This window comes from Vanellus vanellus (genome assembly GCF_965231255.1).
Source record: "Vanellus vanellus genome assembly, chromosome: 1".
NCBI classification, from domain to species: Eukaryota; Metazoa; Chordata; class Aves; order Charadriiformes; family Charadriidae; genus Vanellus; species Vanellus vanellus.
The window spans coordinates 117205607-117266554 of record NC_138905.1 but is presented as its reverse complement, the minus strand read 5'-3'; the positions used below and the strand labels follow the sequence as shown (position 1 = coordinate 117266554).

Sequence of the window (60948 nt, the reverse complement as noted above, 5' to 3'; positions counted from 1 at the left end):
CTGGCTCCCCTCCACCAGGGCTCTCACCAGGGCTGGTGCGAACTGCTCCGCGAGGCAGAAAGGCACTGCTGTTATGTGCGGTTATGTGCATAAGCTGGTGCAGCTTTGGATTTGTACTGACAAATGGCTTTCAGCCTGGCCATAAACAGTCTTTGGGCCCCAGAGGAGGCAGGATTAGCATATGTGATGGGACAAGACTGCCAGCAGCACTTTGGGTAGCCTGAAAAGGAAAGTCTATTGATTTACTGTAGGGGAAAACGTAGTGCAGTGTCCTAGACCATTATAATCCCATTCTGTCTTTGCGGTGGTTTTCAACCTTCCTTTCTGTCTCTTGCCCTTTTATCTTTTTCTTTTCCTTTTCTTCTTCTTTTTTTTTTTTTTTTTCTTTTAAGCAGGAGTATTTTTATTCTAGGCACTGGATTGCACTGTACCCCTTGGATTTGTGTTCCAGGTCTGTAAAATTTAGGGAGGGGAGGAAACTGCAAACATAGTTCGTTGTACTCTTCCTTACCAAGAAAAGGCAGATATTAGGATAGCTTGTACCCCAAATATCAATTAACTATCCACTTCATTCCACACATGCAAAGTGAAATCAGGTATTTCTTACATGAAATTATATTAAAATCAAGATGATTTTGAAGACATGATTGCAAAACATTTAGGGACCAGCTTTTAAAGTGCTTCAATGGCACTTTTGGTAAAGTAAATTCTTTGTTATTCAAGATATCACACATACTTTGGAGGAACTGAACACAAGCATCAGAAATCAAAGTGATCATTCTACATCTGTGTTCCTTGTATTTTGCTGGTCATGAACTTATTTTGTTTATGTTTTCCCAAAGGCTTAAGAAGAAAGGGAAAGACGGAAAATAGAAAGCCGAGAGATGCAGATGTGATCTGAATTTCTAGGGAACTAAACCTCTTGATGAAATATTATAAGAAATTCCCATAATCTTCTTTTCCCATCACATATGGTTTCAGTTTGAGATTGATGTTTCACTTCCAATTTGAATTGTACATTTATTTTAAAATAATAATTAAAATATTAAGAAAAGTAATCAGAAAATAGGTTTTAAGGCAGCTTTTCTTATTTACAAACGTAGTAGTAGTTAAAAGAACCTTACTATTCCCAGTTAAAGGACTTTACACTACAGCATATTACTGACATTTATCTAGCTATAAACAAACACCCACTGAAGAGCAGCACGTTATGGTTAATTAAACAACAACAGTCGGGTGGGGGAGGGAGGAGAGGGAGGAAATAATAGTCATTTAATTTAACTGGAAAAACGTGAATAGACTTGTAATGCAGCTACAAATTCAGCGAGCCAAAAATACAAGCCTCTAAAGTTAGTGCTCTAAGTACTACAACTAGCAAACAGTGTCAGCATCCCAGGGCACAATCTCAGCTAATTGATCAGTCATCTTTTGTTAGTGGTACCAGACCGAGATTTGTAGCATCTGTAATTTTAAGAGAAGATAAAATGAATATATCTAATCAATAATTGGTCTTTCCACTGTAGCTCTCCCATTTATTTTTCTTCCAAATGCTGCAGGGTGATCTTCCTTGTCCATCATGCCATTTCTGCCTGAAGAGAGAGATGCAGCCCTACTGCCAGTGGCCTGGGAAAGAAGCGCTCAGCATCACCCAGGGATGCACGATTTAAGTTCATGTTCACACTCATTCCTAGGTACTGGTAGGGAGACAGGTGTTTCCCAGGACTCCTGCTCCACAGTCAGCAAGCTCTCACTTCTGGGGGGCTCAGCACCCATCTGCAGATGGGCTGTGGTCTGAAGCCCCTGCACTGATGTAGTGTACGGGTGGCATAAACCTGTGGTCCATGTGCAATCAGCCGGGTGCCTCAGCACTGGGCTTCCTGTGGGGATCCCTTCCCGTCAGGATTTGGAAATGGCACCACCAGACTGCTTGGCAAGCACCAGGCTTGCGGGATGCTGATGTTGGTACTTCCCACCCGAAGCAATGCCAGCTCTGGGATCACACCAGGTTGCTCAGGGCTTTGCTCAGTTGGTTCTTGGAACACCCTCCAAGGATGAACGTTGCACTCCGAATTTGGGCTGGGACGCTGCTGGGCACTGGAATTAAAGCGGTTTTCAGCACAGATGCCCAGTGAATCAGTCCAAGCTTTAAAGATGAAAAAGATTAACTGGGAACCAGGGATGGTAGCTCTGGGTGACAAGGGACCTAGGTCATAATTCTACCCTTGCCAAAAGCTCCCTGCATGAAAGCAAGGGTTATGGGTTTTGAGTGCCTCAGATGCTCCCTCTAGAGAAGAGGAATAGTCACTCCGAATTGAACATTTAAACTTTGTTGCTTCAGTCATTACTGTTTGTAAGAAGTTCTTAGATTTCACAATGAATGGTGCCACAGATGAGATGCAAGACTCTTCTCCTGTGATAATCAAGGAAAAATATTGCATCTGGGCATTTCTATCTTCAGAGTCCCCTGTTAGACTGTAGCCAGCATGCATCTCACTTGTGGTTTCATGGAAAATGTATATTTCAGCACTTTTTCCAAAACTCATTAGCTCAATCAATTTTAATCCATTTTCTATCTTCCCCCAGGGTGAACAGAGGAGGAAAACATAGATAAAGGGAAGAAATTTAAGCAATATCTGCAGACGACATCTTCCAGCAGTAGCACTTCTAGTGTCTGATAACCTCCCACTGACAGTCTTTCTTGTGGTAAAGGCTGTAACAAACTGTTGCTGGGCAGAAGGAAAATGTCAAGCACGTCATAAAAGTCATAGCAAATGTATACCTCAAAATGCTCCAGGATTTATTGCAAGTGCGTATTTCTCCTTTGTATTGCTGTATTTTGAACTCCCTTGATCTTTCAGAAACAAAAATTCAATGGAGTCATATGTATAAGACAATGTATATGTTTTTATGTATCACTTCCCCAATTATTCTTTTGCTATCAATGTACCAGAAAGAGTACCCAGTTACCTAAAAGAGTCTATCCAGGCTCAAATGCTCAGCACTGTGCTGCCAGTTAAGGAAGAGAACTTTAGACTCCTCTTCCCAAAGGCATAATAAGTAACAAAAAGCTGCTTTGTCCCATATCTTTTTTTTTCTTAAGAAAAAGAAAATATTTTTATGCTTTGTTCCTGCTAGTGAAGCTGTGTCACTGCTTGTATTGGAAAGAGCAATATTCCGTAAGTAGGACTTTTAATTCGTGCTAGTATTTTTTGGTCTATGGTACATGATGTACCTCTAATAATAAAGTAGTAAGCAAGCGCAACCTGGTGGGTGCTGTATTCAGAATACAAATGAAGTGGCAGTCTTTTGAAAAAGAGTAAATAGGAGACCTCTAGTGCCCAACAAGATTGAGGGCTCTAATGCACTTGAAAGAACCAGCACAATGAAACAGCTTAATTGTACGCATCGTGCAATTATTAAAATAATACAATATAAAAAAAAGCTTAATTCCCATATGTTTTTCTAACATTAAAAATATACTAGTAAGAACTACGCTTGTAAGCTTCTTTTTGGAAAAGGAACTCGAGGTCTTTTCTTTCATCGCTCAACTGGCCCACTGTGACCGACAGCAGAAGGAGGAGAGCTCAGAGGAGAAGGGGGAAAAAACCAAACCAAACCACAACAGCAACAACAACAGCAAAACAAACCCAACAATGAGCTCAGGGAATAATGTATCATAAGGAAGGCTAAACTTATCTCAACACCAGGGAGACTGGAGAGCAACCTTGGTTTTAGATAAGACAGCTGCACCTCTGAGTCATGAGTCTCCCTGAGACAATTAACAAAGAGCAATGACTTCCTCAGCCAGTCCAGCGTGGGGCAGGGAGGGCGTACGTGGCTCAGCTCAACATAAAGTATAAAAAATGGACAACTAATGAAGCACATTTTAAAGAGAACAATGACTTGAGCTGGCTTCAATCCATGTATTCCTTCCCAGCATCTGGGGACATCCAGAGTGGTGATGGTGAGCATATAGAGACCGGTAATGGGAATCACGTTTGCATTGTGACTCAACTGCATGTTGCAATTGCTGTAATATGTTTGTGTTGTGATTTCAGTACATTGCTGTATCATTCTGCTAAACTAAAATCCCATGTAATGCCAAATAAACCTAATAAGTAATTTGACGTTAAGTAAATTTGGTAATAAATAAAGTTTGGTAATCAGTAGATTTGATATAAAACCCTCTTTGTGTGGAATATCTGAAAGAACCTGTGCAGATAGCATTTGACTCTGACATCCACTGACCAAGTCTATTCTGCAGAAAAATGTAAGCTGTAATTTTTGTGTCTTCATAGTCCATGTTGCAGATGAAGCTTTGTGACAACCCGATGTAGCACATAATGTTCACACATACGGATTTCAAAACAACATGCCAATTACTCTCAGAAGCATCAAGATGTATGAATGAAAGACCTATATAAATTATAGTAATTTCTGAATAGACATGATAACTATGATCCTACTTTTTTTTTTAACTCTAATTAATTAATTTACTTTATTCTTAGGTTTAAACACACAGGAGTCTATGGACCACACTGCAGCACTTTGTTTGCCCTAGGAACACACAGGATGAAACTGAGCTTCCAGCTACCCCTCAATGCTGAGCATCAACCGACACAGCCTTATGGCACTACTCGTAGCTATGCCTTAGCCTTTGCCTTGGCTTTAACTTACCTTAGCAACTTTTTCTCTCTTTTGAAATTATCAGCCAAAACAGCACTGTTAATTGTGAGAAAATAATGTCACAATAAAGTTCCTACACACAACATGACATGTCTACACCAGAAACAGTAAGAACATAAAAGCAGCTACACAGGGTCAGACCAAGAACCCACATAATGTACTGTCTCCTGCAGCGCCCATAAGCAGATACCAGGGGAGAAGAGTGCACAAACATATATGATGCTTTTCCTAATACTCTCGATAAACTCCCTCACATTCCTTGAAGCTCGGAAACTTCCTAATCTAGATGTGGTTGTACAGTAGACTTCCATAGACAGTTACTTCTCAAAGCACTTGTCCATGCTCTCTTTCAGCCCGTGTAACATTTTAACACCTATAAATATCATTTGAGCAAGAAGACCAAGCCATCCATTAAGTGAAGACCCACCTCGGGGGGGGGTTTTTGACTTGGTTCCTGCTAGCTTCATTTGATGGCCCACAGAAAAGATGTTGAACAGTGGGACCTCCCCATGCTAGTCTGTTGTGGTTTAACCCCAGCCAGCAAGTAGGACCACACAGCCTCATGCTGACCCCCTCTTCCCCCCCCCCAAGAAAGGTAAGGAGAAGAGGGAGAAAAGGAAAGAAAAGGAAAGGGGAAAAAAAAACTCACTAGTTGAGATTAAGATAGTTTAACAGAACAATAACAGAAAAGGAAAATAATAATAATAATTTTTTAAATTATTATTATTGGAAAAAATACACAAGTCACTCTCATCGCCCAGTGAATTGGTTGCCCAGCCTGGCCTGAGCAGACATCGTGGATTCCCCACCCCATCCAACCCCTATTTATACACCAAGCATGATGTCTATGGTGCAGAATATTGCATTGGCCATTCTGCTCTTCTGTCTGTGCTCCTTTTCGGCTTCTATGGGAAGCTGAAGAAAATCCTTGAATAGTATAAACGTTACTTAGCCACACTTAAAACGATATGCATTATTGACATTCCTTTCACAACAAATCTGAAAACACAGCAACAACTAGAAGGAAAATTAACTCTATCCCAGCTGAAACCAGGACAATACTTAACTAGCTAAAGTTAATGCTCCTCTCTGTTTTCCTTGTTTGGGCATGGCTTCCTCTTCTGGAAGGATGCCTTTTTACTAGTAATAGCTTTCTTTACTCCGCCGCTTGACTACACCAGCATTTTCAGCAATCATTTCAGAGTCATTTTTGATACACGGTATGCTTATTTTTGAAGCTTCAATATACTGTCTTCATACACTCTCAAATTACCTGCAAGCATTTAGGCCCTTTAGGTGCTGCTTTTAGTTTTATATCTGTTTGACATGTCATTTCAAATGGATTCTTTTCTTTCTCAGGCCGGTATGGTTGCAGCATGAACAGATAGATAGAAACTTTACATAGAGATTGAAACAAGCAGATGAGCAAATGCCAGAAAATCAGTCTGGCTGAGGTAAAACTGAACTTCCGTGACATGATGCAAAGGGGCAGTATGACCAGAGGAGGGAAGTTACAAACCTGTTAGAGTGCCTCAAAAGGAGTCACCAAGCACGTGGCTGTGAGTGAACCATATTGCGCTTCCAAAATGGGTTTGTGCAACACTATCTGAACAAAGGTCTTTGTAAGAAATAAGTCCTCCTACAGATTAATATCAGATTAAGAGATGGGAAATAGAAGGCAGGAATAAATTATTAGCCTTCGCCATAAAGAAAGTTGCCACATGGATCCCTTTGCAGGTGAGAGAGGAACCACCTCTGTGTTCAACATGCTCGTAAATTATTTAGAAAAGGAAGTCAACTGTAGGAGAAAGGTTGCTGATGATAATAATTCAGCATGGTAAAAAGACAAAATGGATTATGAAGCATTGCAGAAGGACACCAAGCAGCTGGATGGTAAGCCATGCAGATTAAATTCAATGTTTTTAAAGCACAGTGACACATATAGGGAAAACCAACCTTAATTAACCATACACACTAATGAGCTCTAAGATAGCTGTGTATTAATTAAAAAAATATCCAGACCCATAGTGAATAGGTTTTGGGAAAGAGCTCTGGGCTCAGTGGTGGTCAAAACAATGAACTGAATATTAGAAAAGATTAGGAATAGAGAATAAACCAGAAATTATTCTTTACCAATATATAAATACACATCTTAAACAAGACACGCTGTTCTGGTCATCACATCTGAAAATGGATATGCAGCAGAACTTATGAGGCAAAGTGAAGAGAGGCAAAACAGAAAATGTGAATTAGAAACCTGGTATTCTTTTTTTTCTTCAGAATACAAATACTTAAGGATATCAGAAGAAATGGTCAGGCAGGAGATGTAAAAGCAAAAGAGGAATGATTTTTTGGGGGCAGGTACTTAAACAGCGACACTCACTATGGTGTCAAGTGTACACTTCGTCTAAATACCAAAAGGAACACTAAACCATTAAAGAGAACAATTCAAATACAATCTTGGGCTCAGGAAGCCCATAGCCTGCAGAACACTGGGAGGAAATAACAGGGGAAGGATGACTCTGTATTTGCCCAAAGTGATTTAGCCACTGTCAGAAGGTGCACACACAGCCAGATGGGCCCATGTACAGTCAGTATAACTGTTCCTACACTCTACATTTTGAAAAAGAAAAAGCCCAGCAAACAGCAGGAACAAATTAGCACAAAATAGTAGGAGTCAGCTGCATCCCAACTTTATCCACTCATGAATAGATTTACCCAAATTCTGCCCAATCTTTATCTGTTTACCCGAGATGAATTTGCCAATATCGTTTTCAGGAGATAGGGTTTGTTGTGACTACCTCACCTGCCACGATTGTTGTGGGTTGGAAATCACCTTCTACCATTTCCGTTTCTGTCTGCAACTTGAATACCAGTAAGCGAAATCATGAACAAGGGAAATTCAGATATAAAATAACTGCAAGTCTGCCAGGAGCTGGATGCCAAGAAATTTGTAAGCAATAACTGTTTTCCCTCCTTCATAGAATCATAGAAACATAGAATTAGGTTGGAAAGGACCTTGAAGATCACCGAGTTCCAACCCCCCCACCATAGGCAGGGACACCTCTCACTAGACCAGGTTGCCCAAGGCCACGTCCAGCCTGGTCTTGAACACCTCCAGGGGTGGGGCCTCAACAACCTCTCTGGGCAACCTGTTCCAGTGCCTTACCACCCTCAAAGTGAAAAACTTCTTCCTAATGTTCAATCTGAACCTGCCCTCTTCCAGTTTAAAGCCATTTCCCCTCTTCCTATCGCTACATGTCCTAGTAAAAAGTCCTTCCCCAGCTCTCCTGGGGTACCCCTTTTAGGCACTAGAAGGCTGCAATAAGATCTCCCCAGGGTCTTCTCTTCTCCAGGCTGAACAACCCCAACTCTTTCAGCCTCTCCTCATAGGAGAGGTGCTCCAGGCCTTGGATCGTCGTCGTGGCTCTCCTCTGGTCACGCTCCAGCAGATCCATGTCCTTCTTATGTTGGGCTCCAGAGCTGGATGCAGCTTTCATGATTCTTCTTGTTTTCTGCATTCATTTTTCCCCACCTTTACTCAAAAGGCACGTGTTAAGTTTTTCCAGAAAACCTAGCTAATTTGTATTTTATTTGCTGAATGAAAGTATTTTCAGGTTGTATGCAGTAGGTCCAAAACAAATGAGATCAATAGGCACTTTCGAAAAAGATGGTGGAAAACTATTCTAAGGGAAAAAATGTAACTTTTTTCAAAGCCCGGGAATTTATCCTTTGTCTTCCATCATCCTGAAGAATATTTCTGAAAGATACTAGGTACTGACAACAGTATATTATGTTTACATAACTTTTATAGCAGTATTTTTCAATGTCTCTTAATAAAGGCAACAGCCTCAGAAATTATCATAAGATACAGAATAGACAGGGAGGAGTACTTATTAATATACAAATGAAGACATTGTATGTCAATAAAGTACACGAATTTTAATTTACCTTTTTCAAAAAAAGATGTATTTTAACATATAAGTTTGATACTTTGGATAAGACATACCGCACAGGTGTATAGGAAAGTTAAAATGTTAAAAAAGTTGCACATTTGTTCTTACCTCTTACAAAAAATTCTAGGTCTTAAGATGAAAATTTTGAAACAGATCGCTTAGCACACTATCTTACAAAAGGGAATAACTTCAAATTAAAGTTTTAATTAGTACAGTATTTATTAATGTTATTAAGTTCTATTTTGTGGTTACAATCCTAGAAAGCATAATCTTAATGTAGCTGAGACATCCCAAATTCTATAAATAAAAAATGGAAAGAAGCCAATTTATTATACTGAAAACCAAGGGGACATCTACTTTAATGCATTACAGCATGAGATTTAAATAACATTTATGACAGTTTGTAAAATTTATTACCAAAGTAGTTATTTGCATTAGCAGACTCCCGCATACAATCACTCTCCGGACTTCTGCCCTCCCCATCGCAAGTTTTCACAAATTTCAGCTGAAATGATTCGTGGTTCTGAAAAGATGCGAACATCAGTTATGGACTGTTAAAACTCATTTTCAGACACCCAATGGTGACAACCATATTAACCTCATCTCATTCTAGTTACTTATTACATTTTCCTTCTTCCTGGTTCTTTGGAATCAGTTGGCTGAAATGTACAAAGGAAGTGGGACCTATTTACTTCTTGAGACTCATAGGAATAGTCTGTAACTATCCAAGTGACTAAGACCTTTTTTCTAAACCAGACACATTTACTAAGCTTTAATGCATTTCGTGACAGGGCATAATACATAGCAGTACAGTGCTGCTGGAGTATAAACTCCAGGTCACAAAAAAAATGTAGGGTTCCTAGATTAACTGGGACACGGGTATAAAAAAAGAAAAAGTCAAAGAAGGATCTAGGTGAGATGAGCTCTAAATACAAGACAATAGCTGGTTTTATGCGGAGAGCACAAAACTGCAGGGAGAATAACATTGTTGACTGAAGGACATCAAATCAGGTTTCAGGGAAGCTTTGCACTAATCCTATGTTGTAATGACAGCTTAAAAATTTGGTACTTTGATGAGTTCTGAGATTGACTTAAACCTCTTTAATTTGGCTTGCTGGTATTTAATCTTTTAACTTTGCATTCTTAATCAAAACTCAGAGCAGACCTTTAATCTTGTATGTACAAAATGGAAGATTAGAGGACCCTGACCTGCCTCTGGTAGACAGCTGTTTACTTCCCCTTTTCCTTCTCCTTCTCACAGCAGTAGCAAGTGAGAGCCATTTCAAACCTGTAGGAAGGTCTTAGGAGAAAAGGGAAAGTACATAAACATTCTCTGCCAGAGAAGAATCTGAACCCTTCTCGCTTTTCAGTGAAGAATTAAAGTACTTCAGAGCCTCTTCATGTGTTTCTGATAAAATGTTGTTAATGTGACTGGAAAATAATTCTGGTTTGGCCGGATTCAGCATTGTAGAGGGAGAGCTGTATTCAGATTTCCTTTGCCCCTAGAACATCTGAGACATTTACAGGCTTCAGTGCCTACTCAGGTTTAATAGCACACAATATGCAAGACGAGGATAAGTTAACAAAATGCTTTGTACAAAGCTAGAAATTGTTTTCACTGATAAAAATTAAAACTGTGAGGATAATTCTTCCAAACGTGTCTCATTTTACTGTAAATTCTTTGCAGTAGGGACAGTTTTTTCTAAACGAGAAATGCGTACAGCAACTCCTTTAATACAGTTAGGTGCTCTTATATACCGAGAAGCCCCTTTAAACCTATTTAGTATTTGAAGGAGATCATGGTGGCATTAAGTCAGGGCACCTTAGGTGGCCCCAGCTGCAGGGACCTACCAGTGGGGACTTACAGGAGCTAACAGAGGACTTTGAACCAGCACTTCAGCAGACATGCGAGGCATGCGAGGCATCACAAGGTGCAGTAACATCTCCTTTTCTCTTCCCAGGTGTCTCTAGCCATCTGGGCCACCCACGCAACCCCCAGTGTCAGAGCTTTTGAAGATGAAGGGTAAAGACCCTGGACCCATGTCCTTGGGGCCCTGGGCTAGAGACTTCCCAGGCCACCAGGCTGCTCTTCTCTATGACCAATCTAGTAATTCACCTCACTTTGCCACAGCAGGATGGCCCTATTCCAGGGTTTTGTCTCAGACTTGGCATGAGAAGAAGGATCATTACAGTATGGGTGATTTAATTAGTCCAAAAGCAAGCACATACCAGGCATTGCTAATTGCAAGAGAGATCTGGGATAAAAGAGAAAGTCACCTCTCTTCTTTTGTGAACTTCATTTATTTCCTGTCTTGTATAGAAATCTCCACGTCTGATTTGCCTGACAAAACAGTTGTTGATTTTCACTGCACGTAGCTGAGCTGAAGTCGTTTAATGTCATGAAAATCTTAATCAGCCACGTTAGGAGAACAACAATCTTGATTTCACACTTCATTGTAAATTCCTTGCACTTCCCGTCATAGTCTTTGAAACACTTTATTTTACATTGTTGTTAGTGGTAGTTATCCTGCTGTATTTGTTCCTGAATTATTCAGATTACTTAAATGGAGGAAAAGTCTATGGAAAAGTCATTTTCTGAAGTTCAGTAAGAGATTTGAACTGTTTTCAACTTAGTTTGATGCCAGTGAGCTAGAATTAAACTTTTCTTTATCTGGATTTTTTCCTTAAAGAGCACATACAGATGGATAGAATAGCAAAAATTATCTGGGATTTTATTTAGAGGAGGGGTGAAGGGTCAAAAGACATTTTCGATACGGGCCAGCAAATAAACACAGGAAAAAATTCCTCAGTGAATAAAAAGAATCTTTCCAGTATGGCTTCTGACATCATGATTTTTATGCGGTGCATTTGTAAGCCTAAATATTATTCACATAATCCAAGAATTAAGATGAGATCTTCCTCCCTCCTTTGAGGAAGATAGCTCAGGATTAAGAAACAGTTTAGAAACAACCCTGTCCAACATAGGTAAGATCTTTCTCCACCACCTTCTCTAATAAGAGCATATACAGCTCCACTTAATAATCTCCATATTTAGCAAGTCATTACTGTCACCAAAATTGTAAGACTGATTTTTCTTGCAGTGGCTCCTGTCACAACTCTTGGTCTTTGCAAGGAACAAGAAAAACTAGTGTGAATAACAAGGAAAATCTTGAATCCTCAAGTTTAATATTGGAATGGAAAAAGAATTCAGCAAAACAGAAGTTGGTCGTTCAGCTTTGTGGAAGTTACAGTTGCTGTTTGGCTACGTGAGAAATAAAGAATTTGAAGTGTTCTGTAAATATTCAGAAGTGTTCCCACATCCTCCTTATGATTTCTGGAAGCATTATCAGTGAAGTCAGTAAATCACCATGTGATCAGGCAGTCCTAAATAGGACAAAACAACAGTTGGTATTAAAAGTTTGTTGTTTATAAGCTGTTCGGATGTTATTATTTCCTACCGCTTTTTTTCTTAATTCAGACAAAAAGTATAGCTTGTCGTGCCAAATTTTCAATAACTTTTCTCAGCATCATTATCCTCACACAAAACACAATACTTAAAAAAAACAAAAAACCAACAAACATCAGTGACTGCACGTTCTCAAATCGATGCAAACATACACAATTTCTGCAGTGTGCTCGAGCAAAACAGGCTGGTCAACTGCAACTTGATGGAGAAAGAAAGTAACCAGTCTAACACCAGTCACCCCCTTCCTCACTCCTCAGTCAGAATTGGCAGGGGTCTTTCACCTTCAGCTTCTGAAATGGGACATTTTCTTGAATTCAAGTTCTACTACTAAAAACATATTCAATACTCGGTGACTCTTCCTGGCTGTGGTTGTCATCTACACCCTGATATTAGGACTGCCTCTTTTTCTTGGGAATCTTATTTTACTGAGTAGGTTTCTTTGCAAAGAGGAGGGAGGAAAGAGGGACAAAACATATCTTTGTTCCATTCACTTTTGACTTAAAACCAAACTCTTTGAATTAGGCTGTCTGTGATATTTACAGTTAGACTCAAGGATTGGACTCACCCATTTCAAACAACCACTTGAATTTTCCTTCTCTCCACCTGTTTCTTATCAGGAAGCCTACATTAAAATAGATCAAATCATAATTACCATTTTTTGTACTTTGTTTCTTCCTCTACACATGATGCTGCACGCAGCCAACAGAGAGTAGAAGGAGGAAGTCAAGAACTGAACTATGGCATTGCTCCCCACAGTCTTGCTGTGCTCAAATTCAGCCAAATACCTTGTAGATCACAGAATCATAGAACGGTTTAGGTTGGAAGGGACCTTGAAGATCATTGAGTTCCAACCCCCCTCCCACTAGACCAGTTGCTCAAGACCCCATCCAGCCTGGCCTTGAACACCTCCAGGGACGGGGCCTCAACAATTTCTCCAGGCAACCTGTCCATAGGGATGGCAAGGGTCTAGCTTAGAGCTTCAGCACAGCTTCTAGGCCCAGCTGACAATCGTTAAGGTATATTAGCTATACGAGCGCTGTCTGGACAGTAGGGCAGCCTCAAGCACTGAATCAGCTTTTTTAGGGGCATAATTTATTAATCCATACAATGGAGCTAATGCTTACTGATTCTGCAACACTGTTGTTAAAATCCATTTGCTAACATTTGAAACACATACAACCAGTGACAGTAACCTGCTATCCAAAATCCCTAACTGGAACAAGACTCTTACTTTTAAAGCATTCAATTCAATGTAGATTTATTCGAAGAATATCTGAGAAATATAAAACCAGGAGACCTTATCTGCTCTTCACGTTTGGTTTTATCCCATTGTCTAACACTCTCAAAATATTTAATGCCCACAGTGACTATAATGAATAAAGCTTTAACTAAACAAAATATCTCCCTATGATTTTTCAGATTTTCTTTTGGTCTTTCTAACTATGCCGAGAAGGCTCTTGATGAACAGTCGCAGGGTGACTAGGAGCTCAGCAGACTTCTGATCCGCTTGCCTCATCCAACTAACACTGATGCCTACGGGCTGTCTGGACGTACCCATCAATTCCACTTGGCCTGACACTGAACTACAAGAGTACTAAATTAGCAGACCTGTGGATGTACACTTGGATGAAAGCACTGCAGAAGGCACTGTCCAGTAGCTACTGAGGCCTGCTTCCAAGCTCATCATCTGGATAGGCAAGAAGTCTGGTTTCAAAGCTAGCCTCACAATAGCCTTCAAAATGCAGCACCAAAATCGTCCATGTCAAATTATACAACACAAGAAGGACTACTTCCTTTTTGCGATTTGTGGGTTCCCCTAATTTCAACCTTATTTCCCGATTCATTTTTCCTGAACTAAGAATTCTTGTTTCCCCTCACAAACTTGTTTTCATTCTTCTGATTTATTTACTGACTACAATGTGGTTTCCGGCCTGTTTCACCAGTATGATAATTCCCAGTTTTGCTTGGTTAGCTATTGGCTTTCTTTTAATATCTAAAAGGTGCTTTGTTGTCCAGTGCTTTAAGATGTCTTCTTTCAATCTGAAGTTCCCGTTGCCCAAGTTGACGTGATTCCTGGAATGAGGTTTCTGAGAAAAACCACCACCCTGTCCTTAAACTAGACTACCTACCTCCTCTTCCAACAGTTCCTGAGCAAAGCTGGAGAGCTGCCAAAGCTTTCTGTACCGTCATTTAAAGTTATCTTTCCCGATTTTGCTAGCTAGGTTGACTAGTGGCTTTCCATTGCATTGTCTAAAGGGTGCTTTGATGTCCAGTGCTATAACAACCCTTCTTTTAATTATGCCTCCACTTCAGGCATAATAGTAAGTGCCATCAAGTATGTAAGATATCACATAAACTTAACCTCATACGACATATGGGAGATCCTCATACCTGAAATGGTACTGAACACCTATCTTTAGGCAACCGAATCCCTCTGCCAGTGTCACTGATGGCAGCAGCAAAATTAATCGCAACCACAGGTACTTTACCTTGGAGTTTACAAGGCATCTAGTCAGATAGGGGTATTTCTGTGCAGCAATTCAACTACTTCCTGTATTTGCTGTTCCCACAGTGAGCCCTCTGAATTTCTTCACCCCTGGAAGAACACAGAATTGGAGAGCATATCCACTCAGCTTTTCAAGCTAGCCTGAGTTCATTCAGTATCTCTCAACAACAGGAATCCTAGCCAGTTAGCAAGGTGCTTCAATTTGTCTTACTACTCGCTTTGGAATTTTGTTACAAAGCCTCATTATAACCTACGTTTTTGTGCCCTCCTGCCAGATCTGCTATCATTGCAGCCACCTTGTTACACCACTTCGCCATGAGACAGTTCAAGCCTCAGAGCAGAGCTGAAGAAACTACCTGACTTCACGATTTCCATACTAGCATCTTTCTACAGAAGAGACCTGAACCCCATGTGTCGCCTGCATCAGGGGACCAGATGAGAGGTGACAACTCCGTGCCATTACAGAGCAGATCTGGCCTCGACAAGCAGAGGGATTTCAGAGTAGCCCACGAATTTTGGCCACAGAGATGACTGCCGGCTACCCTGCTTCAGATTGTCCATGAAGGAGATGAAGGCTGGGGATGCTGAAGCTGTAGCTATGGAGCTACACACGCAATTTGCCCTGCCACAGTGGTTTGTCCATTTAGATCCCTGACTGCTCTGTGCTAACGTTGAAGACAGTAGGAATAAAGGAACACAACACAAAAGCACTTATTTTGATGACCACCATTCAGCAAAAAATGAGGATGTATCATACCTGGTCTAATTTACAGTTTAGGGTTACAGTTTTAAAAACCTGAAATGATTAAGCCATCATTTTAAAAACTGTGTGGGAGGAGTCATGACTAATATCACACCACTTTTTCATGTGTTTTACTTCCTATCTGAGTAGCGCAAAATAGGATTTGAAGGGGGATAAAAATAGCAGAAGAAAATCAGCAAAAGCACAAGACTTGTTTTAAGTCTTGCACAATATTTTTCTGATCTACGAAAAAAGAATAAAATAATAAATGACATTCTAGTGAAGAGGGAGGAGAGCATAGTCCTGGATCCTACTAATTCGTAGACTTGACTGGTGGTGCTGCAGGATGATGGTCCCACAGCACACACAGGATTAGGATTCTTCTTTTGTATGACTAGTGGCAAATTGGGAGGAAGAGAAAGGCAAAAAGGACATTACAAAACCAGGAAGCTTGTGCAAAGGCTTTACGTTTTGGTTTTTCTTTTTAACTTATATTGGCTAGCTAACAACAGTAAAGCAAGGTCTGTGATCTAGCTGACTTCTGTCAGTATCCCATCGGTGATTCTCAACATAAAGGATGTTGTGGTGCTGAGAGACATCAAACTTATTCATCAGCATTGCTCAGTCCGACTTGAGATTTAAAGGGAAAATTAAAACCACCGTTCCTTATGAATAATTTGACTTTTAAAGTATTTTTGCATGCATTCATAAATACATCAGCTGGAGTGATTATGTCTCCAGCTGCTGCAACTCGTTTTCTAATGAGAGAACAAAACCCAAGCATTGTTTTTTTAAGATATGAACTTAGCATAGCTAGCTACAATGCGTTCGGCACTAACGTGACTATTTCCAAGCAACAGGCCACCTGTAGAAGATGGCTATGAATGAACAATTTCGACAACGCGATGCCTCCTGCAACAGTATGTGAGATCGCGTTTCTCCCCGAGGCATTTTCCCTAGAAGAATTACCACATCAAAAAGTTGCAACGCCAAAATGCCAACCCCAAACAGCAGCTGTTGGATCTCTGAGCCTCAGCCTCCAAATCACAGCTCCGTTGGGAAACAAACCCAAACTCCCAACAATGCACAGCAGCTGGGTTCTCGGCATAACATTTTCTTTTGATTGATAGATTTCTTAAATTTGTGAGCCTGCAAGCAAAATTTCAGCCCTGAGAGTATCTCTGAAAGTATTGGAACGCATCACATGGCAAGCGCCTCAGTTGCAGCACTCAGCCTTCCTCCTCCTAGCTTATTTCTTCCCCATTAAGAGCTCCACAGGGTAACCCAGTCGACAAAGAATATTTCTGGGATCAGATACCAGATCTTCAAATTAACAGAATAGGAAAAGAGTAAAGAAGGATTAATGTGCCGTCTTGTTTTATTGCTTGGTTTCATCAATGTTTCAGGCTGCATTTTCAGAGTTTTATAGTCCGGTGCTAAATATACTCTCCGGGCTGAAGCATAACCATTTGATTTTAAGACGGGGCAGAAATAATTTTTGACAGCTCAAATAAAGAATTTCTTTAAGCTATTTTTGAGATGGGAATTATACATGGGTCATTTTCCATTACTAAGAAAAAGCATTTGAAATACTTGGAAATTTCTCATAACTGTAAAGTAATAGGGGAATATATCAGCTTTGAAATAAGGATTTTCTTCTTATGACATCTGTACGTTCTTGCTTTTAACATTTGCATTTTAATACATTGAGAACAAAGACTTTTCTACATACTGTTCAAACAAAAAGCTGTTTTCCAGTTTAGCTTGTCATTTTTCAAGCAAATTAATATTCCTAAAAGCACTTTTATTACTGTGTCTGTAGGAAGAGTTATATAAAAATGTAACTATTTTTGGTAATATTATGGCAGAAAATTTTGCCATATACACATGGACTAACAAGCTTGGGATTTTTTTAAGCTGATGACGGGGAAGAAAAGGATATGGGAGAATTTATTGTTAGCATCTGTGCGTTGCTGAGTTTTCAAGTATTTTATCTATATAAGCAATTAAGAAGTACACAAAGCTTCAGCCTGCGACTGGAATGCTAGCTTGTAACTTCATTCTTCTTTAATATACACTCTTGGACTTGCTTAGTCCAGCGTACTGACATCAACCTGAATGATACTACCATAGTTTCTCAGCAAAATAATTAAACATAGGCATCTATTTTATCTCAATTGACTCTTTCTCCTTCTCCCTGTCTTTGTGGGCAGCGCTACATGGCATCCACTGAGAGCTGCAGCTGATGCTGTGTAAAACACGTAAAAGCAAATCTTCTCTTCCAAAGCTTGGTTTGCTCTGTTTGGTTATACCAAACACTCGGGATCACCTGGTACCATTTGGCTTGTTTGAAAACAACATTTTTCTTCTTCAGAGCAGCGTGCAGTAAGATGAGAGTCCGCCAAGAAGGGAGAAAGAAGGAACAGAATCACCCTCAACTTTCTTTGTGGAAATTACCTCCCTGCGCAGTATGCACAAAATGGCAAGATCACAATTTCTTGACCACAAACTAGGGATGCTGTTAGATTGAGTCCCTTCAAGCAAAGTTGTATGATTTAGAAAACAGTAGCTTGATTTTTAAACCATAATCTATTTCTGTCCCTATTTATATTTAAAAGTTCCAGTGCTGGCATAAAATGTAAAAACCTCTTCTCTTTTTGAAAATAAGTAACGTGCCCTCCTTGAGCTAATGCACATTTAATGTTATAAAGGTGCTAAAACACTGTCAAGCCAGGCTCCAAGGCAAACTTTGATGTACTCGCAAACTTCAGTGTGTTCACAATGCAGAAAGCCTTAGGAGAGATTTTGTTCGTTATTTTTACTGTCAAATTCAAGACAGAAATAAGAACAAGTCCACAAGATGTGATATACTTCAAGACTGAAAAGTTACAGGCAGAATGCATACCTTTGGAATTCAGACCTGAATTCAATACAACACCGTCGGTAAATCAGCATGCTGCATTTGCACCTCTAATCTGTTGAAATTAGTAAATTGTTAAACATAATTTTCAGGTTGAAAAGCTAGATATTGAAATGTCTCCTAAATTATTTTTTTAAAAAAATAATTTAAATTCACTTTTCCACTAGTTTTGGGGGTTGTTTTTTTGTTTTGTTTTGGTTTTTTTTACACCAATACAGATTTTACTGTTGTCGCTTTGAGGACTAATGCAGAAGTACACAGCATCATGCTGCCATCTATAGTTCAAAGAAGAAAATAAGACTGCACAGTTCCAATCACAAAAGAAGCCACCGGATAGTTACCATTTGTAGAATGAAAACGATGCGGGCTTCTCAGGAGAAGAGTGATTGAGAGAGATGTGCAGGCGCATTCGCACGCTCACATTCCAGCTCAGTGAGCAGGACTCAGGGCCTTATTTAAAACATCAGCAAGACCTCTCTAAGGAGTCCGGGGTTGGACTTAGTCCTAGTTGGCCGCCCTTCTCCCCACCACCCCCATCCCAGATCTTTTTCATGAAAAAAGTTATCTGCTCGCATCATGGACAGAAATAAAAGGAAAAGCAACAGTACACCGACAGTCTTGAAAATCAAGTTTTTATTTAACTGTATGAAATAGACATCTGGGAATTTGTATTACACATGTAAGATCCTCACTAGCCCTTAATTTTAAGGCAGCCATTAGCTTGGAAGAAAAAAAAAGTTAAAAAGGTTGTAGAAACAATATCTTCACATCCCAAATTATTCAGGCATCAAGATTCTTCTGTTCTCAAAGGGGCTCCTCTTAAAATTACATACTTTTGTAGAAATCTGAGTTTTAAAAAAGTGAAAATTGTGATAAATTTCCACAGAAACAAAACTAGAAACCTGATTTCCTGTGAAGAAAATAATGCAAAAGTCTTTTTTTGATGTGGAAATACTATAAATTACTGATTTCTCTCTTCCAGAATCTGACACTTCCTGGTTTTATTGCTTTTCATGGTTTAGTTGTTTTTAAATTAAAAAACTGACAGAACAAAGAAGTTTCTTGTTTGATTTGGTTCCGACAGAAATCCCAAAAGCAGATGACACTTCCCTGATGTCTTCTATAGGCATTATAAATATGTTCATTTTGACGTTCTAATTTTGGAACAGTATGAAATCACTGGTAAGTCAGTTTTTCATCAGCAAAAAATGCTGAAGTTACAAGAAGTCTTAAATTACTACTAGAACCTATAAAAAAAATCATTGATAGTTTTCATCTGTACCTTCATTTTTTAATATATCTACAAACCTACAGAAAGCTGGAAGCTCTTTATTGGCTGTAGCACTCAGAACAAGCTTCTCACCAGCTGATAGGGGAAAGAAACCACTACACGCACACAATACTTCTAGCTGATAACTGCAGTTCAAGACTATCTACAAGCAAATGCTCAGCTTCTAGTGAAGTTTATGAAGACAACCTCGAGACTTCCTAGTGAATATTGACCATGCAGTGTGTTTTCCTCTGCTTGACAGTGCCAGAATGAAGCACTGTATCAGCTGTCCCGCTCCCCAGTTTCCTCTCAAAATCAGATCCAAATGCTGTCAGGAGAAGGATGACACATGCGCGAAAAATCACAGAATCATTGAATGGTTTAAGTTAAAATCCTATATAGATGGCAGGGCTTAAAGAATGCTCCAGGTACTCAATGAGGTGTGTCAATCCAGCTGTCTAGCAGATACTAGCATTTCTAATCAGTTCAGGGAATTTATTATTATTTCTCTTTTTTAAAATATATATATTTACTGCTCAGTTACTACTAGTTGCTAATAACATCTTTAAGTGTGAGGCAATATCGGCAATATATTAAAGTAGACTTAATATTTAGACAATACAATCCACCCCCAAACAGACTTATGTTCAGATGTAGTCTAAAGCTGTTTTTACCCTCCCACAGTCACACTATCCCTCCTCATAGCCCAGAATGCCTATCTAATGAAGTGTTTAGTAAGTAGCAAGTCAAAACACTGTCCTAAAACTAAAGTGAGATTATGGTTTATCTTGTACTTTGCAAATCTTGTTATTAGAATATGTCACATCCCTTAATCAAAATATCTTTGGAATAGGGACTATTTATATGCGTGCCTACAATATCTAGCAGATATGAAAGCTATTTTTTTAATAGCATCTTTAGAAAGCTACACTGGATTTCTGAATGAGCATTAGTGGAAATATAATTTCTTCCACTTTTCTTCAAAACAGTGGAGAAGGGATAGAAAAGCAAAAAATGCCTTCTCTACTCTAAACTAGAAAAACACCTGGGTTCTAGCACGCGCTCCTGGCAAGTTCTACCCTGAACCTTTCCTGGCTCAACAGAAAAATAAGTACTTTTCATTCTTTAATTTTAAACCTATGACATGGCAAAACATTTCCTGGCAATAAATACCATTACCTGAACCTTCATACACCACCTTGTTCTCAACAGAAATGTGTGTTTAAACATCCTGGAGGCAGCGAGGAAGGTGCGCAGCAGGCTGACCACCCTTGACTTTGGGAGAGCTGACTTTGGCCTCTTGAAGAACCTGCTTGGTGTGGTGCCATGGGATGAAGCCCTGGAGGGAAGAGAGGTCCAAGAAAGTTGGTTAATATTCAAGGACCACCTCCTCCAAGCTCAGGAGCGATGCATCCCTAAAAAGAGGAAGGCAGGCAGAAAAGCCAGGAGGCCTGCATGGAGGAATAAGGAACTCCTGAACACGATCAAAAGTAAAAAGGAAGCCTATAGGGAGTGGAAAGAGGGGCAGGTAGCCTGGGAGGTATACAGAGGAATACTTTGAGCAGCCAGGGATCAGGTTAGACAAGCTAAAGCCCAGAGAGAACTAAATCTGGCCAGGGACATTAAGACAAACAAAAAATCCTTCTTTAAGTATGTCAGCGGGAAAAGAAAGACTAAGGAAACTGTGGGCCCTCTCCGGAAGGAAATGCAAGAACTGGTTACCCGGGACAGAGACAGAGCTGAGGTACTCAATGACTTTTTTGCCTCAGTCTTCACTGGCAAGGACTGCAGCCACACTGCCCACGACACAGAATGCAAAGGCGAGGATTGGGAAAATGGGGAACCGCCCACTGTAGGTGAAGATCAAGTGTGAGACCACCTGAGGAATTTGAAGGTGCACGAGTCCATGGGACCTGATGAGATACATCCTCGGGTCCTGAGGGAACTAGCAGATGAGGTTGCTAAGCCACTAGCCATCATATTTGAGAAGTCGTGGCGGTCTGGCGAGGTTCCTGCCAACTGGAAAAGGGGAAACATAACCCCTATTTTCAAAAAGGGAAACAAGGAAGACCCAGGGAACTACAGGCCAGTCAGCCTCACCTCTGTGCCTGGCAAGATCATGGAGCAGATCCTCCTGGAAACTCTGCGGAGACACATAGAAAACAAGGAGGTGATTGGTGACAGCCAGCATGGCTTCACCAAGGGCAAGTCATGACTGACAAATTTGATGGCCTTCTACAAAGGGGTTACAGCAGCAGCCGACAAGGGAAGACCAACTGATGTCATCTACTTGGACTTGTGCGAAGCATTTGACACTGTCCCACATGATATCCTGGTCTTTAAATTGAAGAGACATGGATTCAACAAATGGACCCCTCAGTGGATAAAGAACTGGCTGGAGGGTCACACTCAAAGAGTTGTGGTCAACAGCTCGATGACCAAGTGGAGAGCAGTGACGAGTGGCATTCCTCAGGGGTCAGTACTGAGGCCTGTACTGTTCAACATCTTTGTCGGCGACATGGACAGTGGGGTTGAGTGCACCCTCAGCAAGTTTGCCGATGATACCAAGCTGTTTGGCGAGGCAGACAGACTGGAGGGGAGGGATGCCATCCAGAGGGACCTGTACAAGCTGGAAAGGTGGGCCAAAGCCAACCTCACGCAGTTCAACAAGGCCAAGTGCAAGGTCTTACATCTGGGTTGGGGCAATCCCAAGCACAAATACAGGCTTGGCAGAGAATGGCTGGAGAGCAGCCCTGAGGAGAAGCACCTGGGGGTGCTGACTGACAAGAAGCTCAACATGAGCCAGCAATGTGTGATCGCAGCCCAGAAGGCCAACTGTATCCTGGGCTGCAACAAAAGAAGTGTGGCCAGCAGGTCAAAGGAGGTGACTCTGCCCATCTACTCCACTCTCATGAGACCCCACCTGGAGTACTGCATCAAGCTCTGGAGTCCCCAACATAAGAAGGACATGGACCTGCTGGAGCGTGTCCAGAGGAGAGCCATGACAATGATCTGAGGCCTGGAGCACCTCTCCTATGAAGAGAGGCTGAAAGAGTTGAGGCTGTTCAGCCTGGAGAAGAGAAGGCTCCGGGGAGATCTTATTGTGGCCTTCCAGTACCTAAAGGGGGCCTACAGGAAAGCTGGGGAAGGACTTTTTACTAGGGTATGTAGCAATAGGAAGAGGGGGAATGGCTTTAAACTGGAAGAGGGCAGGTTCAGATTGAACATTAGGAAGAAGTTTTTCACTTTGAGGGCGGTAAGGCACTGGAACAAGTTGCCCAGAGAGGTTGTTGAGGCCCCATCCCTGGAGGCGTTCAAGGCCAGGCTGGACGTGGCCTTGGGCAACCTGGTCTAGTGGCCTATGGCAGAGGGGTTGGAACTCTATGATCTTCAAGGTCCTTTCCAACCTAAACCATTCTATGATTCTATGATCCTGTTCATTTCTAAAGCTTTAATCTCCAAGGTGAACACTGCTTTCTCTGCCCCATCCCAGTTATGTAAAGGTGGGGAAAAAAGTGATTGCTAGTGTCCACGATCTGTCAGATTAATATTTGCAATTCAAAAAGATTAAAAATAATATTTAGAAAACTTAAGTGCAGTGTATACAAATTTAAGATGCCTGAAGAGCATATCACATGCTTAAATAGGCTTTTACAATATTCATACTCATGAAGTCTCTCCTATTCAAACCTCTGCTAAACCATCTCATGTTCCCTTCTTATTTTTCTTTTAGTTCCGTCCACAAATTCAATCAGTAGTAAGTCTTAATGTACCAATATTAAAATTCTCCTTTATACATGCTAGTGACTTGCAGCTGTGTGCTTTTGAGGCTTATTCTTTTGAAGATCAAAAACAAAACAAAGAAGAAATCAGTATGCAAACAATAGAATATAGAAGAGGCATAAGAGTCCAGCTTGTTCACCGTATATTTCAGTGCTCAAAATGGACATTCACTTTTCTCTGTAAAGATCAACTATTTTCTTTACGCTCAAACCTTTGTCAGAAGAGTATTAAAGAAATTGGTTCAAAAACTGCTGCAATTACAGTAAGCGCTTTTACCTTTTCAGCTTTTGGAGAAATTTTGCTATTTCACTTTAAACAAATTTCACTTAGCGCAGTCACGCTCAGATAAAAACCCAGAGCTCACATAAAGGGTGCCAATTATCAGCAGTTCCTAGTTTCTTATGTGGTAAAACAGACCCAGAGGCAGAACAATTGTACAGTACTGATCTCTGGCATATACATCTTTTTGCTTTCATTGCCGTTGTTTCTTGCTGAATATTAAGAGGAGTTTCAAACCTATCACAGACTCCTGCATCAAAATTTTACGTTTCTTCAAAGAGGAACCACACTAGCATTCCTGTGCAACCTGCCTTGGTTCTTAAAGTCAAGAAACACACAACACGCTAACGAAATCCAGGTGACCACGAATTCCAAGGACAAAACTGTCCTGGAGAAAAAGAGACAGCTTTTACTGCCTTATCAATTATAAACAGCAAATTGAACCTTATAATCAATCATCTTCCAGCATTTTCCCCAAAAAAGACTGTTTTAACGAAGGATCTGCTGGTGGGATTCGAGTAATTTCAGACTTGAAAGAGTCAAATGCACAGGTTACAAAAACTTTAAATCAAGGACGACTTCTAATGAAACGCTTTCTGAGCAAGGCAAAACGCAATACTGAAAGGCTAGATCCAGTAGTACAGTTTACTGTTTAGCAGGTACAGAGGAAGATTAAGATAAATGCAGTTTCTCAAAGGTTGGGTTTTTTTTTTTTTCTGCAATCCTTCTGATTATTTAACAGGACCCAACAAAATCTATAATTACAAAGATACTTCTTTAGAAGCTTAATAAACAGATGTATCATTACAACCTCCCCCATGACAAACCTCAGTCTCATGCACTGATCTATACTATGCATGTAAACATCACCTCCAAGTTTTCTCAAGACCCAACAAACCTACGAAATCCCATTAATCAGTCATTTACCTCTTCTCTCCCTTAAAATAATTTTAAAAATAATAATAAAAAAAGTCAAAGTTACCCAGAAAAGAAAACCCCCTCAAATAGAACAAGACACGCAAAAGTCAAATAAACTTACAGGAAATTTATTCCAACTCAGTAATACTTGCTACTGTGTATATTATTCAGGAACTTATAGACTACTTTGCTTCTGTTCGCAGAAATGATGTAGTGCTACTAAAAAAGTGAATAATGCACCAGTAAAGACTTTCACTGCAAAAGATTTTTTACAAAAAAAGAAAAGCCTTTGTAGAAAGTATAGTGGTTTTTATTGTAGTCTTAGAAAATATTGAATTATGAAAGATACAAAATCAACTGTTGTAATTATCTGTTTATTTTACAATCTGTATGCCATCATACTCTTATGGCTTTAAGATAGTCCGTCCAAAGTATTTTAAAACATGCTTTAACAAAGTATTTTACAATTTCAAAATTGAGTATTTCTTTACTGAAAAAAACAACAACCCCCAAACAAAAACCTCCAAAACATTTACCTGAGAATTGTGTATCATAAAATTGTCATTCACTCTTAACGTTTGCAAGTTGATGATATAGGCTATAGAAGTCAACATGCAACTTGTAGGTCTACTGTATTAAATAAATACTTTAAAAATTATTTAGATGCAGCTGGTTAGGCAAAAACCTACCCTCAAACTTCATCAAGTTCATCATACGTTTAAAAACATGACATGAAGGTTATCCTACATCAGTGACAGCCATGATTTCTGCACTGGAAGCCCTGCACCATTTGCTGGGTGGAATTCAGACCCTGGCTGATCACCAGACTGCAGCAGTGGAGCACAACTTCTTGGTGGATATTCTGGCATCTGAACTTGGTAACCACTGACCTTGTTTTCCAACATCCATAGCCAAGCATGTCAGGGGTTTGGGTCACTGGATACGTTTAAGGTCCCAGCCAGTTATTCTCTACATATATGCTCCATCCCTTTATAACAAACATTTAACCCAAGGAATTCCATTTTAGACTGTGTGTACTATTAGGACAATGCTTTAATGTCATTATCCACGTCATTTAAGAATATCACCAGCTTTAAAAGTGATATTGTGTATGGACAGTAGAGAGGTTTGGGGCTTTCTGTCTTGCTTTTTTATTGTTTCTTGTTGGTTTGCTTTTTAAATAAAATGGAGACTTGGGAGCAAAACACCACCCAAGGTGGCAGCACAGGAGGGAGGCAGGATTAAATTAACCAGGCATATACAGCCACTGGAGAAAAAAAAACAGAGTGCTTCATGAGTAATGGATATACAGGATCAACATATATAAATGATAGTCATTTAAAAGAATTTCAATTCAGTTATCTGAAGATACATCCAGAGCAGTAGAACTCTCATGATATCTGCCATATACGATTTATTTCTGAATTTCAGTTACTGCAAGTACTGCAATTTATACAAGCTATGCACCATTAACATAAATTTTTCCCTTAACAAAAGTAATGATATTTGATGAAAATCCAAGGATGTCACTAGAGATCTAAATCAACTTTCAATCCCATAGGTGAGGTAGTGTAGTCACTTGTATTACATGCTGGTTACGAGAAGTACTGTTGAAATCTGTCAAATTTTTAATTTTTGTTTTAAATAAGTGGCTTAATAGTCTTAATATATTTATTAATGCTATCTTACCTATAAGGGGGGAAGGAGGGGAAAAAAAAAAAAAAAAAAAAAGAGCCTTGCCAAAAACAAGTTTTGCCTCACTGCAAGATAAAGCCACAAAGCAGTATTTACAATAGTCCTTTGCTTAGTTGCTGCCTACTGTACATGCACACACAAGACAAAAAGCTAATATACATTCTGAGGTAGGAAATGAAGAATTCCACTGGCTTGTACAAGATTCTTCATGTTTTGTAAACCAGCAAAACCAAAGTTTTCTGTGGTGAGGTTCAATACTTAGTTCTGGCGTGAGAATAATATCTAAGTAACAAAGCATCATTGGTATACAATATGCAGCTACTGCCATATAAAAATCTAAGAAATGGGGATTATTTTTAGTGGCTAAACTTCTCCTTCACAAAGTAAATAAAGGTAAACCCTCCAGCTCATTTTCTTATTACACTTTCTATGGGTTTATACTTATAGCACAAGCCATTCAAAGTGTACTACATGTTTAGCCATAAAAGTATCCTGAAGACTGAAATTCTGAAACAGATCTTTACTGGTCCCAGTGATCAGAAAACAAACACATTTGTAGATTACTTTAGGCAATTAGGCACTGAAGTCAAAGAATTTGGTGCCTGAATACCTTAAAAAAAAACAACAAAAAAAACCACACACAACACAAACCCATCCTTAAACTTTCACAATGCTTTGACTCCAACTTATCACAAACAGCAGCAAGCTTGAAGGTGCTAGGACAGTAGGTCACAATACAGCAATGAATTTTAACAAGCATATGGGATTCAGATGCCAGAGGACCCAATGCACTCCAATCAAATAATTGCATCAGTTCCAAACTTCTGCCTTTCCCAGTATGTTGTTATTCTTCCCACAAAATTTAGAGACGAGAGCAGTATACTGCAGCACCACTGCTGTTCCAGTTGTCTCAACTATATACTAGAGAGCTAAGACAAAGGCATACATTGAATAAAAGCTGTCTCTGGTACAGGGATGGGAACAGCAGGAAGCAGTGAGTTGTTCCAGAGCACACTTCCCTGAATCTCCTCATACTGTCATGCTATTCTAACCCATCTACAAAATAAACACTTACAGAGCTACATATGCTTCTCAAAGTTTGTCTACCAGGAAAAAAGAAATCTTAAAGAGGTAAGAATTCCAGGTATAGAAGTCATTGTGCATAAACACCTGTTAGGAGGCTTTTCTTGAGATAGAGTGGCATTAGGTACTGTGGCATAAATCAGCGTGCAGGTTGCTCTATGCCTGAATGAAAGCTTCCTCGCAAATAAACATCTGTGCACAGAGTTTATACTTTCCAACAACTTGCCTGAACTCTCCATAGCATCACCACACAGAAAAGGCTCCAAGGCTGACACATACAAAATACACTCTAGAACTACACAGAGCAAACCCAAAGCTTGCCACGTAATATAACGACCATATAACTGTCAATGTAGTTTCCAAAGACAAAGTTCCGTCTTTTCTTTCACTTTGGAAGGTACTTTACAATAATGCTCAATCTCACTTGTAGTTGCAATGTTGAGAGGCTGGCAATAGGAAGAGATTAGAGTCACTCATCTGTAGTGCATTTGTCAGTCATTTGCTGACAGAAGTCTGTGATACCACTGCTCTGTCCACACTGTTCCACGAGCGAAGTTTTCTCTAATGTTCTTACAGAAACTGAATGCAGTTCTTGTACTTGATTGTATGTTGCATCACACACACTTTTCACATGCTGATAACAAGAACTCTGCTCATTTGTAGATGTAACACCCGAAAGACCATCTGCTAATTCTACACACGCTGGTAGTGCAAGCTCACTATCAGATGGAGCTGTTCGTTCTCTCTCTGGGAATAAAAATGAAAGTGGACAATCTGAGGAAGAATATTTTGCAAGTATTTGTATTTGCTCATGACTCAAGGCTGCTTCCTTACACACTTGCTGGCAAAGTCCAGTTAAATTCTGCTTTGTCTCACCCAGAGTTGACAAAATGTGGTTTCTTTCCTTCAGCAAGTTCTCCTTCTCATTTTGCTGCAAGAAAAATAAAAATAGCCTTTTAGTCTGCATTTTAACACAAAAACTATAGTTTGTTATGTTCCTAGCAGAGCTCAAACAAGACTGTAAATAATCTGGTCTGTTGAAACAGAAGTAATTTGGCAATTAGAAGGTAAACACCGACACAATCAAATGCCTATGAAAAAGACAATCCTAACCTCTCTGGAAGCATCATCAGCTCAGCTATTTGAAGTGATTTTTCAGACATATGACTTTTTCAAAACCTGTGCTGACAGCCAAAACAGTAATTTGTAGTTAGTTAATAAATGAAACCTAGCTGGACTTACTATAAATATTCCTGAAACACTAATTGTACAGGGCAACATTTAAACCATTGCCACTGGGTCAACAAAACATTAGGCAGAGCAGTCTTCATAGAGATTTATGTTTTAAAAGTTAAACGTTGAAAACCAGACATCACATTTTTACTATTGATACTACTCTGCTAGATGAAAATAAAATCAATTCTTAAGTGCCAAGTGCACTGTAGAACAAACAACGGATGTAAGAAGAGTTTCTAAAGTAAATAGAAAATACAGGAAAATTAAAGAAATAAAATATGTTAAAATTGTAAACAAAATATTTTCTCTGGAAATGTAGCACTCCAGTTTGTTTCAAGGCACTGACTAGAAGACTGGAAGTTAAAGAATTTAGAGTGACAGAGGAATGACAGATTAGTGAATTGAAGAGACAAGAACACAGGAGCCCCTATGTAAGTAACCTACTATTGGAACAGGGGAATACCAACTGAATGATTGAGTTTTATTTACACAGCAAACACACTTCAGAGTGGCAGATACCACTCAGACATGAAATAAGACTGTCCTTGCTCTGAAGAGCTTACAATCTAGCTACATAAAGCAAAAGAATTTTCCAAAACACAAGGCAGCAAATGGTATGGTGATTCACTAATGAATACTAAATAGAAAAAAGTACCATTCATTAAAAATTAGCACCTTTTTTGTTTGTTTTACTTCAGTGTCATGAATTTTGTGAGACTTCTGATAAAACTGGCTGAAGATGAAAGGACATGGATAACTGATGGGCTAGTATAATGATGGAAACAAGCAACATCCAGGAAAAAAAGAAAGAAGAAATAGCAAAGAAGGAAAGCAAATAAGCAAGACCATAAGGATGAAGTTCTAAAAAAAAAAAAGGGGGGGAGGGGGGAAGAACCCACCAAAAAACAAAGATGTCACACATTTTAAGCTCTATAATTAATTAAGAGGCAGAGTTCTAAAGATATACAAAGCTTTAAATAGTTTTTAAGAAATAAATTTTAATCACAGAGACTATGTGTTATCACTACTATAATGTCAATTCACCCCTAGAAAGTTTACTTATTTTCAGTCCTTCTCACATTCCCTTTTGCAGGAGAAACTCATACTGCAACCTCTACAACTTCTTTTAAAAATAACTGACTAACTTTAAGTAGCATTTTGCAAGAAGAACAGTTGTTGCCAGTCCTTTTTGCCTAAAATGATTAGAAAGAGTGCTTTGCTAATAAACTTCTACTTGTCAGCATACTGGGAGCAGTTGTTGCCAGATCTCCTAATCTGAAATCACTTTATGTACATTTTGGGTATGCAGAGGCACTCAGCTATGCATTATGGACTGATGAAATTATCCGGACTGCTGTTTAAACACAAACTTCAACATTCAGAAATAGTTATTCTAGGATAAATTCCCCTCCCCCATCTGAAGTTGCTGAGAGGTTAATACATTTAGATATTACTGGTTTATTTTAGCGGCATTGTACTGATACTGCAAACTAATGCCAGCTAGTTTTGAGGTCACTGTAATCAAACTGAGCTATTTTAATTCTTCTGGTGAAGAATCTATTTAGTTCACACACTTCCTCTCCCTGCTATAGTATATATAACAAGATCTCAATTTCATTTCTTGGATCACAGCTTATAGTATGTCACTCACTGACACATCCTTCTCCTGAGCTACAGAATCTCCAGGGCAGTAGTGCTTCTTGAGGTCAGTTGTCCTTTACACAAATACCCTCATTTTGAAGCTTTGAAGTGAGAAAGTACAAGGAATCTGAATACACACAGGTGGTCTTAAAGAGCTGTTTCCAACAAGGCAACAACTCCTTGAGTAGCATGTATTCTCAGCTATGGAACACTACTAAAGAACACATAGATTCACCTGAAAGATCAATAAGCAAAGGCTATATGGGGGTCAAAAGCAACATTATCAGTATAGAAGATCGAGAGAAATGACCAAACTTAATTCTCCCAGATAACAGATTCAGTACCAAACAGCATTTTTCTTCAATATAAGTGGAGCTTAACATAGGACTTTCAATTTTACAGAATCACTTGGGTGGGGAGGTACCTCAGGATATCTTTAGTCCAACCTCCTGTGCAAAACAAAGTCAACTCGGGGTAAGATCATGCTGTTAAGGGCTTTGCTCAGCCATGTCATGAAAACCTCCAAGGACAGACCATGCACAACCTCTCTGGGTAACCTGCTCCACTGGCTGCCAGTCTCCACTGGAAAAAAAGTGTTTCCTTACATCCAGTTGAAACTTCCCATTTTAATTTATGACAATGTCTCTTCTTCCCCTGCTATGAAGTACTACCCCCTGGGAAGCCGAAAATGTTCCATGCCCAATGGCTACATGATCTTGAGGACTTCCCCATAGATATGGGCCAGTGGCTTTTAGGTCTCCCCACAGCCACCTCTTCCCCAAGTAGAAGCCCTGTTTCCTCTGCTTCTCACCACAGGAGAAGTACTCCAGGCCTGGCCATCCTGGTGCCTTCTCCTAACCTTGCTTCAGTTTGTCAATGTACTTCTGGCACTGGGAGGGGTCAAAACTGGCAAAAAGATCCAGTCTTACCTGTGCTGAGTATAGGAGTACAATCACTGTCCTCAAACCACTGGCTGTGCCTCTGTTAATACAGCCCAGGGCTGTATTTTTTTTTTTTCCCCAGCCTAGACATGCTGCTGACCCATGCTCAGCTTGCTATCTGCCCAGACCCCAAAGGTCCTTTTCAGCAGCACTACTCCCTAACCAGTCAGTCTCCAGCCTCTACTCATGCAGGGGGTTAGTCTGTTCCAGATATAGCACTTTCTCTAGAAACATACCACAAATACTATCTTTTAATCTGAGAGAACAAAAAATCTGGTAAACAAGAACAAATAGAAATTAATTTAAGACAACATGCTGCACATACTAGAAGCCAGGATGAGGAATTTAACCAAATTAATATTTCCAAACAGGCTACAGTAGAGAGTAATATCTACTTGTCAAGAGTTTTCAAACTACAGCTACACCACATTATCCTCTCTCAAGGCCACATTACAGAGGATACCATGAGAAGGATCAAAAGACTAACAGGTTTGAGACACATGACTGACCCAGAGAAGCAGGAATAAGGCAGGAGTCATCATGCTTGAAGCAACCTGGATGTACCACACCATGTGCTTTTACAGATGTCTCTTTTCTTCCACCCACCTGGAAATTATGCCTAAACAGATCTTAAAGTTTCTATATTTGTGCACAACTTACACAAGTTTGATGGTGCATAACATCAGTTGCTGTCAGACCTGCTCAACAGCTCCAAACAAAGTCTCTTCAGGAAAGAAACTTACCTGCACAGTTGGGAAAAAATAAGCGACTGGAACATGTTTGTGCCTAGAGTATGATTCATAACTCAGACCTCAACTCACAGTTCTCAACATTTACTGTTTAGACCTTGCACAGTGGTATCTGTCAAACAGCAGACACTCAGTCTGTTCTAGCACAGATCCACAGAAGAAAGGATATTATAGTATGATTATCAGTCACTTAATCAACTACAGGTCTAATCTTGCAGATGAATCTCTAATTGTTTTCTCCCCAAGTGTTATGCAATATTGACAAACTTACATAACAAACAGCAATGACAATATGACAACAAAAACAGGCAGAAAGGTCTGAACTGTCAGAAATGCAACTTCTCTCTTTAGTGAGAATAATGTAACTGTTACTAACACGATCACCTGATTTCCCTCCCTCTCAGAGCATCTGCTTCATTCAGCACACTGAATGACTTGCTCTGTCAACTCAACAGGGTTGTATGGCACTGCAGGCCTTCCTTCAAAGTCTATCTCTGATGCTGAAGAAGAAGTGCATGTAGTAAGAGATGACAGACCACTGCAGGAAAGTAAGTTTCTAGCCCATGGCACTTTGCTCTAATTTTATATTCCTTTTCACTCTGAAGTCATAAGGAAAAAGGTACAACACAACTGCTTATGTTTCTAGCTGATGCAAATACCAAATTCATGTACATAAACACAGTCTAAAATGCTCCATAAACAAGAATTAAGAGTACAGTAACCCTAAACAAATGAACTACTTAGTGCATATGGTATGATCAACTATGAAACTGAGAGGGTCAGAAACAAAAGGCCAGAAAAAAGCCGTTCACATTTTCCTGACAGGAGAACTTCAGATTATCCACATTTCTCTTAATTACATGTTTATGTTTTTTATTGCCTTTTAAGAAGGACAAATTATATTAACAGAGAAATCTGGATGCATTAATTCCTCAGCTACAATCTTGATACAACAGCTCAAAAGGCAAGCAGCTTCCTGAGTTCTGCTGCATCTTCCGCTTTTCTGCAAAGGTCTCATTTTTAAGATTCAAGACTCAGGAAACAGTTCACCAGCCCATGTTGATATGTTACAAGAAAAATACTTACACAATTAACCACTGCATAACTGTAAACTTGATCATGAGCAATACCACGAGCTGAAGATCAAGAGCAAAAAGCAAGAAAGGAGAAATAGGTAGAAAAAGTAGAGTGGGATGATGGTTTGGGAATCATTCTGAGCGATTAAGCTCAATGTTTAATTCTGAGGGGCTTCAAAAACACCATTCACCAAAAACTATGATGTGATGCACTTTTCCTTCTGTGGACTTGTTTCCATTCAAGTAAAAAAAAAAAGTGTGTACTTTACAGTAAAGCACAAAAAAATCTAGACCTGCCATCAAGAAGTCACCTAAGACTGATAAAAGTTTTCTAAGCTTGAGTGGAAAAAGTAGTAAGCCACCTCACAAACTACTGCCAGACATCCAGTGAAGATGTTTAGAGAAAGATTCAAGTGAACAGTAATGAATATTTGTACATACCAGTTTTTCAATTTCAGATTCAAGATTTTGTATGCAGTCAAGTTTTCTCTTACGACATCGCTGTGCTGCAATTCTGTTTTTACTTCGTCTTCGGATATCATGAATACAGTCCAATTGTTCAGGAGTTAATTTATGCATTTTCAGAAATGACTGGAAGTCATTTCTGGAAAGTGAGATAATCCTTTGTGCATTAAATGGCAGTTTTACCTAGAATGCAAGACAGTTGTAAATCAAAAGGTGAAACTGACCCACACGAACACCAACAGGCCAATACAAGTTTCCATTTTAAGGATTCATTACTACATAACCCTTCTTTCTTCCTAAATCTCAGAGACAAGAGCAAGTTAATGTAGTCACCAGGTGAGGTAGATAAAACCCAGCCGTTTCAACTAGATGAGTTCAAGCACAGGCAAAATAACTGAGTACTTTGCACATTTACATTAGATCCTCAAAAGCAGAGTCAGAGTAGGATAAAATCTATCCAGTAAATAATTAGGTAAAACTCTGTAGGAAAATAAGTTATGGCTAGGTGATACACAAAACAGGTGTCAAGAACCACTAATACAGTCTAAAGTTTCCCCATACCTGCTATTAAGACTGTATCCTGCATACATTTTTATACCTACAGTTTTCTGCAGGAAAAGTTAATCTGAAACAGGCACTTATTTAAAATATAGAAGTTACAATATTTGTCTTGTAATTCTTAATGCTGGAGAAGAGAGAGAACCAGGCTCTTGCTAGTGTCTGTACACTTGAGCTGCAGGAGCTTGAAACGTACATAGATCACGAAGTCCTGATTAATACTGGAAAAAACCTTCACCTTTACAAAATAACTGCCACATTTTAAGAAGTATCCAACTAAAGACACTTTATTTTAATCCTTACATTTGAGTATATAAAGTAGCAGAACATGTTACCTTGCTGTGGCCAAAGATCTGAATTTAGTTTAAAAAGCAAATAGAAATACCCTTTCTGTGTTTGGTTACCACTGGTGACAAATTGCCCTCGGCAATGATGCCATCTACGTCTTTGTAATATAAAGACAAGGAACGTATTTAATAAATTCTGGCCTTTTGTTTGGCCTGCCAACTTTCTATATTGATGGTAGCTTCCCCTTATTTTAAGTCTCAGTAAGGCACTGCATCTTGAAAAGAAAAACACTAGTGCTTTAAAAACAACGGAATTTTCATGACATTAAATGATCCATCATACACAGAGTCACATTGTAATTCTACAATTCTAAGAACTGTGACAGAAATCATTCTACGTATATAGGGAATGCTTTTGGGATTAGACTACTTATGTATGGCATCTACCTAAAACACTACCAAAGCAATGACATAAAGGAAAGAAGTGCCAAATAATTTCTGCAGTTGGAGGAACAAATATAACCTCAGTTTTAGAGAAGGTGATACTATTAAAACAGTCTTAAATACACAGCTACTGAAGCCAGCTTGAAAACTTAACTTAATTTCCCAGTAAATCTGAAGTATAATTTCTCTCCCACCTTCTCCCCACTACTCAGAATAAAACTAAGAAAACTTAAGTTTCTATAAAACAAAGGTTCCAAGAAGTTTGGAGTTTTCTTACATTCAGCTAAATCAGACAGAAAAAAATTCTGAAAAAGAACTCCCATGCCTTGGGGCACACACCTTTTCTGATAAAAGTTGTTTCAGAAAAATATCTGAAGAGATCTAATACCCAAGAATCTACCACTTCAATATCCTACCAAAAAATACTTGATAAATCTCCCTGAATTACCAAATAAATATCTTCCAAACAAATTTTTGAATGGTTAAAGTTTCATTTCCCAGGTTTTTAAAACCAGCAACCACAAAAAAAAAAGACAAACAAGAGACTCAGAATTAGGTTTTTGAATAGGGCCTGAAGAGACAGGGAAGCAAAGGATACACCAGCATGTTCTTACCTCACATTCTTGTTCTCTTGCTGAACAGGATTCACTGTCTCCCTCAGTGTCAGTTTCCGAATCCTCTCCCAAACTTATCACATAATTATAGGGACACTGTTCTTGTTGCTGTCCCTGAACATAATCTCCACTGCTTATTTCAGAGCTGTTGGAGCACCCCTCAGTACTAAGGTTGCTTATAAAGGGGCAGTTGACAGAATTCAATGTTGTAAAAGTCCGTTGAGCGCAAGGTTCAGGGCTTTCACTGATCCTGATACCCAGCCATGGACACTCTGATTTTTTCCCCGAATATACTGGCTCCAAGCGCTCTTTCGGAACTGCAGGTGGTAAATGTATTTGACAGGCTTCTGTGCTGTAAATATCACTCCAGAACCCTTTTGCTAGATGTTCTGCTACCTCTCTCTCCACACTGCTTCGATCACCAGCTGATATAACGCTAGTGGCTTCTCTCGTGCACAAATCAACCTTTGAAGGTGTGTCATCCTGACTTTCAATTTTGTCATTCCCAACTCCAGTACCTGATACAGTTTTTTCAGCTAAGACTGTGTTATTTTGCATACTACTGAAGTTCAAGTTACCATATTGCTCACAAGTATGTAAAAAAGACACAGAATTGAGTCCATGAGGTGCAGCAGAGTTTTGGGGGAAAGCAGCAAGGTCCATTTTCTCCACAGGACACGACACATTCTGAGTCACAGAATCTCTCTTTGACTCTTCCTTTTTCTCAATGCCTTCCTCCCCTTCTTCCATTTTTACCTGAGTCTCTTCACATTTTGAGACCAGCTGCATAGGTACACTCTCCTGAGCTTTTTGTATACTATCATTATCAGATATTTCCTTCTCAAGAAAAGTTGCGATTGGTGGCACCTGAATGTCTTTTATACTGGAAATGGACTCTGAAGCATGAACTTTGTCATTTCCAAAAGCTTTCTGGAATTTCCTGTATTTTGGGCATTGGGAAGATAAGCTGGAAACACTACCCCTTTCTAAATGTACAGGCTCACATGTTTGATTGGCATTATCCTGGAGAGCGGGTGTTGATTTAGCATTTTCTTCATCTTTACAGAGCTTTGGGTCAGGAGTTTGAATATATTCCTTTTCTAAAAGTTCTTCTGCTTCATCATCTATTTCTAAGTCTCCATCATCCACGTTGCTAGGGTTTGTTTTCTGACAACGGCGTGTACAACATTTCTTCCTAGGACATTCCTGCTGATCCAATTTAAAGTCCAAAAATTTGAATTTGAGAAACTGAAAGCAAGACTCTTCAATGTTGTGTACACCCAAAAATTCAGCACATTTGCAAACTTCAGACACATTGTCTTTATTTAAAATAAGCTTAGCTGTGTATGCAAACTGAAGCAAAGGACTAAATCCTTTAAGTGTTACCTATTAAGAAAAAAAAAAAAGAGAGAGAAAAAAATATTAGTATGACCCAAATTGGTTTAAACAGAGAAACACATAAACCAATTTTACCTGTGAGCAAACCATACCAACAGGACAGAATACAAGACAAAAGTAGTAGATTGCTCCACAGAGGGAACCTGGCCACACTCATTCTGAAACAAATCTCCTGACACAATTTTATCCTATACTTTGTGGCAATTATCTTCTTTACTGTGATCAATATCTTATTAAAATGTTCTGACAATACAGTACTAACAAGTGAAAAATACTGCTGTACACTGAAAACCAGTAACTGGATCCCAACTTTACAAAGGTATCTTTCGAACCAAAGTTGTACATTAATTGCTCTAGAATAAGATCAAAATGCTGCTGGTATTTAATTGTTGCTTTAAAAAGCACTTACTGTTACTTGCTCAGTCTTATGCATCATTGACAAAGTTTGAAAAAAAAAAATAAATGGAATTTGATCACACATGATTATTTATTACTATAGCCACCAGTAGGTGGCCTTTCTTCCTTCCTTCCAGATGAAAATAATTGTACCCCAAAACTACACCAAAACCAATTATTCTCAGTTTAACGCCTCTCTGGAGTAGGTAGTTTTAATTGAATATTTCAATCATTGTCATCTCAGTTTTTACCGCAGAACAGTTGCCTAACAGGGAATCCAGAGATAAACAAAAACTTTACCGTTACAAACTGAACAAGATCATCTTCCACACATGAAAAAATTACTAAGGAATCAGGCAGAAAGCTGTAAACAGATCACCATATTACAAATTACATGACACTTCCTGTAGCCTTTCTCTGCAAGTGAAGGATAAAACAATATGTCCATTACTACTGCCCAAACTCAAACCCACATTATTCTCCCCTCCTTTATTGAAATGAACAGGACTTTATGCTGAATAAAGTGTGATATTAATGCATTAACTATACTGAATTCTTCTGCCAGCAAGATACTTAACTACACATGCAATTTAATTTAGGAATCAGTTGAGGATTTGTTTTGTTTCTTTAAAAAAAAAAAACACCAACAAAACAATCACTAAAAAGAACACAAACACACAAAAGGAAGTTTAAGAGATCTGCACAGAGACAGTTCAGCAAAACTGTCTGTAAAACTCTTATGACCTAAAGAATTCCTAAAATACAGTTTGAAATATGACCTAGAGGTAAGACTACTGATTACACCACCACATTAATTCATCCTTAATTATGTGGGGAAGGGGAGTACAGAAGACAGTTTATTCATAACCTGGCAAGAAGTCTTCAAACTTAGTATATTCAATAAATCATTAAAGTGGGTTTACAAACAAGTGACATTCATACATGAAACTGAATGAAACAAACACAATGGTATTTCAAAACTGTATGTTCTATGTAAGGTAGAAACACTTATTGCTGAAAAATTGGAAGGATCAAGAGTGGAAAAAACCACTCTGTACTCCTTTCACTTTCTCTTACACATTTCTAGCTGACTATCCTCAAACAAGATGGAACACTAGAAAGACTCTTGGTCTGACTGACCCAGAAAAGCAACTCTTGCAGTAGACATTTATTTAATTTGTATTTGGGCTGAAAGTTTAACTCAGAATAAAATCATCAGTAGCAAAACAACACAAAACCTACACCACGATGTCAGTAGTTAGCCTTCACAATATAATATGTATAGAGTACTTTAATTCCAAAAATATTTTGCTATCTCAGTGGGCTGGTGTCTTTAATTATTCAAAGTATTTGGAGTTTAAAATTAAAGAGGTTAAAAAATAATAAAAAAAATAGTAATAAAAAAATAATCACATGTCAAACCACGTGATCAGCGTTTGCAGCTTCATAAACTGACTCATTTCAAAATATTTAGCAGTTCCCAGAAGAGAAGCTCAAGTTGCTGAGTCTTAAAATGCTTTTACCAAGTGATCAGAACAAATGATTAAAAGATGAAATTCACTGTTAGCATTTTTGATTGTTGCTTCAGTAGACTCAGTTCTTGCATCAGTAATACTAAATTGTATTAAAACTCCTCTTAAGTATACATTGTAGTAAATATCAGAATTATTATGTTTCTCCATTTTCTTTACAAACTCTGGTCTCTCCTAACTCAGGTTTATTTCACGGGGTTATTGGAACATTGTTGCTTTGCACCAGAGGCTATTTTGCCCCTCTCCAACTTTGACATACATTTCCTGTTCTTCCAATATCATATTTTTTTTTCCATCATCCCAAAGCAAAATTCTTTCAACATCAGAAGTTTTGCACACCACCGATTTCCCTCTTTTACACCAAATCATGACTTTGTGTCCCCCAGCACCTAACTTCCCTTCTACATCAGCTCCCATCATTACTTTTCTTTTAATCTGAGACACGTTCAGGCTATCAGCATATTAAGCCACTAACAAAAACAACAACAAAAAAAGAAGAAATGAACACAGACACAGTAAAAAGGTTGAGTAAAAGTGACATAGTGGTATTATGCCGTAATGTAGTTTTGTTACAAGTTCATTGATCAATAGAGAATAGCAAAGACCACTGAAGATCTTTAAAGAGACCACCTGATCCCTTTTAGTTTTCTATTTTCTATAAAATCTGAAAGATTTTGGTAATAGAGAATTTTTGTGCTCTCAGTATGTTACAAAGCCAGTGAGGTAGCTACTTTACTGAAGTATGGGCTTTCTGAATACATCATCTCTGTGTTAACACTCAATTCAGGTCTTGTACGTGAACAAGTCTAAAACATAACCTACAATGTCACTAAAAATTCACTGATGCGCACCTTTCCTCCAACTTTAATGATTCCAGTTGAGTTGTCGACAATTTGCAAGTTATTTCCCACCCTCAAAGCTAATTACCATAAACTACCTCTCAGAAAGCCATTGATTATTTAACAACCAACTCTTCAGACTACTGCTACCATTGGGCACAATCAGAGCACTTTGAGGCTCTTCACTTTTCATCTACAAGCACAGCATTTTGTATAAAAAATCCAGTCACTTGCTTCATCCCTCTTATAACTTAAAGATTCCAGTTGATATTTTGTTAAGTGTCTTACACACTCCGGAAATGTAATAATTATCTTTCCTATGGATGTCAGGTTTGGCTCATTCCCACTGAATGCCTTTAAATTCAAATCTGAATTAAGAATAGGTATTTAAGGGTAAAAAATAAAACAAGTAATTTCAGTATATTTTCTTAGTCTCAAAAGTAATAAAACAAAACACAGAAAAAAAAAAAATCAAGCTGCTAATGATCAGTGCGTAAAAAGAATGGAGATCTGAGCAGAAGAAAATTGTTAACAACAGTAAGCAGCAAGCAAGGAATACAAGCACAGTTGTATTACTCAGACACACGAAACCAAATCTTAATGATATTGATTTAAAAGTATTAACATTTTAAGCTTTAATTTGTTTATTATTCCAAGAGTATTCTCTTTTCATATAGGAGGACTAGTTCTACAACACCTTTTTAACATTTAAGGCCTGTTTTTTGACAAACTTACATGCTTTGAAACAAGTGCTCAATTTTTAAGTTAACAGATACTTAATTGAAAAGATTTCCCCTATGCATTCCCCAAGACTGCATTCACTTATTTTCAGTCTGTGATACACACTCTGTCTAGCCTTTACCTCAACCAAGGGCAGCTTTACAACTTCGAAATTTCTTCCCTTCAGTTCTTAAAGCCCTTACCTTAACTTCTCCGTTCAAACAGAATTGAACAAAACAGATTAGAATCACTGGCAGGTAAAATACAGAAGGGAGTGACGCTCACCTCTTCCGGTAAAGTGATGATAAGATCAGTATCCACCTGGCCCACAATTCTTGAAAGGAAGTAACTGCTGCAAGCTGCAAGCACAGCTTTGTGAGCCCGAAATCGCTGATCTTCCACTAAAATAGTAACATCACAAAGAATATCTTGCTTTCTCTGATCATCAAGGCTGAGAAGTACATTGGTACTGTGTACTGAAGATTCATATGCAAAAACCACACTATTCTTCTCACTTAGAGACATTATGTATCACAGATGGTAGTGTAAGTCTCAGTGGAAAGCATGCTTCTCTTCAAATCTGGAGGAAGAAAAAAAACAAGTTGTACATGTGAAAGTCATATCCAACAGGAACCTACTGATACTAGAACATAATAAGCAAACTGTTAAACATACACTGCCTGTTCTAATTCTTTTTAAGACTATGATTAATACTCAACATTTCATACATGTTAATACATAAACACATGTTTATGAGCATCTAAGTACCCAAACCTTAACATGTACATCTTAAAATATTGCTTTAGTTGTCTCAGACCAAAAAAGGGAACAATTTTTCATGTGACTTCAGTGATAAAGAACAGATTTTTCCACAGCAAGTGATTAAGAGTCATAACTTTACCATAATACCTGAAAATTATTTATATATTTATATATTTATATATTTATATATTTATATTTATATATTCTGACTCCAATACTATGACAATGTAAAAAGAAATAAAACCAGATGCATTAAGCCAAAATTCACCAAAATACTATGTAAGCTACTTCTGTTTACTGATTCACCCAGTACAGACTAAAATATTTCTGTCCTATCTTCTTTCAAAAATAATTTGCCTGCTAAACCAATCAGGCATTGGTAAAATACTCATTTTCTCTCTAGTAGGTTGGTGCTTTGTTTTGTTTTTAAAACAGTTTAGTTCTATTTTCCACCTGCCATAATTCCCTACTGCAGCTTTCCCCCCTCTCCTGCTCATCGCTATTTGATTTGTCACGCTTGTTAGAAGTTTGCTTTCCTCATGGAACACTATGATTCAGACCACCTGGCAGTGGAATCCTTTTTGTAAAAGAACATCAAAGTTCTGAAATAACAGTATTTATTGGATAATAAACAACAGTAAAAGTCATATGACATTTAAAACCTTGAAATAAGCTCTCATATAACTGTTCTGAAGCTATTCCTGAACTCCTAGTATTTGGAAAAAAAAAAAAAAATAGCTAGAGAGAAGTCAGCCCTCTGAGACTGTGCAAAGTTTAACAGCATTTTCGAGTCTGATCTTTACACTGTATTTCTGCTTCTTTGGATTGAGCCTTTTTTCCAGTTAAAAAAAAAAAAAAAAAAAAAAAAAGAGAGCAGCCTAATAAGCAGCGTCCTCCCATCTAAAGCTCAATCAAGAAACCACATAATCAGATTTTAACTGTCCTGCACGGAAGATATGATATTACTAGGAAAACTGTTACCTTAAACCAAGCATTTCGATTACACTGGACTATTCTACCCAAGAGTTATTGTAACCAAACACAGTTGCTGAGACTCACTTCAGCTGACACAGGACTAACCAATCGTTATATTGCTCAACAGAGGTTGTTATGATATGTCAGTTCCGAACAACAATAAAACTGTAGCCCATGCAAATCTTCCATTTTCAAATATGGGAAACTTTCACAACATGGGGAGAGAGGAGGGCATGGCCATTTTTAAACACCATGGGGAAAAAAACAACCACTCTGCAAGCTACGCTCCTGGTTACTCACTACTCAAGTTATTTTCATGGCATACAGTCCTTTTTTGTGACCTTTTGAACAGAAAAAGAGAAGAAAGACCTACATATCCAGTAGCAGTAGTAGCACAGTACCAGTCTGGACGCCGGTAAAGTGCAGAGCACCAGCATCATCTGCCCTTCCCACTCCATGGAACACTGTATGCTCAACTTCAGTCAACTTTACTAACAAAAGGTACAGATCATAACTTGGCAAAAATAAAGAAAGTAAGTCTGGTTTGGGACATTTGCTTAAATATACAAGGTTTTGTTTTGTGCAAATAAAAGTTTGAGGAAAAAAAAAGAAGTTACACAAATCGGAGTTTTTCCCCATTAAGTAATAGCTATACCACACGTTGTTAACCTTAGAGGGCTTATTTTTGGAAGCAAGAAAACAGTTCAAATGTTTTCATGTACCTAATGACAAGACTACAGAGATTCGTTTACTTGGGAAATATTTAATTTCCAATCAGTTTAAACAGGAATTATGAAATGATTCCCTGTGAAACAGTTATTCATGAAGTTCTATTCTTATAATAGCTTATGAAAAGTAAGCAGTGCAATATAAATAATGTATTCCTAATTTGTTTACTCTATATCCTTAACTTACCATATTCCTCAGACATTACAGCACGTGCAGTTTAACAAAGCGTGACTCTCTACTTGTTACCAGAAGGTCTAAAAAAACAACAGAAAACCAACACCCACACACAACACAGAAAAAAAAAACAAAACAAAACAAACAAAAAACCAACCACACACACTACCAAACACACAACCCCAAAAAGGAACAGAGGACAAAATGGAAGACTAAATCCTGGGTGGTGGGGAGCACAGGGAAGTGTTAAAGACATTTTTGGGGTGAACATCTAGGCAAATCTCATGAGGGAGAGTATGTATAGTTACACACAGACTTTTAAAGGTTCTTTTTTCTTGCTTCTTTTGAAGTCCCAAGTTCTCCCATCTCTCAGATAGACAACTCATGTATCATATATACTGCTCTCGGGTTTTCCCTTATAAAATCAGTTCCAACATCCAATTCAGCTCATTACACTTTCCTAGCATGGAAGGCTAAAAGGAACAGTAGTTTGTTTATACAGACATAGGTATGCAGAGGACAGTCAAACTTCCTTTTCACTTGACCTCCACGAGGCACACAACATGCTTGCAAAACAGTGTGCAGCCTACCTGAAGCACTGATAGTGAGCTTCCAATGTTGTTGCTGAAAAAAAAAAAGTTAGGTTTCAACACTGAAACATTACCTTCTGTTTCTCAAGAAGTGAAAATAAATATTTAATTACAGCATAAGTCAATTTAATACTTTACTCTGACAGAATGTTGCACTTCCTAATGTGAAATGTGAAGATTTCATCACCCAAGTTACATCCCCACTATATTTAAATAGGATGCAAGTTGTTTTGAGGTGTCCGAAATATAAAATGCAGCATTTCATTAAGCATTTCAAAAATTTAAAAGAACCTTTAAAAAACCCAACTGAACAAACAAACAAAAAAAACTCCCCACCACACACACCACACTCAAACACTAAATTTCTCTCAGTTTTCTTTGTAAAATCTAATTACTGTCATAGACGATAAAGAGAGAAATCAAAAGGAAAAGAGCCAGAAGACTGAAAATGCTGGTGAAAATAAAAAGCAAACAGGAAAGAGAAAATATAAAAAGCTGTAACACTTTAGAGAAGTACTGACAGAGGTCAAACTTGTGAATGTCTTAATTCTGTTTTCCAGTTGTGTAATAAAGGCATGGTACCACATTTATGATAATATTTGTCATGACAACCAACTAGATTTTCCACAGTGGCGTGTGAGTACAAAATACACTTGTCCATAAGTACATCTTTGTATACATACCACCAACACTTACTGTTGTACCAAAGGTAAAGAATACATCTCTTCTGTAAACTGTTTATTTTTTCTTCTACTTTAACTACTCTCCCAGACCACTCAGAAATTCTCCAAATTCATTTCACTTACAGATAGACAAAGAGGGGAAAAGTTGTGTAGAAAACAATTCAATGGTGCTTTTAATAAAGCTTTATAACTTACAGGCTCATGCTGCAACTGTCCTATAAGGACAGGCCCTTCTAGGCTTTCTTCCACCCAGTGCAGGTGTCCATTTCACACAATTTTCTACAAATATTGCCTATCAGATTCCCCCCCCCCGAAAATTGAAATGCAAGCAGCAACAAGTTGCTAAAAAGAAGGAAAAGAGACACTAAAAACAATAACAACACAAATTATTTCCTTGGAAACCAGACTAAAACTCCTATTCTACCACACTATTCTTATTTTAACATTAACACTTAAGTAAGGAAAACTAAAAGCAGGAACAGATAACTTCTAAAAGTATTTCAAAAGTCAGCAGATGACTGTGTATTTAAATCACTGTTCACTAAGTCAGTGTCAATGAACAACCACATGACAATGCAAAAGATGCTAAGAAACAAAAACATGCAAGAATATTCTACAAGATACAGCAGTTACCATCAAAAATAAGGAGAACCCAAAAAGGTCTTCCAAAATTTAAAATAATTTTTACAATGCAGGTTGAAAGGATTAAAGAAGCAGCAACATGAAAGCCACTAACTGAGGATTTTTAGTTAGTGAGAAGAAAACTAGTGCTGTCAGTACAAAAGCATTCCTCAAATTCCTCTCACCTGAAATTCTGCACACCTAATAATCTCATAGTCTTGAGAGGAGAGGGAAGAAAAAAAAGGAGAGAATGTACATAAACACACATGCTAGTATAAAACCTACATAGAAACACTTGCAGCTGAATGAATCAAGTTCTGCTTTGAAAATACAATCAAGCATGCTACTATGAAGTTTCTGTTCTTTATTGGACAGGGATTTTGACACAAAAAATGTTTTGCCTAAGGGCAAAAATATTTTCTCCTAAATACTGGCTATAAACCCTTATTCTGCCTTATCAAAGTGAAGTTAACTCCATTTTTCCCCTCCCTAATAGCATACAATTCAATAGGAAAATTATGCCTAAGTTCCCTGTAAAATTACCATATCTTCAGTAAATTTAGACATCTCTAAAAATAAATATGTATATATCTAAATTAAAAGTAAAGAACATATAAAATGCTTATTATCTTAATTAAAATTAGCACTTCAACAACATTTAAAAAGGAATATACATATGTTTAAGTACACAGTGCAGAGAGATCAGAGAAAGATGCCTATCGAGATTCATTGTCAAATAGATCTCATCCAAGGCTCATTTTTCTCATGCATTTAAAGTTATTCATTAGCTTATGTTATTAACATGGAGGTAAATGTGAAGTATAGTGAGTGTAATGCACTTTAAAATTAGACTACAGGTTTGCTCATTGCTTACAACTGGTAGCAATTACTGCTCTTTAACTCCTAGTTGACTGCAGAATAAAAGAAGTTCATTAAATGATCCTCTACTTCCTTCCCCCACAATGTCTGCTTTAGAGTCACTTGATGCAGATGTTTAGGTAAACCATAAAGTCTCCCCATGTGATACTTTAAAAAAAAGTATATATTCCAAAGATGACAATCATTATGGCTGAGACCAGGTAAAATTATAAGGAACTGTTGTTGCTAAGTTACAGAAGGAAAATAGTAATAGACAATATTATCTTGGAATAGATAGCATAAGAGTAGCAACATATTAACAGCATAAAACGCATAATAGTGTGATGTATTTCTCGTCCACACACATATAAATCTGGCTCAAGGTAGATTAACTTTCATGCTCAACAGCACCACCGCAGCATTTAAGTCTGTGCTCAACATCCTGTGGTCAACAAGAAAAGTGTTATGTGAGAGGTGAAGGAAGCTGTGAAGTATCAAGTTGTCACTGAAGCTGACAAAAGCACGCACAGAAAACAGCTTACCTCCATGCATTTATGATAGGGAAAAAGAACTGCTTGATGTTTGTGTCTGAAAATTCAGACAATTACAAAGTCCTGGAAAAGTTTGGTACTGCATTTCACAAAAAAGACAGATATGCTTTTGAATAATATATATAAATATAGAAATAAAGTATTCTATAAATAATACATAACATTTTATATTATATACACATATACTAAAATAGTATTAATAAATAAATAAAAAAAAAAAACAGTAAATGCCTTTTACAACAGGTCTTCCTAGCAAACCACTCCCGAAAGTCAGGATTTGACACAGTACCACTTTCTCAAGCATTTAATGCTGAGGAGTAATCTTCCCCATTATGCAAAGGACAGCAAAACACACAGTATGTATACTGACATAGAAAACTCAATATGAGCCTTTTTTTGTGTTGTTGAGCCGAAACTTCACAATTTGCCATAATGATTAAGTCCTTCACGGTTGCAAAAAGCTGGTAACAAACAGAAATCCCATTCAAAGGGGAAAGTTATATGGCTAACCAGATGCAATAGCAATAAGATGCAGATGTTAAGACAACATTCAAAACCTTAGAATAATAAAGCAACTGTACCACCCATCAGCACACTGAATATTAACATCAGCAGCAATTATCCCAAATCACTGCCACTTATCCAGATGCCCACTGGACAACTAACAGAGAATTCCAGCTTTTCTGTAGAGAACTTCTCACACAAAAATGTTCTGTCCAAAATATTTCAATAATCATTGCCAAACATACAGGATCATAAATATCAACTAAACTGACTAAATAGACACACTATTATTCAGTGCAGTCAATTAATAGCAAGAACTTCTTTAGACTTTAAATGAGAATTTAAAGAATATCTTGCATTTTGCATCAATGCCAGAAAATCCCCCCAAATGTCATATAGTTTACAATTAGGCTTTTCAGTAACTTAAAAGAACAGTCAGATAACACCAATTCTGTATGCCTGTAGCTGGTTTACTGTATACTTGCATCATTCTTTCTGAACAAAGAAGACAAAAATAACAGCTTAACAGCTGGAGGTGTCTCTGCCTGCCTATGACAGCTGCCAGGAACTTTACCATAGAATAAACTTAGAACAACAAAAGACAGCTAACACAAAGATTAAATTTAGTGCCCTTTAGTTTATACTCAAACACCACAAAAACTGAAAAGGGTGCGATTTCAACATACGAAGGGGTATGCTTTACCACTAAACAGTGTTTTGAATGTCAGATCAGCTGACACTGGAAAGGTCCGCTGGTGGTGTCAGAAGAGATTCACAACTAGAAAGAATGAATGAGTCACAGAAATGAGCTCCATAAGCTCTGAGACTCTTTAAGGCAAACAGCCAAAGAATACCAAAATGGCCCTTAAAACTGAAATACAAGTTTGAGAGTGCAAATCACTGTCATTTCTGCTTCTATTTACACTATGATACACCTATGATTTGTGTATGCATTTACCCAAGTATTTTTTGAACATTCCAAGTTTGAATGTTTCAATTGTCCTCAAAAATACTAAATTAGAGCGCAGAAATCCATGAAAATCAAGAACGGTCACGCCTTTACTACTTAGAAGGCTTGCACTTTCAGAAAGACATAGCCGATTTGCTAAACTTACAATCTAAACTCTTGACAGTACATCTAAGGACCTGGAAAAGACAACCCGCTAACAGTCACCAAGGTACAATGGGAACCCACAGGCATTTGGACTCAATTGAGTCTAGCATCCAAACCTAATGATTGACTGTGAAAGACTCGCTGTCGAACAAAACACAGGACCATACTTTGTTACCATCACCTGTAATACATTTAATAGCGAGTGAGGCAATAAACCAGCACAAATTGAGCTGTGGTTCTCCTGTCTTAAGCTCTACTAAGACAGCAACGGTGCTAGCAAGAGCCCAGCAAAAATACATGAGCTACAGGAGTTTTATCCTATCAAGTCAGTACTTTCTTTTAAAGACCAACAGCCTCTCACTTATTTTCCATCAGTCAATAAATCCATTTCAGATATTCCTAAGAAGAAGAGCTCATCTCAGGTATCAATTACCTGGCTCTGCTGTCACAATCAACTCAGTCTACACGTATGGGGGGCGGGAGTTGGGTTGTGACCTTCAGCTACCATAAATTTCCTGTAAATCTGCCATTTCACTTCAGTGGCCAGTCCAGCCCCAAAGTTACCCGATTTATTAAAAAAGTAAACAAAACCCTGTTCCTTACTCTTTATTTACTTAGTGAACAACCAATCACTAATCCCATATTGGATATCAATCCTCTGTAATAATCACAATAACGCTCACTTGTACATGGGTAAAGTTCTTGAAATAAGAGAAAGCACAGAGAGAAGCTTCCCTTCAGTATTTGCAGAAACCAGCAGTACAACTTTGCTGTCACTGCTATCTGAGCTGGTTGAACTTGGGAGATCCAGATGCAATTTCACTTGTGATCACCATCACAATAAAACTAGCAAGATTAATTTATCACCAAGCAGACAATAAAGCTCTGCTCAGCTATCACCATGCTTGTAACATATCTGTACTTTCAGAACACTTTCAATTCCTGAACATTTGGAAAAAAGGCATTGTAGATGCCCAAAAAATAGCTTGGAGAAAACAAACTCTGGGTGCTATTTCTGACTTCTACATTCACCTATTGAGTAATTTCCAGCAGGTCACTTATCTCTGTCAGTTCCGTTAGGGTGGACATTTACGTTTACTTTATCCTATAAAAAAAATTGTCATTCACAGATGTAAAGTACAGAGGGACAATTATCAGTTACTAGTGCTAAAACAAGTCAGTTGGGATAAGAGACAGTTCATTCAAAATACACTGCAAGGGCTTCTTTCTGAAGTTTTTTTTAATCTATGTCCTTGCCCCCAGCTACCTCTCCTTTTAAGGAAATAAAGTTATGTTACAGATGAATGCCTGCAGCAGTTAATAGCTGCTGATTCATGTTATGCTGACAAGGAATGAACAAGCATTTTAGTGTTCATGTTTATTGCTTCTCCACCTTTAGTTCAAAAAGACTTTAAAAGAAAAAAAGTGACTTAAAAAAAGCAAAAGTAAGCTTTGCTTCATCAGAACAATGCTTTCTCCTCTACAAAAAAAGTAGGTCTCATCTTCAGATAATTAGCACATTCATAATTAAAATTCTAAATTGTATTCCTTATTAGTCTAAACACCTGGATGATATTGTTCACAGCTTAATTACACAAATGAACTTTTAAAGAATTATTAGGTTGTATTTCTACAACATAATTCTTACCACAGCATTTGGACTCTTGTCAAGTCACAAGCAAGAATTAAAAAGAATCACGGGAAGTTTGGCAAGTTTTAAGTCTGCGCTGAGAGTCTTAATTTGTTTTCCAGGTTTTAAGCCTGACTACTCACTTTTTTAATATTTGCAAGCTCTACAAGAACTCGGGGCTGAGGGTGGGGGTGGAACCTGAGATTCCTAGTAGTCAAGACTCCAGAAGCTGGGATTTTAGAGAAAAAAAGCAAAGGGTTGATACTATGTAATCATAGAAATTTCCCACAGAGCAGAGGTTTGAATAGTTTCCCTCAGAGGATGGTATCAAGCAGTCCATATAATGCCAGAAAAAAATATTACTACTTTGCAGTTTGCCATTATTTTACACAACATTAATGGTTTAATTTTTGGATCAGGGATAAAAATCATGTTGTGGGATTTGGTTAGTTTCACTGCTAAAAAATTGACTGAAGGGATTTTGGAGACTCATTTGCAGCAAAATCCTATCACTTATAATCTCTCAATTCTGCTGGTATTCAAACAGTTACTATGGGAAGATAACACAAATGCACAGACTTCCTAAAGGCATGATTCATTTAAAAAAAAAAAAAAAAAACACCAAACCAAAAAAAAACCCAAACCCAAAACACCTAATAACAAAAAAAACCCCCCACGCAAATATAACACCCCAAAAAATACTAGTAGAAACATTTTTTTTTTAATAAGAACTAGGTTAGATAATAAAATATTCTCTTAGGATAAGGGATAAACTGGCATAGCGTAAAGCGTGCACAACTAACATCTAATGTCAACCCTCACCTTTACTTAAAGGACAAATACCTTTGCATTTGGAATACTACATATTCCACTCCTTGCCACAGTTAAACAAACGACATGAATTATTTTGTTTTAATCACTGTCAGAATCCATTCACATGTATGTCAAAATATTTATCATGAATACTAGATTAACCATCTGTGGTTCTAATGTGTCTTACTCTAACTTAGAAGGACACAAGAAACAACCTGAAAGAGTTGAGAAGCAAATATATTGGCAAGTCAAAGAAAATACTTTTTGGAAATCATATTCAGAATCTCATTTCTGGTATTAGCTTTTTAACTCCGATCTTTTTCCACAATTGTTCTTCACAGTCTGTGAAAGTGAAATAAAACTCTACAAATATTTAGACATAAATCAGAAAGAACTTCAGAAACATTTCTATGGAAACTGAAAAGCACAGGTTCATCAGAACTGGCAATATTTATATAATAAGGAAAAAAAAGATGCAGAAGATCAGACTTCAAATGTTAATTAAAGACCTCCACCAAACCACATAAAGCTGTGTTTCAGTTTTCCCATCAGGAAACTGTAGACTATTTCCTACCTGACATACGATGTTAAAAGCCGTGGCCTTACTAGCTGAGCTGTAAATAAGTATTTTGGGGATGGTACCACATAAAATACTGCTCTTAAAATAAGTGTTAACAGGGATAGCAAATGCTATCTATTTACTTATCAAAGTATTAGTCAGTGGGCCAAGACTGGAATCCAAACAAACATGTACAAACATTATCTTGACAGTTCAAATGAAGTCATTCACAAACAAATTATCTCAACATGATTCTAACGAATAATTGAATATTGTTTAAGAAACAGGCTGTCATTTAAAGGCATTTTGAGTGACTGACGGCCTAGGCTACCTCTTCCACTGTCCAATGTACGTCTAATGATTAAACTCAAATTTATTTGCATTTCACCAATGCTTCTAAAGTCAATTTGTCCTCCATAGCACACTTTCCTTTTTAAAGCTTCAGTAGCTGACCAGTCAGATGAGCCTTACTCTTACCTGGTAACTCACATTTATACAAAATACTAATTTCGTTCATATTACTTAACAAAACCAAAACTTCCCTCCACTCCAAAAAGGGCCTTAACCGAAAAATACAGCTGGAGATGGAGTTACTTTTGTGATATAGCCTACAATTTGTTACAGCAAAGTGAGCCTTTCTATTACTTTTTTTCCTCTCCACACTGCTAACCTCTGAACTGGAAGTGGGGGCAGGGAAAGCTGCAGGTGGGTCCTCATACATTATGCCCACTGTGGTCATACTAGGCTGAATTCCTACAACTTAATGGTTGTTTCAGCAGCTATTTTTTGCTCACTTAAGGTTTTGTTCCTACCCACATTTGCATCAACTAACACGTTACCTATGGTTTAACTAAGGCTTACACATGAACAGCACTTACGCTACAAATACCACAAAGGTTTTTTTCTACCCCTAAAACCTCCCCCATGAAACTTTCAGTGGTCGAATTCTAAGGGACAACTAAAATGCCAGCACTCAAACACAAACATGAATCTTTTTGACTGACCTGCCACTCCTACCCCTCACACCAGCACTCCCAATGCAGGGAGAAAGACATCTCTATGATCAAAAGGAAATCTATGAAGAAACTTACATGAACACCTCTTCTCATCTTATAAAACTGGGAAGTTATTTGGGACTCATACAACTTATGTGCAAAGACGTGTCTATTCTACACCCAAGGAGAGTGCCACCTGATCCAAATGATCAGGTAAGGGGTAAGGTTTTTTTAATACTAGACAATTCTTCTATTAACATAAGTTTATTACTGTTCAAAGTATCCTCAGCATAAAGATTTTAGAACCTATTAACAACAAAGAAATATTTAACACACCAAGATCCTGCACATTTTTGAGTATACAACACTCAAAAATACAGCAGATGGAAGTTAAACCTCCACCTGGTTAGAATCAGGAGTGTGCTAGTGAAGCAAACTTCCCACTAACTGCTTTTGTTCACAAGACAGACCAGGACAACAAGAGTAGGTTCTTTTTTAGACTAATTTAAACTGGGAAACATACTCTAGAAGTACTTCTAAAGAAGTCCAAATACTAAGGGATTCAGTAGAGTTAGATCAAAGGAAGCCCTTCTGAAAAGCATACAATGTAGATATTCTGTTTTCTGCAACAACAGTTTCTCTCTGCAAATCTGCCACTTTTGGGCCTCACTACTTGCTAACATAGACACACACTTACTCACACGTGTAGAGTCATCCAAGAATAACTATGACACTTAAGTCACCTTTAAAGTTAAACTCATAAACCAGAACTTAAGATTTGGAATATCGTAGTTGCTTTAATTTGGACTCGCTGCATTTGACAGGAATATGCTTTTGTTTCCTCTTCAGTGTGGCATAGTATTTGAGATTGAAGAACTGACTCTATTACTAGAGTATTCAGAGTGCTGCGTAACCTTAATTTACAGTGGTTTTGGATTGCAATTATTCCATTACTACAGTTAAATGTTTTTCACACACTGAAAGTGCCTTCCTGAAGTGCTTCAAATTAACCTGTCTGTCAAAAGTTACCACATGATGAAACTGTAGGTATCTTCACTTTACCTTTACTGCTAGAACGTTTGCTTTGTCCTTTTTGAATTCAATAAACATTTAGAGTGCCCAGTTGTATATGAATTTGGCATTACTGTTATATTGCCATACCAAAATGGAGAACGCAAACATAACTTGACAGAAAAGCAGGTGACGATTCTTTTACCATTGCTACATTTCCAGCATGCCCCAAAGCATGCCAAGTATCTCACTGTACAGAACAAGACAGACAGGATTTGGGTCTCGTTGTTTACGGCCTAAAATAAACCTCCCCCCAGCTCCCACGGGGGGGGAAAAAACACGGAACACGCCAGTTGCACCTTTCACCCAGGCAAAGCGGGTTTACCGCCGCACTTCCCGCAGGGTTGAGCTACCCCTTTCGCACACGGCCAGGGACGGCGGCGCGGGAGAGTCACGCCTGTGTCACCGGAGCACATGGACACCCGCGGAAGCGCCGGGGACGAGGCGCCGAGTAACGCCTGACTGACTGCCCAGCCCCGCGGCAGCGCTGGGCACGACCTCGGGGGAAGGGGGGAAATACCTCAAGTACGGCACCGAGGATGGGGCCGGCCCCGGCCTGGCTCTCCCCTCGACTCTCCCCGGACCGCACCGCCCCCGCAGCCCTCGCCCGGGGTCCGAGAGCGCAGGCCCCCGCCGCGGCGGGACAGGCCACAAAGGGGGGGAGGGAGGGGTGGAGAGAGAGGAGGGCAAGGGGGCCGGCTGGCTAACACCGCCCCCACGAATGCGCCTCAGCCTCCTTCCCCCGCCCGAATGGTGCTGCCCTCGTCCTCCCCGTATCGTCCGCGCCCCCCCCCCCCCCCCCCCCCCGCTTCAGCCCAACGGGCACCGGACGGGCGGGGGGCGCGCGCGCGCCCGCTGCCCGCAACGGCCGAACCGGTGAGTAAAGCTCAGCTCACCTCAGCGCCTGCAGCCGCTCCGCCGCGCGAGGCCCCTCACCCGCGAGCGGGCCGGTCGGTCGGTCGGTCGGAGGGCAGCGCTTCTTCCCTCCTCCTCCTCCGGGCTCGGCTGCTCCTGCCACAGAGGCTGCGGCCCGACTGCGGCGCCAGCGGTCAGGTGACTCCCAACAACATTACCCACCCGCCGCTCCCCCCTCCACCCCACCCCGCCCCCCCGCGCACACACCCCGCCCCCTGATTGGACGCGGCGCTCCCCGCCGACGCGCAGCCGCCCACACCGCTGCGCAGCGCGCATGCGCGGCGCCGTCGCCGGCAGCGGCTCCCTAGGGCAGCGCTGGGCCCTGCCGCCCGCCTCCGGCACCGGCGGCGGCCTCCTCGCCCGCGGAGAGCCTCCCCGTCCACCGGCGCAGCTTGAAAAGCCGTGGTGGCCGCGGAGGTGGCTTGGATGCTGGGCGAGCTCTTCGCCGCTTCTCTGAGGGGCCACAGAGCCCCCAAGGGGCAGCCGTTGCCGGGTGGGAAGCGCTGGTCGCGGCGCCGGCCCGGCCCTGCAGTCGTCGCCTCGGGTGTCGTCCGAGAGGGGGACGTGATGGGGCGGTAGGGGCTTCGTATGTTTTGCTGGTGTAAAACTGTTACCTTAGAAATGCGGTGTGAAGCCTGTGCTGGGAAGTGCCGCCAATTAATAGGCTTGACCAGTAACGTGATTAGCGACGCTTCTCCGCCAGGAAATGTCAAACTAGCGTTTTGTAAAAGTATCATCCTGAGGGAGTTTTTGCTGGTATAACTTACAGACTTGCTAAGCTTATGTCATGTGGTCTAAAATGCTTTCCGCAAGCTCAGGCTGCCTTGATGGGAGGGTGATTTGCTGGAAGTGTCCTGCTGACAGACCTTGTCCTCGATCTGGGTCTGGTTTGTCAGCCAGCTATCGAGCTCTGTGCTACGCTACGTAAGAGGAGATAAGATGTCAAGTAAGGCAAAAAAAATACTGCGGAGCAAATTGTGGTGAAGAGATAGCCTTCAGCTAGCAGCAGACACAGCACTGGTAGAACTGAGAATGGTGTGGTGTTGCTGTTGAGCCAGTATCTCTATTGAAAGGCAGAGTGTGATGTCCAGTGCTGTGTGCGTGTAGCTTGCATGCTGTTTCCAGGTCCTGACAAGTATTTCCGTGTGATACCATCTGCATGTACAAATTCAGTCTCAGATAGCTAAGAGGATGTCTTAGAGATGGCTGCTGTGTGTTTAGCATGTCTAGGACCAGAGAATTTGCAGTATTCTATTTCCAGTAGGCTCTGGTAGATACTCGTCTCCTCCAAAGCAACATAGAATAGCAGTAAGGTCTTTGCTTCTGTTAAAAATAGCCAGAGGGCAGCTTGTTCTCCCCAGTATAATTTTGAAGGCAATGCAAAGGGAAACTGATCAAAAAATAGAAAAAAACCTTTCCTCTTTGGTATATTAAAAGGGAAGAATTTTCTCTGATGGCCAGATCAAAGGGGTGTAAACACCATGTACCTCTTTAATCAAGGACACCACTGAAGGCAACCTCCTTCCAGAAGCTGCATATCCTGAATAAAACATTAATGGTGGCAAAAGATGCGCTGCCAAGAATGCTAATGGGAACGCCATTGTTATGAAATTTTAACAAAGTTTAACAATTGTGTTTGCATTTCAATTATTGCATTTTTGCCTCATAAAATAAATCAAAGCCGATAAGAAATGTGCAATCTGTCTTACACTGTATTTAAGTGTCACGTAACTTTCTCAAGCTGGTTTTATGGTAGACATTCTAAACTTGATTTTGGCCTTCCTGAGATTTTTTGGGGAATGTATGAGCAAAGATCTTGCTGGTAATATTTAGTAATGATAGGTGTGTATAAAAAGGGAGGGAGTTCCTCTCATGTTTGGATGTAATTACGGACCTTGCATAATTCATAAAGAGATGAAAATGGGGAAAAATGCTCAGGTTTGAAAAGCGTGGAGTGTCATTCTTAAAAACATACTTTTATATATTTTCCTACATATCCCTACATGTATTAATACTCTTTTCTACAGAGTTACTATCATTACAATGGTAAAGCTAATTAAATTCTTTTTTTATTGACTTTCAGTGGCAAGCCAGTTAGAAATTACACAGGTAGGAGGTCTGAGGGATCTAGAACTGATTCCACCGCCGCCCAGTGAACCAAACAGTTTCATTTTCACAACAAACTAGAAAGGAACTTTTCAATAGCTTTCTTCAAAAGTCATTATACCAGATTAAAACTGATAACAGACAGGAAATCCCTGCTGCTTTATTAATTTGTTTGCTCGCTGAAAAGCGGGTTCTGAATCGGATTACTTTTTTTTAATAAGTGGGGAGTGGCTGCGTTTCACAGGCAGGCTTCACTTTTCCTTGGATCATGTATAAGTCCTTTAGCCTGAGATTTGTAAGGTGCATTTTGTTAGTATTTCTTTGCCTCTATTTCTGTAATTAGACATCTTCATTAGCACCCAAAATGAAAAATGACAACCTGAAGCACTGTAAAAGCAGATATGCAACCATACCCAAAGTAGCAGTTCCAGATTACTTACTTGAGGGTTCCCAGTTGCTCCAGGCTCTGAGAATTCAGAGTACTTACTCTGAAAATTGTGCATGCAGGTGGAAAAGTCTGAAAAAGAGAAGCTGTTTTTTCCTCCATTGGCGACATTCAAGGTAGATGTTAAGCACCAGGTGAAAGTCTTGTCCTTTTGTTACACCTGCTGTAGGCCTGGCACATAGACTGTAGCCGTCTTCCAAAGCAACACACCTTTCCTTTCACTTGTACATGTACCTGGATTCTTAGAGTCTTTATTGTGGGCTAATGCAGCTGAGTAACAGTTGTTTTTTGTAACTGACAAATAAAATCAACATCAATAAAGTAAACCATCTACGGTGTTGGCTGTACAAGAGGTTAGTCAAGCACTGCTTTCTCTGAAAAGCCTGCAGCAAACAGGATTATATACCCATATGATCATCCACGCTAACAGCTAGGACGAAGGTGTTGCACCTGTGTCATGCTTCTCTAGCACGGGAAGCAAAGAGGATATCAAATGAAAAGAGGTGCTGAAAGAGTATAAAGAATAACAGCAGTGTAAAGGATGTGACCAGGCAAGGAAAGGAAGATTCAATAATATTTGCTGAATTAAGAGCAAATCTGGATATTCGGTTACTAATTTAAAAAAACATATATTTGTGGTCTTTGCTTGTTCATTTTATGCACAGGTCTTGTGAGTACTCTCTGAAGGAGGTCTGATGCCTTTGAGGTGAGAAGAATCCCCCGCTAGGAGGAAGGATTGCCTCTTCATTCCCCCCTTTTCCTTAGGAATTCTCTGATGAGTCTGTTCATGTGTGTTTCTGATAAAGGAATGAGTTATATCCAGTACTTTGTAAATGGAAATAACTCCTCTGACAGTTCTCTTCATATGTAACACAACTGTTATTCCTGTGCTTATACAACTCCCATATTTTTATTAAGCAATAAATTGTTGGTGGTCGCAGTTTACTAAATACAACTGTGTCATAACATGAGCATCTGAGATGTTTATAAGCTCACTCAGGATTGGGCAAAATCAGACATCATGGAGGGAGGGGGTGGTTCTCTCTGCCATTCATATGAAGAGTGTATTGAGCAAAATTCTGGGGTTTTCAGTTTTGGTAGAAGCTAATATAGATTTTCTTCCTCTGAGTGTTCAATAACTGCTTTTCACCTGGTTAAGAAGGCAGAATTTAATTATTTTTAGTTATTAGTTGGTCAATATACTCCCCAGTACAATCAGAGTTTCATTACAAAATAACATAAGCAATTTGTTGGCAAATAAATTTAAGGACATCTATTTGATAATGATAACCAAATAGTTATCTTTTTCTTTGAGATTTGGGTACTACCAGTTCAAAATAATAATAATGTATTCTGAATCTAAGTTTCTACAGTTGCTTTTTATGTTTTCTAGGACTTGTAGTTCTCATGCTCTTATGCGTTTGTAATTCCCAATCCTCTAGTACTCAGATGTGAAAAAAGCAGCTTTAAGACAACTGTTTAGATTGTAGAAATTGAGTTGCAGAAATACAGGATGTTCTCAATGTTTAAGCATAAGAACTTAAAATACCTACCCCTAGACTAGAAAGTTTTGGTTTCTCTGGTCTTAAGATTTTTGTGGGGAAGAGAGGGGAGCAGAAGAGAGAAGAAATAAAACAAAAAGAAATAAATCAAAATAAAAGGAGATCTTACTTTGGCCTGAAGATTGGCTACCAAATCTTGGACCGCACCCACCAAGAAGGGATCTTCATCTCTTGTTCTCGATCCTAGGGATGATGCAATGCTGACTTCCCACACAATAGGGAATGAAATTATGGTGTAATAGCTTGCTTCTCACTCATAGTCAGACTGAAGAACTGAGTAAGTACTTTCCTCATTGAAATTAGACACAACTGAAGAGAGGAAAAATAAAAAAGTTAGCCCATTTTTTTCCTAAAAAGGAGAAGTAAAACCAGCAAAAAGGAGATCTGGGAGCTAAGCTGAAAAACAAGGAAGTACGTCTTCCTGCAGATGAATAATGAATGCTTTAAAGATAAAACAATATAAAAACTGAGATGATAAATGCTCACAGAATTAGTGAGCATGATAACAAATAGAAGAAAAAGCAAAATGTCCCTCTTTTTTTTCCCACTACTCTAACAGTGGGATTTTAGGTCCTGTTATATCAGATGCTGTTATTTCCCTACAAAGCCTGGCTATAGCTGTCTCTTCGCTGGCGTCATTTACGGCTTCTGTCACACTAGATGCACCAGCCTCGGCTCGCACTAGTTTGTGGCTTGATTTCACTGAGCTCTGACTAGTCCATGTGCGGGTAATGACCCAGAGAGTTGAAAGTGCTCTAATCTCTGGAGGTTAGTTGTGTCTACTATAGGGCACAGCCTAAAATAAGGAACATTTAGGCCATCTTTAATATTGTGGGGGATCTTTTCTGCCCTTTCCTTCTCTTCCTATGCTGAAGCTGGTTTTATCCATAGAAACTTGGCTAATAAATTCTCAAGAGGTAAATTGCAACATATCCCAACGCTAAAGGTGAGATTCATCTCATGTATCTTTATCCATCTAAAATTCAGCTGTCTAGTCTAAGCTACTTATCTAGGCTCCCGTGCAGTCAATGGAACTAGATAGGCATCTCCATGGGGTAATTTTTCCCTTCCTATGGTAGGTGTCTGAGACAGGTGTGATGAAACTCCTTTTGGAGATGCCTGCCTCACGCCTTTCTCTGTGGCGGGAATGGGGATAACTGGGTTAGGCTGGAGACATAACTCTCAGAGGACTACGCATAAACTGAACCAGTACCTCTGTACTTACTTTCTGCAGGATGCTGGGGTCAGAATCCTCTAGAGCAAAAGTGTCATGGAGTCATTGAGAAAAAATGTTGCTAAAGGCCTATCTTCCTTTCATCGCAGAATGTTCTTTATTTTGTTTCTGGCTGAGCAGGACATTTACCTCAGTGTCAGAAGGGGGTTTCTGTCTGAGGCCCCTTACCTACACTGCAATGGACTGATTAGGTGTACGTAATGAATCTAGCATTTCTGGTTGTAAGCCAAATTAGTATACAGATCTCCACAGTAAGTCAGGTGTAAAAGACATGCTTTTGTTCTAGATGTGTCAGGTTTACATGCATCGATTGAGTGCACTGCATATATGGAGTAGGTCTGATGCTTTCCCGGAAGCACTGGCCATATTGTCACAGGTAGTACATTACATTCAGGCATGTGCAGCAATTCCAGTATTTCTCCAGAGAGGCAGATTTTCCTTGCGTACGTACAGCAGCTGTGCTGCACATCTGCAAGACGTGCATGTGGTGATGGCAGATGGAGTGGGAAAAGATCCCAGTCGGGACTGGTGTGATCTCTATGGAACAACTAATTGAGCTCGTGGCCTGCTTCTGGTGTACTCCTGTGCTCGGTGGCACAGTAAGCTGTGTCAGGAGTCACCTGGTGGAAACTGCCACCCTGGCCTCATGGGACAGAGGCTGAAGACCCCGTTGTACACACATCTATGTCAAATACGACTTCTGTAGGCGTCATATAGAAGACCAGTCTATTTACACTCTGGTAAATGAAAACCAAACCACTCTCTTCTGTGAACTTGCAAACACAAAAGCTGGTTTTTTTAATCTACACTTAGATAATGTTTTCTAACTGTAAATCAAGCTATCAAGGAGCTACTATGGTATGTGATCTTTTTAAGTGACTGAAACCTCAGGGCTATGTCAATATGTACAAGCTGAAAATCTGACTCTTATTTTAAAATGGTTTTTGAAGTCTTCAAATATATTCTTTTAGACTTTATTTTCAAACTGTCTTTTGCTGTATGTGTGTGGTACCGTTCTAATTCTTAGGAACACACATGCTTATTCTTCATGGTTTCTTGCTTACAAAAGTCTTTTGTTCATTCTGGAAAAGCATACAGTTAATCACAGGAAAATATTTTTAAATTACCTGTTTATAGAAAAAGAGAAACATGTAGAAGTAAATCCATTCTAGTAAACTGTCTTTTAAAGGGCAATTATAAAAGTGATTATCTTAAAGCTAAAGCTAATTTGGTCCAAATTCTCGTCAAAGCTTCTTAAAATGAAAACTGGCCTCTTACTTAAAACTGATTTTTTTTTTTTTCCCCAGATATTATTTTAAAAGCCAGCATCCTTAAATAAAACACTAATATTTCAGTGGGAAGAAAAAGGGATATTTTTTTTCTTGAAAAGAATGAGATTTTTTTTTTTTCTGTGAGAGCGGTTATAAACCATGTGTAAACACTGGCAAAAAAGGTGGGAAACAGATTTAAAAGTGTCTAGCTGTGGAAGATAGGAGGTCTGCTTAGACAGGCTGAGGGAGGTGTATGAAAAGACCAAAGAATGAGAATTGCAGCAGGACAGCTAAAAAAGCCCTATCCGGGTACTTAGCTTGAAAGAGGAGAACAATTGATTTATTCATGAAAAATTGATTTGCTTTCCTGGAAACCTGGACTAAAACTGGTAATGGCTGTAATTTTGTCAGACAGCAATGCCTGATCTGAGGGATCTGGGAAAAGACCAGAAATGTTGAGGAGGTGAGGTGAAATTACTGCAGCCAGACTGTCCAGACCAGGCATTATCACACAGTGGCTCTTTTGAAGCCTGGGAGGAAACCTCGGTGTATGTGGGAAAGCCAGCGTGTGTCATCTGGAGTTCGA

At 39.1% G+C, this 60948-nt stretch overlaps 1 protein-coding gene and 1 long non-coding RNA gene across 2 annotated transcripts; both read right to left on the bottom strand.

Moving 5' to 3' along the window:
* Nucleotides 1-11998: 11998 nt before the first annotated feature.
* On the bottom strand, nt 11999-14697 carry LOC309674464. Its single transcript, XR_014269395.1, has 3 exons — nt 14598-14697; nt 12674-12730; nt 11999-12026 (listed from the first exon to the last, which is right to left on the bottom strand). It is a non-coding gene; the product is annotated as an uncharacterized lncRNA (long non-coding RNA).
* A 10123-nt stretch (nt 14698-24820) lies between these two features.
* Nucleotides 24821-53872, bottom strand: BACH1 (BTB domain and CNC homolog 1). The gene is made up of 5 exons (XM_082490154.1): nt 53726-53872; nt 40486-40780; nt 35316-36701; nt 33389-33595; nt 24821-28235 (listed from the first exon to the last, which is right to left on the bottom strand). Exons 2-5 carry the CDS (start codon nt 40723-40725, stop codon nt 27774-27776), a joined length of 2295 nt encoding a protein of 764 aa, XP_082346280.1. The 5' UTR covers nt 40726-40780; nt 53726-53872; the 3' UTR covers nt 24821-27773.
* Between the last annotated feature and the right edge of the window lie 7076 nt (nt 53873-60948).

Excerpts from the sequence above, each read along its gene's own strand:
- BACH1 (XM_082490154.1), bottom strand. The coding sequence starts at position 40,725 with ATGTCTCTAAGTGAGAAGAATAGTGTGGTTTTTGCATATGAATCTTCA. Across the intron at positions 33,596-35,315 it reads CAAGAGAACAAGAATGTGAG|GTAAAACTGCCATTTAATGC; the intron begins GTAAGAACATGC and ends CTTGCATTCTAG. Across the intron at positions 28,236-33,388 it reads AATCTGAAATTGAAAAACTG|CAAAATGAGAAGGAGAACTT; the intron begins GTATGTACAAAT and ends TTTTTCTTGCAG.